Consider the following 72,089-nt stretch of genomic DNA (forward strand, 5'->3'; position numbering starts at 1 on the left):
AAGTCAAACCAGGACTTGTGATGAAACTTCTCATGAAGGTGTAAAACTGATTAACATTTACAAAAGCACAGTACAGTGATGAGACTCAGTCACAGTAAAAACATCTGAATGGTTTTAAAGAGGAAATACATCTGTAAATGACGATCTTGGTGGAGGTCATTTATCAAACCATTCATTCATTCATTTTTCATATCTTTTATCCTGTGTTATGGGGTCATGGGGTGTATGGATTCTATCTCAGGGAGGTCAGGGCACCTCGGAATGAAATTTGGAAAATAAATTTAAAGTCATTTTTTATGACATAAGGGCGTTTTTCATTTAAATTTCGTAGCATATCTTCTCTTCCCATGGGCTGACTGCGATGAAACAAAGCTTATATGTTACCTCAAGCTTGGCCACATTTACTTGTGAAAACCCCAATAAAATTCGTTCAGTAGTTTTTACGTGACGTGTGCTCAAACAAACAGACAAACAGACACACCAAAATTCCAAAAGTCATCTTGACGTGTTCAATTACCCATGTTCTATTACTCATGTTCTATTACTCATGTAACTTTACAGTTTTGTTATATAAAGAATTTGCTGTAAGTTTGCTGTCATGTGACAATGTCCATTGTTAAAAGTGCTACGCTTTCACATCAAAACTGACTCGATTTGGTTTTAATTGTTTGAATTTTGGTTATTGCATACTAGTGTTCCTGCCTCATGACATTATTGCAAAGTGAACATACACGTTGTAAAAAAGGTATTCAAAAAAGCTTCACCAGTTATTATTATAAATTTATAAATGATCAGACATCCACTTTATAAAGTTTTGTCCAAAAGTGAAACATAATCATTAGCTTTCTTACAGGCTGTCAGTTTACACTGCATGCATACTGGGATGGTTTTATCAATTTTATAATATTTCTTGGAAACGTGCAGGCCATCAGTTAGCCTCTCACAGGAAAGTCCAAATTAGTCTTATTGTAAACAAAATAAAACGTTACATTCAGTAACTCGGTTCCGGTAAACGTACAATAATAACAACGATTTGTAGATATTATTATTCAGGATAACCTAAGGATACGAAGGCCATTCATGCCAGCTAGTCATGTTGATGCTGTTTACGTACATGGAGCTCTGCACATTCTTACACATTATCAGTACAAATATTTATTTCTTCACTGGCATTCAGTGTGCGATAACTACAGCATCAAGTCCTGCCTGATGGTTTTATCAATAATATTTCTTTAAAAAAGTCTGGACTTTACCATATAACTAGGCCTATATATAAATGCATAACAAGATGAGAGAAATCTTATTTCAATTACTGTATAAATATTATGTTGTCAAATATTTTTATTTCTCTAAGATTTAAAAAGGACATTGACATCAGTTGCTCATTTTGTAACTCTGCTCCTAAAACCATTGTGCATTTGTTTAGGCATCACTATTACATTACAATTTTGGTTATATATTTTTGTTTTAATCCAAAGTTTGTTTTTTGCTTTTCTTTAAAAAACGTTCTTTTTGGTTTCTTTGACTGCTAAAAGGAGGGTGAGGATACATTTTTGTTTGTTTTTTTAGGTGCTCCCATCAAGGGGTCACCACAGCAGACCATTCAATCTGCACACAACTTTGTGCTGGATTTATGAAGGTTTTTTGCTGGATGCCCTTCCTGACACGAATCACCAATTTTTTTTATCCATGCTTGGGATGTGCTTGGGCACTGTGGGTGGGGTTTGGGCATTAGGTGGAAACTGAAACTGGGCCTTCCCCATGACAGGAAAGAAACCTACCACTGAGCCACCAATGCCCACTGGAAGAGTAATCCTTTATAATACAATTTACATTTATAATTGCTATGTTTTTATTCATATTTTTAAATGTAATAATAGTATACACTTTTTTCCATTCAAAAATGATTTTTAAGTTTTTAATAAACCCCAAAGCCGATAAGATTTTAAATTTATTTGAGTGATATTTGATATGTCTTTAGTTTATACTTCTAGTGAACTAAAATACCCTTTACTTTGAATCAGTTTTAAAATGAATAATTTTGCTCAAACTGTTCGAGCAAATAGAAAGTTACAGTTCAGTTCAGCAGTGCTTTACTGGCATGAATGCTGTAAATCATGTTGGTGTAAGAGCATATAGTGCAGTTAGAGTAAACTGAAAGTTATACAAATAATACACATCTATATGCATTTATTCATCAAAATAACAAACAATAAAAAACAAACATAAAACATAAAAGGCAAAAAAAAAACAAGACCATAAGTAAACAAACAGTAACAAAATAATTAAGGACCGATAAATATTTGAACATATTCTGTTTAGTGTATACTGTGTTTAGCAAATATTGTACCCTGCTGTGAGCGAGGAACTGTATCTATGTGTAGCGTGCATTTTTACGTCACAAATAGAATGTACACTACACACTGCGCCATTTGGAACACGGCCACTCGAGCGTCGTCGCTTACGTTGAACAGTGAGCAATGCGCGCGCTTACGTAATGACGTTTTTAGAGCTCTGATTTCCCATAATGCATCGAGGAAACGTTTTGATCCAATTCGCTTCATGAGCTCGGGGAGGCACTCACCGCTATGAAGCGAAAAGAAACGACAACTGGCGAATCTTCATTATTCGACTGAAATGATTTAGGAGTTCTTAAGCCAATAGTCCTATGAGAAACATGCGGATAAGATACGTCTCGAAAATCCAAAAAGAGCTGTAGTTTCTGCAGTGTACGTATCCTTACGCTCGGAGGATTTCCCCCCGTCGGCCGCTTCGCACCGACCAGGCAATGACAACGGCCTCCGCAACCCCGCAGCAGATGAGAGAGCGGCTGCTGCAGGCCATCGACAGCCAGAGCAACGTGAGTAGCTCGTTAGCTAACTAGCGGCACCTTGTTGTTTTGGCTTCTTTTTGCAACGTCAGTTTTTTAAATGTTTTATTTTAGTAAAATACTTGGAAAGCAGATTACCTCAACTTGCCGAACAAGACCTCGGTGTCATTAACGGCTCGTTTTATTGTGAAATAAGATGGCCGGTTAAGCTGCTCAGGCAGCCGGCTAACTGTTAGCCGAAGTTTAGCGACGAAGCGCTTAAAGTTGTTCGTATCTTAGGCAAGTCTGCTAAAATAAGAAGTTTTATCACGTCAAACTTTCACATACTACAGTTGTGTCAAATAACTAGTTGTATTGTTGTATAAATAATAAAGTTCGTCATCTTATTGCACACAAGTTAGACAGCAGTCAGCGTTAGCTAGCTCTGAGCTAATCGCATCCTCTCACACGGAGCTGCAGCGAGGTGCAGGTCATCAGCTAGCCGCTCACAGGGAAGTCAAAATTTTTCTTATTGTAAAGGCAAAATAAACGTGACATTCAGTAACTCGGTTCAGGTAAAGGTACGGTAATGAAAACAATTTGTAAATATTATTATTCAGGAAAACTTAACGTTAAGATGGCCATTAATGCCAGCTAGTCATGTCGGGGCTGTTCACATGGAGCTCCAGATGAGTTGAAGCTAATTCCTGTTGAAGTGAGTCTGTACTGCACATTCTTAAACATTATCAGAAAAAAAAGTATTTTCTCACTTCTTATTCAGTGTCCGATACCAGCATCACCAAGTCCTGCCGGGTATTTAACGAATTTTTAGTAAAATCGGATACTAATCGTTGTCGTGCTTGGACCCCGGGCTGTCTTGCCATGCAGTGAAGTGATTATTCACTGTGTTTACTTTAGTGACTGATAATAAATAGTAGCCAGACATTATTAACCCTGGAGTTAACTGGAACTTTATTGTGCAAATATACACATTGTATATGATCAATTAAGTTGAATTTCTTAAACATAAATAGAGTGTGAAAGGGTAATCTAGCTTGACAGAGCTAAACCAATCAATCTATTCTATTGATGGATATGAACACGGTTCAGATATCAAGTCTGTCTACAGAGTGTGTTTTACACCAAGATCCTACATCTGGATTTATCTGTTTAAAGCTGTTTCTCTACTCAATCAAGTCACTTCATTTAGCCAAACATAACATTTAAAAGCAGTAGATTCAATCCATTGTTTATTTACTGTAGGACTGTGCATGGTTACAGATAAAGGGTTACCATGATAATGCCCCCTGAAGCTAAAAAAAATGCGAAATATAGTTATCATCTTCAGTCCAAGTCTGTTCAGGCTCGTAGTGGATCTGAAGCATGTCTCAGGAACACATTCACATTAGGCAAGAGTGATTTGTATCAAGCCCAGGAACTATTTCTTTCCTCTACCTACTTCCCTGAGGATCAGAGTACACATTATTTTTGCTTTCCATTTTCTGGCACAATTGTGTATTTGCACTCTCTTTGCAGTACGCACCCACTTGCTTAGTCAGTCTATCTATCTATCCATCCACCCACCCATCTAGGAACCTCTGTAGTCCAACTAGGGACTGTGAAGGCCATTGCTTAACATTGTATTTATTCCCATTTTACACATGCTATTAAACACGAAAAGAAAAGAATGAGGGAATTACCTTTTGCGCTATGACTAGTATTATCAATATTGAAAAAAAAAAAAGGCATGAACGGCACTCCTGTGTGCCTTCCTACTTCATCAGCTGTGGCTTTATAGGTCAAGAGATGAGATTGAAGCATGCGCAGATTTCAGAGGAGAAAGGTGGCGCTGATGACGTCACATCTAAACATCGATCTACATCTGTTCACCTAACACGGAATAATTGTGTTCCCAATGATTAAAATGAACCAGACTTTGGGCTGAAGTATGCTTGGAAACGATCCTTGGGGCACTAATGTAAAAACGCCCTTACACACCTTGGCACCTAGGGCTTGTTTATCATGGCTGGTCAATTAACCATGTTGTAAAGTAATTTGTGGTACTGCTCTCATACTTTAGAGACTGACGTTCATTGCTTTATGTAGTCATACAATGTCATTGATCAAGTACACGTTTTATTTTTGTAAACAGGAATCTTTGTAAACATTTCTTATCACATATCATGGCAGTGGCCAAACATAACCACTAAAGCCCCGAACTAGTGGCAGAAGTCCTGTTTGTTCCGATTGTCCCATCAAGACCTCATGCTTTTTCATTATTTTCGGATTAGATGTGCATGTGAAAATCAGTATTACTACCTTTTTTTTCCCTTCCTGTTTGGCCATTTGGTTTCTTGTCAGTTGTCGCTGTGCCATCCAAGTCTATTCACTGTGTACGGAGCACAAGTGTACAGGAGCGCACATCATAGTACAGCAGGGCTGCATTCAATAACGAGTGCTTGTGAAACGTTACCAAGTGTGTGAGAGTTCAACAGTCTAATATATTGTATATATTTGCAAGCACTCTCATTAGAGAACGCAGCCCTATTATGTTAACACAAATCTTTCTGTACTCCTGCTCCGGGCAGGCAGATGCAGCAGAGAAGAGAGTCTGTAGCAGGGTTAAAGATTGCTGCGTTTGTTTTTGTGGGGGATGGTTGCCGCTGACAACTGTCTGCAAAATATTAGTTGCAAAATAAAAATGTTAGGCGAATTGGTGACCGTTTCAGTCGCCATCTGGAGCTGTGCACCTGCAAACATCATCCGGAAATTAACACGAACAGTCTTTCTGTAGGAATCCGTAGGCCCTAGCAGTGCACTGTAGTTTTTTTTTTGTTTGTTTGTTTTTTTTCCTTGTTCTTTTCCTTACTGTACCAAATCATTGGCTTTTATGTTGCTTTATGTGGTGTTGTTGTATTTCACTTTAGCTCTGCTGTAGGAGTTTGTTGGTATGCTGCAGAAAGCCCCAATTTTAAACCTACAGCAATTTATAGAACAAAATTGTGTCCAAGTGGAAACCTGTAGTAGTAATATGCTGTAAACAATTAATGAATTACATGTCTTATTTCAAATTGATTGAACTGTGAATCAGAATGTCCCAGGGTCAAATCTCAGCACCACCAAAAGTTGGGCCCTTGAGCAAGCTTAGATGCTCAGATGCATGGGATAAATAATAAGTCTCTCTGGATAACGGTGTCTGCCAAATGCCGTAAATGTAAATTATTGTTTAATGTTTATAGGACTGACGTGCTTAGAGTTTAGGCAGGAGGATGCCAGTCATATAAACAAACTCAGCCTAATTATTCACTTTTTTTAATAATCATTAACAGTTTTTTCTGACATGTTGGGCCTATTTAAGCTTTATTGTTCAAGATATTTGTAAATTATTTTTTATTTAGACACTTGTGATCCTTAAATATAGTAAGCCAGCTTATTGTAACTCTAAAGGTCTACTTCTCTAGTAAAACTTGTCAGTGTATGCAGACAGATTTTATTTAACATTAACATACTAAAAATAGTTAATATTTGCCTTGAAAAAAGTAATTTAATGGCACTATTAGCTCGTATTAATGTATGCCAGTGTTGCTGCAGAGATTATTATTGAGATTATTATTGCAGAGAGTGTATAATGACTGGTGTGTCTTGTAATATAATTTAGTCACCGATATACTTCACCAGATATTGTGGCAATGAAATATAATGTAGAATGCTTTTGTATGGTAGGTCACACTACCATGTTGGAGTGCAGTGCAGATTTCCTCATAATAGTAAAAAAAAAAAGAAAAGAAATTCTATCAAATAAGTGATTCTTCAGGTGCAATAGAGCCATAATGTTCTGTTTATTTTTGCTCCCCTAGCGGAATTGGATCCTGAGGAATTTACACTTAATATTTAGCACTTCAGCTAGATCACTTTGATTTGTACTTTCATTCTAAGGGTGTTTCTGGTAAAATACATTATTTTTATCCTTCAACTAAGGTGTGATACACACGATAAAACATCCAGGTACAGTTCTAGGAAATGTACAGTAGGCAATGTGAAACGACTTGAAGGCAATTGTTAGGGAGAGATAGTGTTCAAGATTATCTGAAATTTCTCCAGTGTCTGCTTTTAAATATGGGTTTTGCCAGGCAGCTGCTCTCTCCACAGTGTTACTTACCATAGTGATCTGCTTTCACCCATGCCGATGACCGACTATTAGTGTAATTAATGGCAGTTAGAACCCCTGGGACTTAGGTGATACATGTAGTTAAATGTTCCACTGCTATTACCGTTTATCACCACTACCCGTGGAAAGCCTCTCATTCAATCAAGTTACATGAACAGAACTAACTGTTGTATAATTAGTAATAGGTTTGTGAACCGCAGTGTTTGCTCAGTGTGGCTGAGATGATGATGATTATATGGTTTTTAAATGAAGGCTTCTGGTAACTCTCAGATTAGACCATTTTCATAAATGATCAATTGATCATTGCAGGGCTAGTCTGTCCGTAAATTTGACTCCATATAACTGATAATTATATGTAGAAGCCTTGTACACATTTTTAAATACACAGTTCTAATCTTTTTGCTTACTTTAACGCATAAGGAATAATGGGCTTAACTTTTTGTGTCTATGGTCAGTGTAGATCCCATTATGCGCAAAGAGCTACTACTTAGTCCATGTCACTAAGCTACTACTTAGTCTCATGTTAAGATTTTGCTCCAGCGTAAACAGATTTCAAATGTTAGCCATCAAATACAGTTAAACCTCGGATAGTAAGCATAGTTCATTTCGGAAGTGTGCTTGTAATCCAAAGCCTTCATATATCAAAGCAAACAAAGCAAATATATTAAAAATGAAAAGAATTGTAGGTGGAGTGAGGGAGAGGGAGGAGGAGGGGGTTATTGGGTAGGACGACGTTTACACACGTATGCATGCAAATTTGTGCTCATCTTACTCGCCATCCAAGGTTTACTGTATTAACAAACAATACAAGACTGTTACATTTTCCTAAGCTTGATTTTACATCCATTAAACCCACTATAAGCAATAGAATAAAATGCAGCAAATAAAACTTACGTTATGTTTTACAGCTGTTACAGGCAGTTTATTTTTGCTGTGTTTGAGGTGTAGTGTGTTTAGAATCTTCCCCTTATTGACAACATGGACAAACTCAACTGGACTGATGGAGAGAGACAAAGAGGTTAAATGAAAAAGCCCTGCCCACTAAGAACAGTAATGGGTTCATTTAGTAGAAGGCAAATCAGAATCTCTTTCCCTCTTAAAAAAAAAAAAATCTATTTCCTGGATATTGTATATGCTTTAGGGAGGCAGGGAGCTGCTATCGATGTGCGGGATATCTTCATTGGTATATTTGCCACTTTTACTTTCTTTAACTACTCTCACATTCACAGTTTGTTATTCACCAAACGAGCACATTCATGCACAACACTGTTCCTGCGTTTATCTGACAGACATCCTAACAGAAATGCTAAATTCTGAGTGTATGCTGGAGGGCATTGGATGTTTAAAAAAAAAAAAAAAAAAAAAAAGCCTGTCGTGTAGACACGGTGGGGGATCCTGTTAGCATGGTGGCCTGCTATTCCTGTACTATTGACAAGTCAAGTAGGCTTTGTCATTTCAACCATATTCAGTTTAGTACACAGTGAAACAATGTTCCTCCAGGACCAAGGTTTTAGGGGAAACCCTGGGTTAGCTAACTTGGTTGAGTTTGATGTATGAGCAGCTTTTAAGATGTATGCAGGTAATAGCATTTCTGAACCACATGTCCATAAGTGGCTAAAGTCTATTTCGTGAAACCTAACACTGTATGGTCCTGGACTTGATGCGAGTGCTCATGGTACATAAACAGAAGCTTCTTGAATAGCTTTATTGTAACAAAATATACATACTGAAAGTGAAGAAAAATGTATAGTTATTTCCTGTCAAAGTTTTTAAAGTACTTTATTAGTACTTACGGCATTTTTTCACATGTCTGTAACATTGTAGAATGACAGCAGTAATTTGATTCAGATCATTTTTGTCCACGGGCAACTTTCTAGCTGTCTAACTTTTTGTGCACTAGGGGCAGAAAGTTTGTTCATTTATTTTCAGTAACCACTTCATCCTGGTCAGGCTCATGGTAGATCTGTTTTTGGGAAACTCTGTGCTCAGGGTTGCCTGTGTGCACATACATATTTGTACAGAGGTTTAAAAATTGTATAATTTTATTAGAAATAAACGACGATTCATGTATACACATGATCTCATTCTGAATGATGGCAATTCACTTGCATGTATTTCCCTGCGTTCATATCCCATTGCATTTATGTGTTCGCTTATTTACTTGACGACAATCCTGGGTTGCAATATCAGGCCAGATATTAGCAAATGATTGAGGCATATAACTCAATCACTTTCCTCATCTCTTATCCTCATTTACGGCATGCCAATATTAACGTGCTTTGAGTATGACGACGCTTGCTCACTCAATTCCAGCCAATCAGACGTTGGACTATTGACAGTACCAGCCAATTAGAAACTTGAAAGGGGGGTGGGGTTGGATATACATTCTTGACAGCCTGACTTCAATTTGCTCCTTTAGATGCTCTCAATGAACATTTGTCAAACCATTGCATTTTCTTCTAATTTTGCATTTAGAAGCGAGTATACACTTCATCACATGAGTTAGTTTATATTATTTCTATCATAAGGTAAATGCACAGTGCAAAATGTAAGTAATTTGCAGTGAAAGACTTGCATTTGCCTTTGGTAACGTTTTTTTCTCTTTTTTTTTCCCCTCCTCTCTCTGACTATGCGAGAACTTGAGCTTTGACCTGTAAATTCACAAGACTCACTTTTGTAAGCTAATAGGAAAAAAAAGAGTGGTACTGTGGTCTTTTTGGTTACAGAGTAGCACTGCTGTTTACGCAGTAGTTACACCAAACATTTGCTTTGTTGTTTTCTTGTTGTTGCTTAATCCACACGTTCTCTAGAAAATTCTCATCATGACAAACAGTTATTAGCTAATAATAACCTAATAATACTTCAGTTACGCTTAAAAGATTCAGTGTGTTGATTTTAGTTTAATCCATGGCAGCATAATGAAAGTTGTTGTTTTTTATATAAAATATAGATTTTATGATGTAGTTTTGTGTGCTAGGTATTCATCTTGCACACTGTCTTAAAGGTCTAGAATACAGGGTTGGTGTGTGTGAGTGGCATGTGTGTGACTTTCCTTGCTAACTCAGTATGAGTAAGTATTTAAAAAGGTTCAAGCATTGAAATTTAAATTTTTAACTGCTCAAGTACCTGTTTGATTCAGCAGGTCTGATTGTAGAAATGCTCGGATGTTGATCATACCAGTAAGAGCAGCACTAAGACCGAGCAGGTGAGACGATTACCCACAATTTCGTAGCGCATAATAGAAAAAAACTGTTGGCTTAGTTGTGATTACGTGACGTTCGGCATCGGAACAAGAAGCACATGCGCGATGCATGATACCCGTTACAGTAAAACCTTGGATTGCAAGTAACATGGTTGCGAGTGTTCTGCAAGACTAGCAAAGATTTTTAATAAATTTTGACTTGAAAAACGAGCAAATTTTGGTTTGCGAGTATCGAGTATCATGTATGACGCATGTGCTTCTTGAGCCAATGGTCTCTTACTGGTATAATCAACATCCGTGCACGCGTGTACTGTTTACTACAACACCCTGACCACGTCTGTGTGTACAACATTTTATTTTGTGTTTACAGCACGCATTGTACTGTATTTTTATAACACACGTGTGTGCGCACGTGTAAAGCAAAAGAAAGTCTCATTATAAGCTTAAAAAATCTCCCCCAGCCTTTGCGCGCGCATAATTGACGCACACTCGTTCGCCTTTAGCTGTGTTCGTGAATCGACACGGTGTCAAATTACGTGCGAGCGCACGCATAACGAGAGGCCCAATCCCACACACGCACACCACCTGCACGTATAAAAGGAAACACTTATCTGAAGGTTAAAAATCCATTTTCTTCCTCAGCCTTTCATTATGTGTGAGCGCACGCATAATTTGACACCGTGCCGGTTCACACACTCTCTCTCTCTCTCTCTCTCAGACGGAGACGACAGACCAAAACACACACAGCGACAGAAAAACTTATCTGCCTGGATTTATTTTTACTTTTTTTAAAGGTAAAGTGCAGGTTAATTTGCTTTATTTTGTGTTTATTATTTTTATGTATTTATTTTTTTGGGCTGTGGAACGAATAATTTGAGTTTCCAAATTTTCCAAAATTTTATTTGGTTGAGTGTTTTGGAATACGAGCTCGCTTTTGGAACAAATTATTCTCGTAATCCAAGGTTCCACTGTACTCGTAAACCAAGACTTGTTTGTTTTCCATGACCAAATTTATTAAAAATCTTTGCTCGCCTTGCGGAACACTCGCAAACCGTGTTACTCGCAAACCGAGGTTCCACTGTACTAGGTTATTAAATTAGTGGATTTTTTTTCCTCTAATGGCATGGTCATATTGCACGATGACAATGACAGAATTAATTCAGCTCAAGTTGTTAGTGTAGAGTATTTCACGGAGTATTAGACGTCATACAGGGACTGACCACTACAGAGTCCTGACCTTACCCCAATTAAGAATTGTGCTGGAGAAGACTTCGCAGTACCACTCAAAAGGCAGTTCAAGCTAAATATTATGCGTTGGCAGAACTTGGCACTAGTGCTGTGCGATATGGACAAAAGAAACCCCATCACAATTTTCTTGAACAATATTGCGATTTTGATTTTAATCACACACCGACATGTTTTGCAGTGTGAATAATAAGAAAACTTTTCCAAATGAAAACAATTAGATCTTTATCAAAGGCCTGTGACATGTCTCTAAAACAGACACCTAGTAAAGGTGTAACAAAATGTCTCTAAAACAGACCTATGGCAAAAAGTAAATGTGTGTGGTTGGTGCTGTAGCTATCGAATATTTTAGTAATCGAGTATTCTACCAAAAATTTTATTAAACAGCAATGTAACGTATATAGGAGAAACGAAGATTAATGAATTAAGTGCATTACAGTGCCATACATTCTTATTTTAAAGCCTTTTCTCAGAAAAGACTAAACGGTATTTCAAAAGACTTTAAGTATCAAAAAAACTAATGCACACTGTTAAAATGCGCCTCCCTGCCACGGATTGCAGAACCCTTTACTGACAATTTCTGTCATTTTCTTTTGCTGCTTTCTTCTTTACTTGGCTTGCTGATATTTTTATAGCTGCTTTTCATTTTGCAGCACGCAACAGAACGCTCCATGAAATCAATACACAGCTAGCTGTATGCGTTAGTGATGCGCGGGTCGTCTGGTAACGCGCAGGTCGTCTGGTAACCCGCGGGTCAGGTTGGGGCGGGTAAAGAAATTGTCACTTTATTTGCGGGGCGGGTCATTAAAAACTAAATTAAATAAAAAAATCCATGTATGTTGCGTGCTATTCCCTATAGCCTATATTAAATATTTGGGAATATCTATTTTCATATTTTATTAAGTTCTTTGATAAGGTTACGTCACGTGACAAGTCACGAAAGCGCCAAGCAGCCACCGCTGCCAGTCACAACAAAAACAAAGAAATAAAAGTGAAGATGGAAGACGAGGTGCGGGAGAAATTGAGGTCGGGAATTTCCATCATTAAAAGAAAAAAAGGTCAGGCTGCTAAATCTAATGTTTTGGCATTCTTTTTTTGTACAGCGAACGTAAAAACACTAAATGAACATTTCCGTGTGATTAAATGGAAAAAAAAAAGTCAGTGGTTATTTAGCGTAGGCTGTAAACTGTAGCCCTGCCCTATACAAATCTAAAGAAAAAAAACTTAAGCCTAGATTACGAACGCTGCTTTGTAAATGTTTAAAATGTGTATCACTATCTCGTTATTAATATGACCAGTTTACAGGGCGATGTTTTCAAGCACTTTCAGGCTGAAATAAAGGCCGTTTGAATTTGAATTACAACGCCTAGTATGTCTATTTAATGGTTGCGGGGCGGGCCAAATAATTTCATAAAACCAGGACCTGTGGGTTGGAAAAATACCCGACCCGCGCATCACTAGTATGCATCTCCTTCCGTTTGTGGGTGACGTCAGCGTTTCTTCTCAGTGTTTATGGCAGCTTGCATTCAGAAGCGCACTGTCACGCCAAACAAATAATTGCGCAGAAAATATAACGCAGGCTTTTAAAATGAATTAAAAGAAGCTTCGAGGCAGAAGATTTTGTCTCAATGATTTTTTGTAATCAAATTACTTGAGGAATCTTTTTAGCCCTAGTGTGCGCACGCCCCTTTTTCTGCAGCCTATTTATCGTTAAGCTTAGTCCCCTGTTCTTGCTCTCTGTTTAGGCTCTGCGTTGTGATTGGTTCAAAGAGCATACTGCTAAAAAAGTCGGGAGAGTATCAGAGAATCAGCATCAGGGAAAAGTCACCTAAGATATTTAAGTGTCAACGTCATCTCTTCAGTAGACTAATCGCCAGTATTGTCAACTATTCTCAGGAGAACATTAATAAATCACACTAAGCTGAAGAAAACATTTACTAACTATTATACCTATAAAGACAGGTTAAAACTATAAAGGGTAAGGTTGAGACATCTGTGTAATAATGCATGGTTGACACTGCAGTCAGGCATTGCACACTGACGGTGACTTGAGTACTCCCTAAACCTGTATATCAGGAGCTGTGATGTGGGCTAGAGAGTTTTGAATGATTGCTGAGAAATTAGGTGATTTGTGGCAACAAAATTTGTAACTTAACATTTATTATTGTTGTCGGTCTGTCATCTTAATGGAGGATTTAAACACTCATGGACAATTTGGCTCGTAGTATCTGAACTGACTTGAAATGTCCAATTCACTGAGGTCATAGATACACAACCAGTAAATTAAATCTTTCCATGCATTCTGTCACAAAAGGACATTTTGAAGTTTTAGTATGGAGTTAAAATGGTCAATGTGTATTAAACCTTAATTTGTGATATTTTCAGGCTATCAAAAATAATCAAATTTAACGCTAACGATGCTAGCAGAGTTCGGCGCCTCACAGACAGGGCGGAGCAAAAAATAAATAAATACGAGTGGAGGTAGAGGAAAGATACATAGCGGAGGCTGCTGGGTCTTACTGGTATAATCAACATCCGTGCACGTGTGTACTGTTTACTATAACACTGTGTGCGCGTAAAACATTTTATTTTGTCTGTATGCGTGTGTGTACAGCGGCTTGTCAAGCAAAAGCAAGTCTCATTAGAGACGTTAAAAGACCATGTTCTTTCTCTGCTCAAGGCTTAGGCTGCTCTTTGCTTGTGTGTGTGCGTGTGCACGCACATTTGAAATGCGTCATTGGACACCATGCCTCAGACACACAGACCCCTCCTACTTTCGCCTCTGCATTACACAGAAACACTGCTCTGTCGCGATTCTTTTTGAAGGTAAAGTGCAGGTTACTTTTTTATTTTTACTTTGCAGCAGTGATTTCGTTAGTGTGTTTTTAAAATTAAATTTGGTTTTCGAGTGTTTTGGAATACGAGCCGCTTCCGAAATGAATTATGCTCGTAATCCAACGTTCCACTATATCTATTTGGTAGATGTAAAGTATACATGTCTATGTTTTTTGTGTTAGTCCATTTTTATTTTATTATTATAATAACAGATCAAGGAGCAACATGTTTGTGCAATTTCTAAAGATTTTAGTTCTGTTTTTGAATAAAGTGTTGGAAATAAATGCTTTTCTTGTTTTTTTTGTTTTTATCCGATTAATCAAAAAAATCAATAGATTAATGGATTATTTAAATAAACGTTAGTTGCAGCCCTAATTTTATATAATATGAGACGGGAGAAAAAGCATATAATTTCTGTTTGTTTTAAAGGGTTTGGCCAATATAAGTCACTAGATCAGATGTAAATTGCCCTCACTTTTACAAATCTCTGGAATTGTGCTAAAGAGATGAACATCATTCTTCCTAATGGTTGAGAGTGCATAATGAGACTCTTATTGCATAAAAAATATTTTTAAAAAGCCACAGCATTTTCAGTAAGGAAAAGGTTAAATTGTTAACTTTTTTTATGGAAAGTTCAGAAAGCACCAGGAGGTGGTGGTGTGATGTGGGCTGGACAAATTTGTAGTGATTATGTAATTGGTATTTAAATAAAAGGAAAGGAGGAAAATAAGCTACTGGCATTAAGATGAAAGATGATGATAATGCATGCTAATGCTTTTTCACATACTGCCAAGACAAAAGAAGAAAACTTTGTAAAAGTGGGCTTCAGAAATAATTGTCTGATAGAGTGGACAGCAATACCTTCAGTCAAATTGTGGGGCCTAATCAAACAAGAGGTTTATGCCTCTGGGTATCATTTTCTTTCAAACGAACATTGGGATGCTTATGTAACATCAGTCCCAGTGGTTCATAGACTCATTTGCCACATCTAATTATCGCCGTTACATTGGTAAATAAACTCTTGGACTTTAAGGACCAGATATCATCACATCTCATAATTTTCTTTTTCCTGTTTTGCGACCATTACCATTGTTAAAAGCCCTATACAAATAAAATTAAATACATTTTTCTTAATAATTATAGTTTAACCACCACTTTTACTTTTTGTCTGGTTTTTATTTTATTAATGTGAATCTTTTTTTTTAAGATTGCATGAAATGCCTTAATTTTGGTTCATACATAAGCAATGTAAATGTGACTGGTATATACTCGTTATGTTACACACTACTGTGCCGTGGAACATAACAGGATCTCTCTCTTTCTCTATTTCTTTCTCTCTCTCTCACTCACTCACACACACACACACTTCTCATTGCCAGTCTATATCCTGTTAATATGATAACTTTTATACACTTTTATATGGTCTTTTCTTCCCAACAGATCTGTAACATGGTTGCAGTCCTTGATGTTATCACCAATTTGGAGAAGTATCCAATTACTAAAGAAGCACTTGAGGTGGGTATATTTCTCACTGACCTTTGTAAGAACGTTTGCACATACGAGTCTGGGCGGCCTGGGGGTATTATCAGGAATTCGTGTACTGGGCATGTCTTACAGGTGAATAGCATTAATGAACAGTATTTACATTCACTGTGTGGGTACAGTCACTTTCCACAAGTGCTTGCCACTAGCCCTCTTCTGTTTTTTTTTTTTTTAAGTTAAGGGGTTTTAGTAATGCTTTTAGTAAAGGGAGACCAAACTCTTAAAGTAGGGGTCAGGGGTAGCTCAGTGGTTAAGGCACTGGACTGCGGTTCGGAAGATCCCAGGTTCAAACCCCACAACCACCAAGTTGCCACTGTTGGGCCCTTAAGCAAGGCCCCTAACCCTAAACTGCTCAGATGTGTCCATCTTTGTCCGCTTTGGATAAGAGCGTCTGCCAAATGCCCAAATCTAAATGTAAGTTTGACCCTAATGGCTTCCCATAATAGAATCACGGTTACCCAGCTGTGTGAAATAATGACATGTTTAATGCAGATAACATGGTGACTAAAGAAACATCACCAGGTTTTCTAAATGGCAAGCCTCACTATAGAAAGATTCCAGTGAAGTTTGGATAAAACTAAAGTTGTGGGCCGTGAGGCAAGTGATAAACCTACTTTTATTGCACTTACTGGAGACCACAGTGAGTAACCATAATTACCTCTGTGTAACAGCAAATCTATTTGATGAGAAATGGCAACTGCACTTGTCACATGTTAAAAACACACTGATATTTGCCAGAAGAGATTTGACGGATATTGTCACCACAATAGTAAGGACAAGACAACAACACTGCTGCTACAAGGAGTTTACCATTCAAGTGATTTTAATTTAACATTTGTCTATGATTGTGATTAACTAATGTTAATTAAAACTAAAATTAATTAACGTTTATAGGTCATGTACTGACTATCTTCCTTTAACTTTCCTTTCTATTCCGTTAGTGAATAAGTACAGTGGTACCTTGGCATACAGATTTAATCTCTTCCGGAGGCAAGTTTTTAAGGTGAAATTTTGTATTACAAAATGCATTTTCACCATAGAAAACAATGTACATCCAGATAATTAATTGTACAATGATTATAAAAATATTACCAATTCTTGCTAGAGGCAAAGCTAACATTCTTGGGCTCCATGGTGTCAAATCTTGCACAAAGTGCAAAAGAACATCAGAAGAAAACAAAGAAAAATTGTAAACTGGCTTCGCATGGCTTTTCACTGGTGTGTACAAATGTTGATCAGCTACCAGATGTACGTGCAGCAGGTGTGGTTGCTCGTCTGCCAAAAAATGCTAAGCATGGCAAGGAAAATTTATAGCAAATTTTTTAGTTTTTAAAGCAAAAATTTTCAAGGGCTGGGAATTTGTATTTTGAGATACCACTGTAAATAGGGCTACCTTTTAATCATATGGTGTGACTGTTTTTATTCATTTTCCTTTTTTTTTTTAAAATCAATCTTTATTTGTTAATCTGTAAACGTATCCTAAAAGCAGTTTATAAAAGGTGTAAAGTTGACATATTAAAGGCATGCCATGTGATAATATAGCTATTCAGATGTCTTGCTAACCATTCTTGGATATGTGGGATGTACATTGTGTAAAGACAATGTTTTTGGTTGGTCATTTTACACAGTGATTTTTTTAGGAGCGATTGCTTTTGCTATATTTATAATCATTTTAACAAAATATTGTATGATCAAAATGTGTTTGATTATGCTCTTGTAACATACTGTCTCCAAGTGCCCTGCAAAACACTGGTCAGTAATATTAATGTAATCATTTTCTTTTAAATTCAGGAAACCCGCTTAGGAAAGCTTATTAATGATGTCAGGAAGAAGACGAAAGACGAAGACTTAGCTAAACGTGCCAAGAAACTTCTTCGAAACTGGCAGAAACTGATTGAGCCCAGCCAAAATGACACTTCATCTCGAGGAGTGCAAGGCACCCCAGGCTCAGCCAACGGCAGTTCTCATCCATGCCGAACAGATACACCTCCCGCTGCTCCCCCACCCAGCAAAAAATCTCCAGAACTTAAAAACAGAAACGATGTTCATAACACTTACTCAGCTACCGTGGAAAAGTCTAGAAACCGAAAACACAGGGGGGACCAAAGGGACAGTCCACATCTGCCCACTAAAATGCACAAAACATTCACATTTTCTTCCACTCCTCCATCAAATGGATTTAGTGGCAGCCCTGAGCCTTTTATAGAAAAACAGGATGATGCACCTTCTGACAGAAACTGCCCAGAGCATCTTGACAATGACAAACAAAACAAAATCCCTGTTAATGCTGTTAAGCCTCATCCAAGTTCTCCAGGGCTTACCAGACTCCCTAGCACTTCATGCTTACTTAAAACATCAGTGTTACAGCAGCAATCAAGAACAGACGGAGATGGAGGTGACAAACGTTCAATCAGTAGTCCTCAATTCTCATTAAGTCCACATAGTGTAGCTCGCGAGACGGTGGCTAAGAGGTCTTCAGCCTATGCGTCAAAAGGGACTCTGTTGAGCCCGTCTCAAAATTCTGCCCAAGTGCCCTCTCTTTTGCCTTTAACATCCCCGAATCAAATGTCTCATGCTGATACTCGTCTAACCCTAGACCTAGAGGAGTCGGCTCCCTTCAACAGATCTCTTGAGAGAACCTCTGAATCCCTTCATAACAGCACAGCGCAGGAGCCTTCAGAACTGTCCAGGCACAATTTCTCGCCTGAGGTTTCTAAAGCTGGGTCAGAAAGTGCGACATTAAGCAAAAAAAGAAAGAAGTACAGGTCCAGGGACTACATGGTAAATCTTCAAGGCCAGTCCTCAGAGGACAGGACAAAGCCCGTGCGGTTAAAAGAGCGCAGATTGACCTTTGACCCAGTGACGGGACAAATCAAACCCCTTACTCCAAAGGAGTCTCATCAGGAGGAGGAATGCCAGGGACCACCAGTTTTCGAAACTGTGAGGATTGAGACCCCCCAACAGAAGCCACCCACGACCACGCAAAACCCTTTCCAGCAAACGAACTGGAAAGAGCTGTCTCGGAACGAGATCATTCAGTCCTACCTAAATCTTCAGAGCAACGTTCTGACGTCATCTGGAGCTCAGACACATGGTGCACACTTTTTCATGACCGAATATTTAAAACAAGAGGAAAACGCTGTTAAAGAATCGAGGAAAACTCATGTTTTAATCCCAACTGGCTCGACCACCGAACTGCCAGGCATGAGTCGAGACGTAACGCATGAGGACCTTCACAGAATAGACAAAGAGCACTGGCCAGGAGTTAATGGCTGTTATGACACCAAGGGAAACTGGTATGATTGGACAGATTGTATATCTTTGGATTTTCATGGTGATGAGACCAAATTGAATATTCTGCCATATGTCTGCACAGACTAAGGAAACAGCACTAATGGCTTATGGTTTCGTTGCCCCCACTGTGAGTTGAAAAGAAAAAAAAAAAAAGTCAGAACTTCTTTATATACAGTACTGAAGTTTTGATACGTTGAGTAAAATGAGGGGGCTATTGAGTTTTCTTAAATTAAAAAAGGTAATTAAATAGATGTCCTGTTTGTAATGTGCTGCTACCAACAAAAATTTGCAAACTAGATTTGTAAAAGATGGCTCAGTTGGAGTTACTGGGCCAGTTATTGCACAGTGTGTATAGGAGTCAGAGCACTAAGCAGTGCAGGTTGGAAAGCAAGTCAGAAACTTGTTTGGCAGTTACAAAAAAGCTTTATGTGACTTAAGGAATAAATTATACTTTTTATCATGTATGCATCTATTTATTTGACTTGATCATTTTTCTTACCAAGAAGGTTTATCTGCCAAGATGTGCGAATATCTTTAAAGCTTTTCATCCTTTACATTTTTTCTTTTTCCTTTTTTTTATCCCCACCAGTAATGGACATGCGGTGTGTACATTTTCAGTGTGTCTCCTGCTAAACAATACAGCCTTCAACATTCCATATGTTACATGATTCTCAGTTTATCCTGTGTATGTGATTTCCACGAGGAGAAGCAAATCTATTTTCAGACATCTTGGATAAGAAATAATGAAAGTTTAATAAATATATTTGCTTAGATAATTATACTACTATCAAAGAAATAAGATGTTTATTTCACTTCATACCACAGATGAAAAGTAGCAGCGAGAGTGAGCCTCTCTTTATTTAAAGAAATGTTAATGCTGGAAATATACTTGTTACCATTCCTTTAGATGTTTGCCTTACTGGACACAAGGAAATTATCATTTCAAAAGCCTATGGGAATGTAGAGCATTTTAAGATTTTTTTTTTTTTGTATGATTGTTTCCAGCCCTAGTATCTCAGACATACACACACACACACACACACACACTTTACAGTAAATGTGCATTATCTGCATGTCTGTACATAGTTACTTCAGTCCATGTAAAATGTTGCTAAGTGTTTGTTTAGTGAGATGCAAAAATCTGAGAGGTGATTATTATAATTTTTTTTTAAGAAGATTTAACGTTCATCAATCTGTCAGTTAATTCAAGATGTAATTATCCTCGGCTCAACATTTACATGTTTACTCTTTCTTCCCTTTAAATTTAATTTGATTTGTTTCATTTTCATAACATTTTTGTTAAGGCGGTGAAAGTCATTTCGCTGCAGACTTGCAAACACTGTGTGCTCTGCTACTTTCGTACCAATGTGCCTTTAATGTAAAAAAAAAAAAAAGAAAAGAAATTGGAATGGCTTCAGCTAGCTTCACTTGAAAAGTACAAAATTTCTTAAAACCATGTCTGATATTGCAGGGATACATTGTTTTTGAAGCAATGAGCTCACCCCTTGTTAAGGGTATCATGAATCTGCAATAAAACCAGATGGCAAACTTTACTGATCAATTAGTTGATCAATACTTTTGTTCAGTGTTCAACATGACTCGTTTGTTCAAAATAAATGATTTGATTGAACCTTGTCAACGATGGTACCATTTTTGTTAGTAGCCACTAAATTATATTTCTGTTCTGTTGTAAAATAACATTGGCTTAGGTGTTTTGTTTAGGGTTTTTTTTTTTCTTGATTGAATTGTCCTGTTTAAACCTTGTTGTTTTGAAATGTCCTGTTTAACTCTTAATGATCTGTTTAAACTTTAAAGTGTTTTTGCAGCTACAAGCCTTACAAATTGTTGGACTTTTCAAACCGACTTGTCATTGCAAAACATTGCAAGGAAATTTATTACTTTGATGCTAGGGCTGAGTTCTTATTAACAGTTTAATTATATTTATAAGCAGTTATATATTTTCTGACCTATTTATAGGTGCCACTTGCTTTATAGGCAATAGCAGGTTTGTAACACTGCCGACAAGATTGCTGCTTGCTGGAGACATTGGTCATCTTGACTCAGAGTCAGGTTTGTTTTATTCCAAATAGTTGATGATTATGATTATTAAAAGTTTTTATCATCTCTTTTTCTTTATATACACATAACATGTAATTGGAGACAGGGATTCTGCATTCTCTTGCAAGTCGCAAATTTACTCAACTTGATTGACCTGTAACAAGTTAATTTGTGTTTTAATGAAACACTTATGTAATGTTATAAAAAAAAAAATAGGGATGTTAGTTTATATACAAATTCTGTAAATTAGGATTGTCATATCACTCAACTGTTTTATCCCCAGCCACCTATTTAGTGAGTGGTTATTATTTTAAAGAACCAATTACATCTAGCTTATTTTGTATGGAATATCTATTAGTCTCAGTTGTTTGTCATTTAAAAAAAGCCAAACTGTGATAGTCTTACTTTAAATTATCTAGACTGCTAAAAAGCATGGGAAACTGGGTGATCTATACCTGTAGTGCCCCACCAGTTCAGCCTTGTTGTAATAGGCACAGATTATATCTTTGCAAACAAATCCTGAGGTATTTTACATCCTGGAAGTCAGTCGAGCAGTTTTACCACCCTCTCATTATGATGCACGCCATCAGTCCGCTCAACAATATACTGTATAAGCTATTGAATGTTGAGCATCTGAAGTGTTTGGTGAGTGCTTTTAGTTTATCAAAGCTTCACTACAATAAATGTACCATGCATGTGTGAAACTATGACCTCATGCAACCTGTTCATAAGGATAGTACCTCTCCTTTTTCATACCATGGAATGAGTAACACTACATATCTAAGCTCTGGCTAACCTTTGGGAACTTCCCTGCAGTAAAGGTTACCCTTGATCTCAAGGGACTTCCCTGTTACAGATTTTTAGATCAAACTCAAGTTTGAAACCTTATTTCCACTACTCTGGTTGCTAACTTTTTCTGTCATTACCCACAGTAGGTGAGGGTGGTGACATTGACTAGAAAGCCTTGTCCAGAAACAGTTTTTACTGCTTTATCCAACAGACCATTATAATGATTTTAATGCTCCTGCAACTGACCCGATCGATTTGTCACGCTCTTGCTCACTCGTCAGGTACTTCTATCCTTACAGGTAGAGAATGGTGCTCTTTTAAAGGGAGCGTCTCACATGTTATGGGGGGAAAGAATCTTTACCACAGATGTCGGAGAGGTGGAATTTCTTTTATTTTCCAGTTCTCTAATGCTGGAGACTCTCCACACTTCACATCTCTATGAAGCCAAGAAACACCCTTGACCGACTCAAAACCAACCAATCAGACACATCTATCGTTGCATTCAGACTAAGACCATCCTATACATCCTGCATTAGTTCCCATGACAAGTAGCACAGCACATAATCATACACCTACATACAAACTAGGAGAGTACTTCTAGTCTAGATAAATGTACTTCCATGTCCACTTGCAGATACTATGTTAAAAAAAAAAAAAAAAGGAAAGAGTTGGTCCACTGTATCATTACCTGCATAAAATCAATGTTCCTTTCAAGTCCTACGGTTAACTGTCGGATGGAGTCTCCTCTCTAGAATTCTGGAATAGACATTGCCTGGAATGCTGAGCTGTGAGATTCCACTATAATTGGTCTCTTTTCAACGAGGGTTTACTGTTGGCACTATGCTAACCCAGTGTAGGTGGCATTCTCTTGGTGTTTGCCAAACCCAGATTCTTCCATCAGACTGCCAGAGACGTTTGACTCATTTCTCCATAGATCACATTTCCACTAATCCAGAGTTCACTAACCATGTATTCTACACCACTCAGATTGCATGATGTCAGAATGTTCATTGTGATCCTAGGCTTGCAGCTGCAGCTGATAGGCCTTAAAACCCCATTTTGTGAAGTTCTTCTTGTTCCTTGTTGGGTTAAAAACCAGTAGGTGTCTCCAGTACTTCCACACACTCTAATTCTTTTTTTGTTTCCTCTGCTCCATTTGCTGGAATCCTGTACATTCTTTACACATGTCTTGTGCTTATAATGCTTCCAAACATATTCTTCAAACACTGTAGTAAGTAATGCAACAACAGAGGACAGGTGATGTTTACACACTATACTTTAGCACTCTATAACCTTGCTTTTTATGTGAGTGTGGTCTACTGCTTTATGGCTGAGCGGTCTTTGCTTCTCGATGCTTCCATTTCCCAATAATAGCATTGATTATTGGGAGATCTAGCAGAGCAGAAACTTAAAGAAATTGACTTGTAAGGGTTGGATACTATGACAGTGTAATTTTTAATGTGATTGAGCTCTTCAGCATTATCTGTTCTACTGCTAATGTTTGTTTAGGGAGATTGATTGTAGAACTGTTAAGAATAAGTTGCTGAAACGCAAACTCAGTAATTGAGAGGGATATTCTGAGCCATTTTGTACTCATAACTTTCACCCTCAGAACAGCCTTAAATCTTCATGTCATGATGGATTCCACAAGATGTTAGAAACATTCATTTAATAATCTAATTCATCCTGGTATCAAATAAATCCAACAGAATATTTAAGTGCACTTTTCTTCTCTGTTCATAACAGTAGGCAAATCTCTGTTTTATGGAAGCCTGGGGGTTGATGCCATGACTGCGAAGTCAGTGCTCTCTCAGGGGTGGGATCTTAGATCAAATTAAATAAGTAGGGTTGAGTCAAGAAGGGTATCCGGTGTAAAAACCTGTCCCAAATCACACGCAGGATGTAAATCCACTTACCAGTTATGGTGAACCCTGGAAGGGGCAGAGGAAAAAAGAACAGCCAAGTGCACTTCCATGCTGAGATGCTCATTTTACCACATTTCAAAGGTGTTCCACTGGATTCATATGTGACATGGTTCATTGCGCAGACAATTGCCATTAGAAGATGTGTGAATTATGGCAGGTGGCACAGTGGCTTAGTCATTAAAACTGTTGCCTTGCACCTCTAGCTGATGTGTTTATGGATTTTGCATGTTCTCCCCATATTTGGTGGGTTTTCTTTGGTGCGTGTTTGGAATCCTCCTACAGTCCAAAGACATGCAGATTGGGTTAATCCGCATTTAAATTGGCTAGTGTGTGAGTGTCTGTTTGCGCCCTGGGTTAACACTATGTCCAGGGTGTACCTCGCCTTGTGCTCTAAGTCTCCTGGGATAGGCTCCAGATCCCCCGCCATCCTGTATACAGCATAAAGCGGTATAGCGTGAGTAAGTAAATTGTGGTGATGAAGAAATGCGCATGGTCAGCGACAACACTTAAGTAGGCTGTGACATTCCATCAATGAATAGTTGTCTTAACATGCCCAAAGTATGTGATGAAAATATTTCCCACACCATTACATCACCTCAACCAGCCTGGAACATTGATATGACATAGTTTATTTACATTTTTCAATATTGTGTTAATAGGCACAATTCAATCATTACAGAAAACTTCGGTTTCATGTGATTTTTGTACATGTCTTTGTGTACTCAGGATGCATAAATGTCTGTTCCTAAAATCATGTTTTTGTCCTTGCTCATGTTTTTCTTTTCTCTTAACCTTGGTCACTATCTATAAGGTCTAGAGTGTGTCCTTTGCACATAGACATTGGTATAAAATTTGTGTCCAACTTTTGTTTAGACTGTAGAGTGCCTGCAATAAAGGACCTCTTTCATTATATCAAGGCTGTTGGTGTCCTGATTCATCCATCATCTTAATTTTGATGAAACCGTATGTTTGTGGTCATTTAGAAAGATACCCCCTATGTGCATTTTCACAAATTGGGATTTATCATGGCCGGCTATGTTTTTTTTGTTTTGTTTTTTTCTCTCGGGTTTCCAACTGCTTATTTTTGGGGAACCTGTTTCTTGTGTTGCTCTAGTTTTGTGTTAATAGCTGTGGAGCCTGTTGGGGTCTTCTGCTGTCATAATCCATCCATCTCAAGGTTTGATGCTTTTCTGCTTACTGCAGAGCAATTTCGAACAAGCCTTGACATTTTCTGTTGACCTCTCTTTATCTTCAACAAGATGTTTTAATGGAATATTTTTCTTTATAGAAATACTCAAACTAGCTCATCTAACACCAGTAATCATGCCGTGGTCAAAATCATTTAGGCATAGGTGTAATGCATGTATGCACAGTATATTTCAATTTGTACAGTAGATTTCTATTTTTGCACATCATATTTCTATTTCTATTTTTATTTTTAGTTCTATTTTTCCTAGTTTAATTTAATTTTTATTTAATTTCTATCGTATTTCTTTTATTCATATTTATTTCTTATTTTTAAACTTTAATTCTCTTCTAGGGTCAATGGCAGCCATAAAATGCATTTCACTACATTTCGTACTGTGTATGTTTGTGTATGTGACAAATAAAATTTGAATTTGAATTTATTCTCCAATAACCAAAAATGGCAAGTTTAACACCCCAAATATAATGATTGAATCAAATTAATAACTGTTATAAAACATGATAGTGGTTGACTTTCTCGATTTAATGTAATTGCCAAGCAAATACTGTAATAAAATTGCCCTTCAATAGGTGAGCAATGTAAAGTACGAGTAAAAGACGGCCATTTTAAATTGTTGGTTGGTGAACAGAGTTGTTTTGTAATGTCTTCTCGCCTAAAAATGAATGTAAAAGGACTTATTTGCAAAAAAATTATCTTTGCTTGGGTTATCTTTTAAATTTGTTTGAAGATCTGAATCATTTAGGTGTGACAAATATGCAAAAAAAAAATAATAATCAGGAAGGGGCAATTACTTTTTCACTGCACTTTGTCACATCATAGGCTGATTAGATAATCAATAAATTGACACATTTAGAATTTAATCCTTAAAATCAATCCCATGAATGTTTTCCTTTGGTCACTAATGTTAGTAATGATACGTGATTGCAATTTTCTACTCTCAATCCCATGGTCATGTTTGATCAGCTAAATCTTTATCTAAATCATGCTTTGATCTGCATTACTACATATTTCCAGCAAGGGGCGGTAGCTCCGTGGCTCTGCGCCAGAGACTCGCCAGGAACCGGAAACACGGAGAAGAAGAAGCAGAAGAGCAGGAAGGATATTAGGAAGATGCGTATGGTGTTCTAGGTTTAATAAGCTTGTCGTTTACAAATTCCTTGCGCTTCTTGAATCGCGTTTTCTTATTGTACTAGGAATATTTAACCAGCCAAGATGTTTAACAGAATGACAAGCCTGTGGATGGGTGATGTAAGTTTTAATTATTTTATTTATTTTTGCGTGTTTGCAACATGTGCTAGTCAGCTAACAAACTTTAGCCAAACAGCTGCTTTTAATAGAGACGCGCCGTGGAGCTACTTTATGGCGTTTATATAATGTATATAATAACTTTTGTTTGTGTGTCGAAAATGTGAGTTACACATGAACCTTATTGTGATTTAGTGCATTATTAGCGCGTCGTCTGGGTTTCTTTGGCCTGTTAAGCTAACGCTGACTCGCAGGTTAACCCATGTTTAGTTGCTAAGCTAATGTTTGGATTTTGTGTTGAAATAGCAAGTTATTTTACTGTTAATAAACTCAATAGAGAAAGACCAAGATGTTAGATTTGAAAAATTTAAGACATTCTTTAAAAATAAAATGATATCCAGAGATTAATAATATAGACAAATGCTGATCTTCATATATAAAGTATGTCGATTGTAATACACATACAGTATAATGAATGGCAAATCACGATGAACTGAATTTAATTTAATTTTAACCAGTTACACAAACCCGGCGGGGAAAAAGGAGGGACGGGGTTTGCATAGGCAAAGAAATAGCATAGATTCCTAAAGTCACATGATTTATGGTTGTTTTAAATGATTTCTGAGACATAACAATTATATGAGCAGTTTGTTAGTTCTACATATTTGCTTCTTCATTCCCATACTCTTCTCACATTGTGTATCAATTTTCTAAACTTTGGTACTTCATGACCTATCCTCAAATGCCCAGTGTTTTGTTCCTGAGCTTAAGGATTAACCTTCCCCTCATTCTTTATACAAGAGCCGTTCACTGTGCAATACTGTTTCACTGCTGGGCATGTGCGAATGTCATTACGCCCTTCTTATTCTTTTTATGGCAGCCGCTGTGTTTACTGCCTCTCAGTACACCACACTCATGGTAGCAGAAAAAACAGGTACAGGAGCGGTAGAATTATAAAGGATGTTTGGCCACATGAGGTTTTTCCACAAGTACCATGTACACTTTAATTTATACATTTCTAAGCTGGACAATCTAAGAAGTCTCGCATTTCTGTTTATTCTCTTGCATGTTAAAAACTAATAGAAGAATGGCTACAGGGTTTAATCATGTCCTGCAGTTGATTTAATAGGGAGTGACACAAATAATATATTAATTAGTATAGAGACTGCCCCAAAACATGCAACTAATCTCAATAATCATTTTAGGTTAACAAGTTATTGCACTTATTGCTAGGAAAAGTGTCTTTTTAATTTTTTTTCCCCTTTTACTCCAGTTAATAAGTCTAATGTGTTTTACAGTTAGACCCATACATGGATGAAAATTTCATTAAGCAAGCCTTCAGCACTATGGGGGAGACTGCCTACGGGGTTAAAATCATAACACATCGGGTAACAGGGTAAGACTCTGTGAAATTTGTTAAGGCATCTCTGCCTTTTTACTTTTCATTCATTCATTTATTTATTTATTCATTTATTCATAATGCTTTTAATTCATGTTGGTTCCCACAGAGGCTCGGCTGGATATTGTTTTGTGGAGTTGGCAGATGAGGCCAGTGTTGACCGATGTGTCCAGAGGCTCAACGGCAAGCTTGTCCCTGGATCTAATCCTGTAAGTGACCAAGTTTGCACTCATGATGATGATTAAGATAAACAGTATACCATTTATATTTTTATATTGTTTCATTATTAATTATAGATTATTTAACCAAAGCTTGGCCCCCACCTTAAAGTACAGACAGTATTAGTCAAAAGTTTGAATACATCTTTAGGTTTTGTTTAAATGTTTTTGTTTATTATTATCAATACTAGTATGACTGAGTTATACATTATATAAATAATACATTTGTTCAATTTAGTTGAGTACAGTGACCAAAATGCATACAAGAAGTTTAAAGACACTTTAAAAAATGCATATCTTTCAGTCAAGTTCTGCAGTCTTGCTTTTCTCAGGGAGAATTATAATCAAGCAATAATCACACTTAAGATTGTGTCGTTATCAGCATGGCTGTGATGATATCCAGCACAACAGTATGGCCTCAGGTGTGATATTCCTTTCATACAATAGTTCTTCAAACACTATCAATGGATTATGATTTGTTTATTTTACTTCGCCAACACATTCTTCCTTTTGCTGTAACCAACTAACTGCGACTGTGAAGCTGCTGACTGATAGATCAGCAGCAGGACTGAAATTAGTTTTAAATTCTCCCTATTCCCAAGTCGCTAAAAGTTGAGGAGAGTAAACCATGGAGGTAGTGAACAGTCCTGTAAATCTGATAATTTTGCTGTTCAATTAACCATTAGCGCATGTGAATCAAAGTCCCAGTGCTGTTACTGTCCATTATCGCCACTCATAGAAATCCTCTACTCCGATCAAATTACTTTGTCGGCACAAGGTGTAGTATAATGCATGGAAAAATATTATGTTCTCTTGATACCTTTGGCCACCACAATATGATAAGGTTTATATTACTTCTTAAATCGATTTAAAATTGATGTTAAAGGTTCATACATCTGTACATTTAATCAGATGTGTCCAAACTTTTACCTGGTAGTGTTTTCAGATGCAGACCCATGTGTCATTAGTGTTCAAGTCACAGAGCTTAATTTTTTTCCGAATCAAGGTGGTTGAGGCTGTTTATATTATGACTTTGTTTGAAGCTGGTGAATAAACTGGTCAGTGTTAAGAACGAAGAAATAAAGCCTTTACTGTGTGCTGGAGGTATGTAATCATACGTATGTATGTTTAATTTTCTTTTCTTTCCAGAGAAATAGTTTGTAGGTTTTTTTTTTTTTTTGGATTTTAATGGTTGTATTATTGTTTGATGATTTTTTTTTATTATTATTTTAGCCCAGAAAGTTCAAGCTGAACTATGCAACATATGGGAAAAGGCCTGAGCCTGGGTGAGTTATTCACATGCTTAATGTTCAGATGCCACCCCTTTTTATTTCATAGCTAACTGCGAAGTTGTGGTTTTACTTGAATGCAAAATCCTTACAATCCACAATATCTTGTACTTATATGATTCTTTTGTGTCTCAGGCCTGAGTTTTCTGTCTTTGTTGGCGACCTGACACCAGAAGTCGATGATTATCAGCTGCATCAGTTCTTCCTGAAAAAATACCCTTCATGCAAAGGAGGCAAAGTTGTCACAGATCCCTACGGAAATTCAAAGTATGAACACGTTCCTTTCCGATTCTGATCACCTTACTCATTTTTCCCCCAACCAATATGCAGTGAAGAGAAACTTGTTGCCAGCACTGTTGTGATTTATGAGCTAGTTGTTTTTGCTTGATATTTATCCTGCTTTCTCAAAAAGGGGCCAAACTATAACATAGATGTGATTTGCCTTTGTTACATCTGCTAAAACTATCGTTTTTCCCATATAGGATAAGCAAGAGCAGCTCACAAATGAAGTGATGCTACTTCATGTTAAAAGTAAAAGAAATGTTCTACCGTCAAATTAATTTCAAAATTGTTTTACCATTCTTAACAAACTTTGAAATATGTATTTATTGCTGCATGGTGCAAAGTGTAGAAACGCTAACATTGCATACTGACACTTCAGTGTTGTTGTTAATGACACAGGGGCTATGGCTTTGTGAAGTTTGGTGATGAAAGTGAGCAGAAGAAAGCCCTGGAGGAGTTCCAGAATGCTACAGGTCTGGGTGGCAAAGCCATCAGAATCAGCATCGCAGTCAACAAAAGGTAAATGTTTTTGGAAGGGGTGTTCTCGTCAAAAAATGTCACATGACTGCTGTGATCATTTTATAAAGCTTAGCTAGATGAAAAGACTGCTAGATGTGTGAGGCTCAGAGTTCTTGCTCAGGAGGTTTAGATGTTTGATGTGCATGCATCATAAACCCCTTTACATATTGCAAAAGCAACAAAGTGCTAACTATCCTGTGGGTTCTGCAAAAAAGCTGAGAATGTCACTTTACTAAAACTGTTTTGTAATTTAACCTGCAGCAACAAAACAAACAGCTACCACAACCAGAGTCACACCTACAACAGCAATTACCAGCAGCAGTACTATCAACAGCCTTACAACAATTACTACCAACAGTGGGGTTACGATCAGTACAGCGGCTACAACTACGGCTATAACCCTTATGCAATGCCTCCTCCTGTTCCTCATGGAATGATGGGACCACCCCCGCCAATGGGAATGCCCCCCGTGCCCCCAGACATGCAGACAACCACCGAGGTAAGCAGTGATTTATGTTTATATAATCCTATTTGACCCTCCTGCATTTGAAACACACTTGCATGCGTTTATTCAGTTACCTTCAACAAAATTAGAAAATTACTGAATATCATTGTGTTTGATTTAATTATCATAGTCCAATAGCCATCTCCTCCCTTTCTTCTTCTGGCCTAGGGCATATCAGACCTTATGTGCCTTTAGGACCTTCTACAGTTTAAGATACCAGTTGAAGCGTCAGGCAGTCTGTCCTCCAAAACAGGCAACAGACTCGTATTTAAAAATCATATTATTCTTAATGTCCTAAACTGCGATGCACAACCCTGGTTTTAGCACTGCCCATACGCTGAATAATTCATCCCGATGACATTTTACTAAGGCATTATAAGAAGACCTTATGTAAGACAAGACAAGTCAATTCATTAGTCATTTTGCTGCTTGAATTGGAATGATTTCTCTAGGCTGCAGCTATACACTCTTGTGTGAGGAGGAAGAGGTTGATGGTGTACTGCCAGTCTAGTTAGTAAACTTCACTTCATGTATGGTTTGCTCAAACCTCTTTATGCCTTAGTGGGATTTAGGGACTCAACAGCACCACAGCCAGATGCATCCACACAAAGTATCCGGGTAATATTACACTACCTAGCTACTGTTTTGGCTCATATCTATGCAAAAACCCCTCATCATGGTGGTGTATGGGTTAAGGTTAGGCTTATAGGGGAAGTGGAATCAGGTTCTGCTCCATACCTGGACTTTGGGTTCTGTAGTAAATGACCATCTCTTTATAAGTGCTACCATAGGCATTCTGGCATTCATTTGCATTGCTGTGAGCTTTTCGCGTTGCGTAATGCAGGAACCAATCTGAAAGGTGTGTGTAGTGGAGCTCAAATAGCTGCTCCTCACAATTGATAAAAATTAAGTGAGCCCTTAGCATGACTTTCATGGCTCTCATCCACTTGATTAAAAATTTAACTTTTTTTAAATCCTGCTTTTAATTAATTTTTATTTTATTTTTAGCAAACCCAAGATGCCACTGAAGAGGCTGAAGAGGAGAATGAAGGTAATGAAAACCTTGTCTATCATATTTGATTTATAACTGTGTAAATGGTTTATGTGAACTTGGATTTAAATCTATACTAAAAAAAAAAAGAAAAATCACACAATTTAGTTTGACTGCCTTTAGCTTTTAATATTGCACACTGTGGTGGCCAGTTCACATGTGAAAAAACGATTCCTCACACGACTCCTTAATCTGACCAACTGACACAACTGCAGATTATAACATTGCCTCCAGAGGTTGACTACTGGCCACTTCATGGGCTTCCTTGATTCATTCGTCACTACCATATGGTCAATCTGGTCTCATTAGATGAGACCATGACTGTTTTTTCCATTGCTCTATAGTATAAAACCTTTCTTTTTTTTTTTTTGGTTAGCCTCTAAATTGGTTTTCTTATGGATACACAGGTTAGTTTTAATCCCGTGAGTACTCATCACATTGTGAGTGGAACTGCCCTTACTTAAAAAAAATATATATATATATATATTTGACCAAGGGTTTTAAATTTTTTCTTTCACTATTTAATAATGCATTGGACAGTTCTTAACCTAATTTATTGCTTTGATGCAGGCCAATAATTCGACCCTTCTTGTTTTGCCAGGGCATGATTTAAATACACATTATTTAAAAAAAATTTCGGCCTAAAATAGAATCAGTTTCTATATCTTCACTAAACACGCCAAAGGCCTGCCACTCGTGCAATACTAATGGACAACTACGGGTATATGGGGCAGAGCAGAAGAAAGTTAGCTAAAAATAGTCATGAGTGTTGAAATAAATCCAAGTGGTGGTACTATTTTTGTTAGGATTTGGGGGACAATGTTTGTTCATACAGTATACTACTCTACCAAATTAACCTTCATAGAACTACTGCTGATTATTGCTTCTGTGGAAGAAAACATGGTGCGAAATAGTTTTCCTTGAATATCTTTGTTTGCCATACAGCTGTTATTTACACATTAATTTTACAGAAATTCAAAGCCCCATTTAAAAATTTTTTTTGGATTAGCTGCAAGTTTTGCTTCGATCCATCTAACCATCCAACATTTGTCTGAGATTCTAATTAACGATTAATGTATTTGATCATTGTAACCAGCAAATAAAATGGTTAGATTTTGGAATTGATCCAAATGGTGTCATAAATACATCGTCTTCAATAGCTCAATTCCTGTTTAAAGTACATTTCTAGGGTATGTCTGGGATATAAACTAGAAGAAAAGCCTAGCCTCTGTGGTGTTGAGCGTGACTTGTTAACTCTCTTAATTGACCTTTGTGTTTTCTTCCAGAGCCAAATCCCCCAGTGGATGTCGAGTCCCTAAACAAACAGTACATGGAGCGCAGTGAGGAGCTGTACGAGTCACTTAGGGATTGTTACTGGCAGCCTTTGGATTGCATCACATCTGAGATCTCATAATGGAATATTGCTGAGATTATCCAGATCTTTTTTTTTTCTGTAAATGTTTGCCTTTTTATCCAACTCTCTTTTCAAAAATAAAAGTGTACACATTTGGTCTATTTTATGTGAAAGTCTTTTTGTATTTGTGTATTCACTCTTGTTTTCTTCATCGTTTAAATGAAGATAAACACACAAGGGTTAGTCTTGACCTGGCTGGAAATGTAATAAATTTTATAAAATACTATGCAGTACAGTGAGATTAACTTATGCCTGAGGACACTGTGAAAGGTTATATAGGACATTATAGAGGGAGCATTTTAGAGCTAATCATGGACAAAAACATTGCATTGTTTAAAAAATTATACAACTATAGACTCACAAAAATCTGAAATCAAATTCATAGTTGTTAAAGACCTCAATGCAAAAAGAAAGTAAAATTACTGTCAGGGGTTGACTTGGTCATTGATAACCTCATTTGAATTTGGAATTTATGGTGCTGGGCAAGTACATTTTCAGAGTAATTTAGGCATATGTTTTTGTTTTTTTTGTCCCAAGATTATTTCCCATGGCTTAATCTATTTGGTGAGGAATTTTAGTAAGTTCCATTTTTAATTACATACAAACATCATTTTAAACAGTTGAGTAGCTGGAATTCTTTGATTTGTCTCTGTATATACACCGAACCAACCAACAGCATGGTTCATCATCAAGTAGTGCCGTTCAGGAACCTCTTGTACACACACGCACACTCCAGTCAGAAAATGGGTTGAATTGCTAACTGACAGGACAATAATTGTTAATATTAACTATATTGTTTTGACTTGGACCATATGTAAACTAAACACAGTTTACACCTGTTTAGTAAAGATTTTGGACAAAGTAAAATCAGTGAAGTGTTTTATAGTAGAAAAATCTACAATACGCTAGATGAATATTACCAGTCATGAGAAATAAAAGTGATTTTTAACATAATACACCACATGGAGATTAGATTTACAATGAACCAGCTGAAAGGGAAAACACTAGAAAGCATTATTCAATTGTTCAATAAATACTTAATACAGTTTATAAAGCATAAATAATTTTTAAACTAATTTTATAGTTGGAAGTTTAACACTGTTGACTAGCAGATTCTCACATTGCTGGAAACTTCGTACTGACGCTCAGATAATCGTAAACAAGATAAGAAAGCACGGCCCTACTAAAAACGTAAATATTTTCTCACATCCAGCAGGAAAAAGAAAGCAAAAACTATTGTTTTCCTAAAGTGTCTTTTTAAAAAAAAAAAAAGAGGGGGGGGGGGGGGGTGATGAGTAGAAAATGAAAAAGAAAGAAAATAAATGGGGGGAATCATCAGCGTCCAGAGTACCTGAACCGGGAGGCCTGTCGGGATAATTCGGCACACGTTAGGTATCAGTGTCATCAGAGAAGTTGCTGTGTGTATGTATAAAAAAGTATTCTGCAATATTTACAGATGAAATCTCATATTTTGACAGGCAAAAACAAACATGGTCAATACTGAGATTTAAGCCAGAATTCCATATTCAATACTCCTGTCATTCCAGGCACTTGCGACCGATGTCCACTGTGTAACGGTGAGTGAATTTGTTTCTTTGTCCTTTATTTACTCAGAAGTCGTTCATCTTCTGCAGGTATTTCAGTATGGAGTCCATGCCCTGTGGGGAGCCCCAGACCCTCTTTAGTGCCTCGCACTCCCGCTCGTTAGCCTGCTCCAGAGAGCCTCGGTTAATGTTCCGCACCAGTGCTTTAGACTCTCGCAGAACCTCCAGGGTTGACGTGGTGGAGAGCAGCATCATGCAAATGAAGTGAAATAAAATACAAAAGGAAAAAAACATGACTTATGGATGTAGATGTACTGGGAAAGGTATTCATAATTATTTAAAAAGATACAAAGCTTAAAGTACATTTCCTTCTGGGTTATGAAAAACATAAAAAAACAAACATTTTTTTAAACTCTAAAGTAAAAACTGAACAGAGAAAGTGCATCTTAATGTCAGTTATGCATGACTAATGGAATGCACAAAATGAAAGATATGAACCAGATAGCATGCAGAATGTCAAAAAAAAAAAAAAAAAAAGGGGATGACTTACAACTGAATTACACAAGACTAGCTCCCTAATGCGAGCCATGACCTCCTGGGCGAAGGTCCCTGGCCAGAGCACCTGGGACACCAAGCCTTTGGCACATGCCTCCTGGGCAGTCAGCTTTCTCCCACTCAGCAACATCTCATTAGCCTGGAAAAAGAGAAGTGGTTTGTTCAACTTTAACTGTGTTTATAAAAAAATAAATAAAGTGATGACACAGAATAACATTATTATAATGTCTAGTTTCATGTGCAGCTGTTTTGATAGACTGAAAGGTAGGTTAGGCATTTAATTTTTAATGTTAATAAGTTTCATGAGACCAATTTTAGCTTTGATTACGGTGTGCAATGTGATTTTAATTCACTTGTAAATAGAATTCCTTAGAATCGCAGAATCACTCCTTCACAATTTGAGTTGAATATGGCTGTGTCATCATGGAAGAAAAAAATTGCATTGATGAGATTAACTCATCATTTAATACATTCGGGGAGTCAGCTGACTTCATTTTAATGCCACCAATTGTTTAACTGATCACTGTCATGATCATTCATCATCCTGACCACAAATGGCTCAAACTGACCTTTTGTCCCCAGTCTACACAGTAACCCAAAACAACAAAGTGAAATCTTACATTTAAAAACATTCAGACTCTCTTTGTCAGTACTTCATTTGTTATAGTTGGTCTTTCAGTCGCTCCCACAGGGGGTTGCCCCGGTGCACCATCTGATGACTTGATCTATAACTTTATGCCGGATGTCTTTCGTGACGGAACCCGCCCATTTTATCCGGGCTTGGGACTGGCACTGCATCCAATGGCTGGGGTTGGGGCATTGGGTGGGATTTGTACATCTCTATATTTGAAACCTTATCCTTTCCTCAAGTTTTACCAATCTCTGGTTTTGCCAGCACTCATTTAGGACAATTTTTCTTTTTATTTCATTAGAAAAGTTCTTTAAATGCTTTTCACATGCATTTTAAAAATAAAAATGCAGCCGTCAGACCATACAGACGTTCTGGTCTGATCCCACAAATTGCTAAAGGTTAATGTTGGCTTTGATCGAAATAACAGTGTCCATTGCTTACACTGCAGTGTATGGGGCAGCAGGACCCAGACTATTCTGAGTGCACATGTTTTGGAAGACATGGTCAAGAGGCAGTATGATGACCTGGGCAACGTTCTGCTGAGAAACATTGGCTATTTATGCTCCTGTAATATCATTCTGACACCTATCCAAGCATTGTTGCAGGCCAAGTACAGTGTTCACTAATGAACACAGCTGGATAATGCCTTGTCACACTGTAAAAAAAAATTCTTAAATTGCCCCTATTGTGCCATTTTAAAGGTTGCTAATATTGCTTAATGAGTCTCTTAAAACAAGTTTATATGTATGCAAGGTCAAAAAACACTTTAGTTTTTTTCCAAAAACAGATTTAATTTTAACCCATTTCTAAATGATTCGTAAACGACTCGTGTGAAGCAGTTCGAAGATTCAGTCTGTCTAAACCCCTCCTTTCCGTGAGCCCTCACTGCTGTGATTGGTCAGATGGCGCAGTTCTTTATGATTGGTCTACCGCTACAGCGTGTGTCGGAAAATGAAACGCCCATTACTTTAACTGAATGACGGCTCTGGAAACACATCAATAGATAGAAAACATGGCGTCGGTTTTACCGTGTAAGGACCAGCTAATTTTATATTAACTGTGGCTACAAAAACCGAGAGGTCTTTTATCTGTGTCGGTGTTGCGTTAAAAGGCCGGTGAGCAAAAAGGACAAACACAAACAAGTAGATAAAGCAAACGTGTATTATACAAAACTAAATAAAGTAAACAAAAAAGGTGCACCACAACCAAACAAAGTTATAAACAATATTTACAAACTATATATAATAAACGGTATGTGTGCATGAACGCGAGTGAGTGGAAAATATCCAAAGTCCGTGTGTTATCCGAGTATGGTTCGGTCTCACCGGGGTTAATAAGGTCCGGGAGGCTGATGACGGAGTGTGAGAAGTCCGGGGAATATGTCCAGTCAAAGACAATCCGGTTAAAAAATCTTGAAAAAAAGAAAATGATCCACAGCAATCTCTCCTTCTCTCGTCCAAACAAATAACGCCAGTGCTGGTCCACCATTAGTACTCATGCAAGGAGCACGCGCACTTCGCTTGTGTGTTTTTCCCCCTCGGGGCACCGTAGAAGGGCATGGGGCATGCGGACTTCGCGAGTGTGATGCATTTTTGCTATAAGGGCATGGAGCACGCTCACTTCGCGTGTGTGTTTTTCCCCTCGGAGCTTGCTGTACAAGATGGGCCTGCGGACTTCGCGAGTGTTAGAGTTCAGTTTTGGTGAATGGTGGAGAATAAACAGTTAAAAAGGATTTTGTGCGCTCTCGTTTTTTTTTTATTGTTTTTTTTATATTACAAAGTGTTTAAGCGGCATAATGCTCGGTCACATTAACAAGAGTGTGGTAACATTAATTGTAAGATGGCGGGCAAGTTGTTCGTGATGTAGAACGTGGGTGGACATTATGCAAATATGTTACTGAGTGACATGGATCCGTAACAGAAAAATTTGATTTGCCAACGACTCGTTTGGGCGAATGTGAGCTGACTCTTTTTTTAATAGACAAAAAATCCATTTATCGTGCACTGTCAGCGTCACAGATAGTGCAAATAGTTTATGTTCACATACAGCTACATGACACTGCATAAAAGATAATATTTGAAAAAGCCTAATAGGACCACTTTAAGGAACGGTTTGAGGTAAATGACGGAGTTCAAGACATTAACGTGGCTTCCAAATTCCCCATATCTCAATCTAATCAAGTATCTGTGGAATGTGCTGCATAAACAAGTCAAATCCATGAAAGCACAGACTTGTGACATAGATAACCTAAAATATCTGCTGTTAACGTCCTGGTGCCAAATAACACATCACACATTCTTAGGCCTTGAAGGTTCAGAGCGGTTTTGGTGGCACAAGAAGGTCCTACACAATATTAGGCAGTTCGATTCAATATTATGGCTGGTCAGTGTGTATACTACTGTAAGTAAAGTGGAACATGGATGAATAACATAATCTTGCATTTTAGAACATGTTTATAGATACTCACTGATGCAACTCCCATGATGTGAGGGAATGTTACAGAGGAACATGCATCTGGGGTCTGTCCAAAGATAGCATAAGGGGTTTGAAACCAGGCCTTCTCATTGGCCCAGATAACATCACAGAGAGGCAAGATGGAGGCTCCAAGTCCAACAGCAGGTCCATTTACAGCAGCAATGATTGGTTTCTTAAACTGGATAAATGTGTTCACAAATGCCCTGAGAAGAGATAAGTGAAAAAATAGTAGCTGTAATACTAAAAAGAATGGCTCCTGAGGAAGATTTTAGGTAAAAGTATCATATACATAACATTGTTTAGACAATGCTTTTGTTCCCCTTTATAGACAAAATATGTAACAAAAAAGGCAGAAAAAAGGATATTCGACAGTGCAACTGGAGAGATGTTAAGGGTAATGTAATGATGCTGATATATGGTTTGGACCAATTTCCATCAATATTCATCTAGCCTCAATGTAAAAAAAATAAAAATAATAATAAATACTTTAAACATATGCAGACAACTGAACGTCACATTCCAAACCCACAGGCATTAATATTAGGTCTTCTGGAAAGAAGTCCACTAGATTTTGGATTTTATTTAGCCACAAGAGATCAGATGTGCTACAAGGAGGCCTCCCATGTTCAGTTGGGTTGAAGACTGTGCAGGCTATTTGGGTCCTGTCACTTTAGCAAGTGTCCATGAAGCTCGGTTTTTGCAAAAAGGAATCGGAACTGGTTAAACTTCCAATAAATTGAGAGTGTATTGCTAGAGCATATAGACACATTAGATAAGACTTTCAGCCTTTCTTTAAAAAATTAATAAATAAATAAATCACTATCTGGGAAAGAACCACATATGGTTTTCTTGATCATTTGTCAAATATATCTGGCAGTAAAGCAAACAGAATTTTCAAACATTGTTTCTTACGACACTGTTGTGTCCTTGCTGAATGGGTAGACAAGACCATATTTAATTAGCTCAAACCATATTTAAGCATGCAAGTTTCTTTTGTTAACAAAAGGGAAGAAATAATTGCGGGACAATATAAAAAAAAAAATAATGAAAACATGATGTTCTTAGGCTGCTGAAAATCCTGTAATAATAAATAGTTTTGTACCCGAGTCTCCAGTAACGAAAGTGGACTTCATGTTAACTTAAACATTCCTTATTATACTAAACTTTTAGCCTCCTAACACAGTTATATCGCAAATCAATCCCTATTATCTGTTATCATCCAAATGAGGAGGGCTTCCCTGTTAAGTCTGGTTCCTCTCAAGATTTCTTCCTATTGTCATCTTATTGCATCACCGCCGCCCCCATCTTGCTCATCATGGACAATCTGTTAATTATGATTTATACATATTTCCTTACACTTTTTAAACTAATTTCCATAAATGTTTGATTTTATAAAGTTGCTTTGCAACAACGAAAAATGTTAAAATGTGCTATATAAGTATAAAACTGAATTAAAGTAATATATCTTAATCAGAGGTGTCAAATTGGAATTAGTAAGAGGTCATGTCAAATAGACCACAGGCATCATAAAAGTCTTTCCACAAGGCTCTTTGTTTTTAATTTCTAGATAAAATTAGGTTTTAAGTCAAGCCTTTATTTGTCACATATACATTACTACATAGTAAAATTCTTTCTTCACATATCCCAGCGTAACTAGGGTTAGAGCGCAGGGTCAGCCATGATACAGCGCCCCTGGAGCAGGAAGGGTTAAGGGCCTTGCTTAAGGGCCTAACAACAGCAACATGGTGGAGCTGGGTATCAAACCGCCACTCTTCCGTAACTCAGTGCCTTAGCCCTCTGAGCTACCACTTAATTTCTACTTCCAAGAATGGATTCCTATTATAAGTTATTAAAAGACTATCCATCTGATTATGTAGTTCAGGGAGGAGAGGCTCTTTATTTTTTTAACTTAACACAAAGTGTTACCCTGATTAAACAAATGATCATCAGCTGGCTCATTCAGTCAAGTGATACCGTGTTAGTGTCACTAATTAATTGCTAAATTATTTATGAAATTTCCCTGCTGTGGGACGAATAAAGGTATATACACACACACACACACACACACACACACACACACACACACACAGACAGACTGCAGTTAAATGAAACTGGGTCCAAAAGAAAAAAAAAGTTGAAGAGAAAGTAAAGTGCCTTGGATCCTCTTCCATTTAAGAGAATGGCTTTTATTTCACCAGGCATTTAATTTGTATTTAGCGTGACCTCTTCATTGGCTCGGGTTACCATCAGTGACAGTGCTTTAGATGTTGAACTAGACAAGAAGTTCATGACAGGCTCAAGGTTCTTGCTATTTTTAATTTAAGAATATTATTTATTTCTCAAAAAAAATATTTTTAAACCTAAAAATTTGCTAGAATCAAACACTAAGCATCTACATCACTCAGTATTGTAATAGGTTAATATTAGGAAAAGCCAGGTAAGTCAACTCCTCCATTCCTTCACTGAAATGCATGAAATCTAAGCCCCTGTGAAAACCTTGGAGCATTAAAGCACAAACCCCCTCTCTCAATTGCTCTGGCCTGGCAGCTGTTACCTGCTAAAATGACCTACGGTCTCTACTTTTCACTTACAACCCCGTTGCCAAAAAAGTTCTGACGGTATGCAAATTAGCAATAAAAACCAAACCAAAAAGGGGTCACCTGTAGTTTTCACACTAAAAATGTGTCATCGTAGTGGTTTTAATATAGTACAAGGCAAAGTGACCTACAGACTTTTCTTTTGCCAATTTGAGATTTAAAATGTGTAATGTAACACACTACTTCGTACCCTCTCATTTTAGCACTCAAATTTAAACACCTATTGATCAACAGGTGTAAATCGAGTTCTGCAGCACTGTCTATCTCTTAACAGCCATGTGCTCAGATTCTGCCTCATTGGTAAGTTGTTTTAGATTTATTTTAGCGTATTTAATTAATAATGAAGGAAATCACCAGTCACCACCAGATATGATATCACGACACCTACAGTAGGTGCCAATTAGATTAATATTGTCACAATTTTATAAATATCAAGAATTCTATATTACTTTCTTCCAATTTTGTTAAAATTAAGACCGAATTAAAAAAAAAAAAAAGTTGTTATAACTGGAAAGATGTATACTTTTGCTTTATTCAATAGCTTCACAACTAAAAAGAACATAAGCAATTAAATGTAGCACACTCCTTATATCAACTTCCTCACTTTAAACCAAGAGCAGCATTTCAACAACACAAACTAATTTCTAATGCAAGAGCTTAACATTTAACTTAAAATGAAAAAAAAAAAAAAAAAAAAGCGACATTTTACTAATCAGCCTGCATCTCGGCAAATAATTCACTCCTGCCACAAGGGATGCTATTATGTAGAGTGCTATAGTTTAGAGTGCGCCAGCTAATGTTTCTAACATGTTTTGAGACTAATTAGCATTTGTAATGTGCGGGTCTCGCAATTCACTTGCAAAGTTGACAGAAAAAGGCGGATCGGAGGTTTAACCTGCACAACTTTTTAATGTAAATGAAATACCATAAACTGTAACACCACTCTGAAGCTAATGCATTCAGCACACACTTAGTAATGTCCAAGGCTGATTGGTCACGGATACTCAAACCAGCCAACTAAAAACGAGGCAATTCCCGTGACTGGCTAATTGACCAGTGCATCCCCATTATAAATGTAATACATCATCTAAAAACCAATTTTGGAGTCAATGTAACGCGTCAATCAGAACACAAACGACTCGCAATTCAAACCACTCTGTGTTTCTGCATTTCGTGTCAATGTAATTTTTACCTAATGGTTTCCGCCATTTTGATGCTCTCTCTTTTTCGATCATCCGTAAGTCTTCTGATTAGGTAAATGAAGTCCAAGCCAAAACAGAACACACTTCCAACTGCGCTCAGTAAGACCAACTTGCTGTCATCAGCTGCTGCTGTGGCCATGGCGCTCTGAACCTCCTTCATCACCTGCAGCATTCAGGGGTCACAGGTGTTACATCACTTGCTACAAAAACACGTAACAAATGCATTTAACTTTAATGTAGTAATATGATGGAAGAACAACATACTGCATTAAATAGATCTAATACATTTGATACATGTTGTGCCTTCTCCAAATTGTCTGAAAAAAAACCCTAAACACTTATGAAGTTTAACTAAAAGAACATAATTACAATTCCAGACACCCTGTGAGACGTCTGATGCAGCTCTATAGCATGTTTACACTCACATCAGGATTTAAAGAATTGTTCTCAGACGTCTTGGTAGAAAACAGAATGTGTGTGAAGCCGTCCTGCTTCTTCACAACAATGTCTCTATAGCGATAAGCACTCTCTGTCTGACGAACGCTGAAGCGCAGGCGCTTGTCGATGGCAGAGCGCTCCTCAAGCTTCCGTTTGCCTATCGTATTTGTTACACCCGAGCCGGCTGCCACTCCCGCTGTGCCATTCTGTACACTGGCTGTCCCACTGGCTGACGATGCCTCCATAAGAGTTGATGCACCTTTGACATAAATTACATCAATGCCAGTCTGTATTAACACACCAAGTAACTCAACATACATTTCATTCAGTTAACATACATTAGATATGAGATGGATGGTTAGATGGACCTGAAGATCGAAAGACATATACAGATCTGGCCAACTTGACATATATAGAAATGGATATGGATGGCTCTCCATCCAGTGGCACAGGGGTAAAGTGCTTGCCACTATTATCCAGAGGTTAGGGGTTTGATTCCCAGGTTATGCTACAGCTATCCGTAGCCAGAAGCCTTGAGAGCAGTCAGGGGCGGTGCATACCTGGACTCCAACATTATTTATGATGATGCTACCCAATCTTGTGTTTCTGTAACCTCAAGCAAGCGAAGGAGATCAGACAGTGATTGTGCACATGATAGAGACAGTGATCCTAGTGTGTTACACCCCTTGTGTGTGACACTCCCTAATGGTTTGTCTGCAGCTTCACGTGCATCAGAAGAGGAAAGGGTAAGCCCAACACAACACATGGGAATTGGACCTGTCTAAATTAGGGCAAAAAACACCAATGTCCCTGAAAAAGAAGTTGGTGTGGGTGGTTTAAAAAAAAACAAAAAAAAACTATATTTTATACACAGACCAGCTATATTGCTTAAGGACTAAAATAGAATCTCTTAAGGCCTAGTTCACATTAGGGCTGCAACTAACTAATAACTGCTTTGATAATCTATTAATCTAGCAATTATTGAATCAAACAATTATGGTTGTTTGGTGCATAAATATAACTATTAATTAAAGCTTTAAGATGGTGGATGGTAATTATGGGAGTTAAGTTAAAATGTTAAGAAAAGTCAGATAAACCCTGTGGTGAAAGGTGTGGTTAAATGACAGATCATGGTCAAGTAAAGTGTGAAGAGCCCAGAGAGTGAGATAAGGACAAACACCTGAGGAGAAAGTGGATAATTAGTGTGTGTCTGTTGCTGTGAGCTGAAAAATGCAACAGTAAGAGAGAACGCATGTGATCATAAGGTAAATGTATTTGTGTGATTTTATTCAAAAAACGTTCACTGAGGAAAAATAAAACTTGAAATAAAAACTATCCAGGTGTGAATCCTTTCCCACTTACGTGACACCTCCCCTCTTTCCCTGATTTTAGCAGCTGATTTGCTGTGAAATGTTGAGTGAAATGTTCCCTTAGGAGATTTTTGCCATTAAGCTATTACTCACTACGCCTCACACCTACATGTCAGAGCGCTCACAGTTCCTACTACAATAAAATCTAATAGGCAACTAAATTTATTGTAAACTACAGTGGTGCCTCAGCACATTCCCATGGGAAATAATGTAAAAGCAGATAATCCATTCCAGCCACCCAAAAATATTACCATCATTGCCAATTTCCAACACCATAGTCATATTTTTTAAATATTAAAACAATCAAATGAAAAAGACATTGGAAAAGACATGTAATTGAAGTTAAATATGAAGAAAACAGACAATAAACCTCACTTAAATTGTGACTCCTTTTGGCACTGGGTGAAAAACAAAAATTGCTCCCTTGTCTTCTTGCTCCTTGCTTATATTCTTAGGAATGGTGCACTAAATCATGCACAAAATGCGAAACACTAATGCATATATTACAGAGACCCCCCCCCCCCCCTTCCTTGTTTGGAATCAGAGTGTGACATATCTGGTACAAAACCTTTTTTTTCAGGCTTCCGCTTTGCCAGCATGGCGTTTACGGTTGGGGTTTTATCACTGGCAATTGGTTTGGCATGCTCTCAATGGTATAATCTTGCATTTTTATGTGGAAAAATTTTGGTCAAAAATGGCATTTTGTGTCAAATGTTTTTACTAATAAATATAGATAACTTCAGTTAAAACATACTTTTCAAACATTAGCGACACAGATTGGTCAAACACATTTCGTATTATTACCTGGACCCAAATATTCCATTTATAATCAACCCAACTGGAATATAAGCGCTTCTATCCACCTTAAGAAGCTGACCCAATCTGAGCCAATCAGAATCATTTTTTTAAGTTAATTAAATCTCTGATAAGTCATTTAACAGGTAAATATTAACCATGTAAAAACATGATCAGTTCTCTCCTCTCTTGGTGGAACGTTTGTGGATTTGACGAGTTTCAGAGAGGAAAATTTAGCTTTCATCCTGATCAGCAAACTCTGAGAACAACTCTCCCACCTGTGTTTACTTCAGACTTCATCCACTTTGTCTCTAGCTGAGAAAGGGCCACTGATTGCCCCACAATTTCACTTATAGTAAAGATTCCAACAAATCATAGATGAGGATGAATCCTTGTAACCAGCAGGCAGATCTGTTTCGATCATAGCTTTATAATGGAGAGTCAAAAGTTCTCCAGAAAACACAGTGGTGGGCACTTTCACCAGTTCTTTCACCAGGTAAGTGACAGGTATGATTTCTATACTACCCTGTAAATCTCAACAAAAACAAAAGATGAATACAGACAAGTATATGGTTCACAGGCAATATAACATACCTTTCCCGTTCAGTGTGCGGACAGCAGCAGGTGTGATAGGAACTTGAGGCGGTGGCAGAGCTGCCTGAGTCCTGGGCCGTGTGCCCATGCGTGCACGCTCCTGTCCAGGCACAAGGACATGCCCAGCAGATTTCTCCTGCACGGCCACCTCAGGGGGCACAGAGTCAGGTTCCTCTCCGCCTTGTTCCAGACTGTGGGCTGCCTCACTGGGAGACTGCTCAGAGTCAGCTCGACTGTTCATCGGGCTTTTTGGCACTAAGATTTTGATCCCAGACTTTGCCAGGTCCATACTACAACGTAAAGTGCTGGCAGGAGGTGTGGATAAAAAAGGCTGCTGTTGTGTGTCTGCTTTAGCATCCATGTTTTTGTTTTCCAGTGCATTCTGTGGTGACTGCGGTTGTTTCTTAACACTGGTGGAAGGCTTGCTCAGAGCAGATGCAGCACTACTGTTTTGGGGCTGAGGCCTGTTCATCTGCTTGCGAGCATTGCTGATGGAGCTGTTACCCACAGCCGTGCCTGGAGACCTGCGTGTAGAACGCACACAGGGGGCATCTCCCGACCTCTCACTGTGTTGACGATTAAACTCATTTATAAACTCTATGCAGCTGGTTAGATTAGCTTCAGGCTCCCAAGTGTCTCCTTCAAAAGTATAACCCCTCCAGCGAACCAAATACTCCATTTTGCCTTTCTTGTTTTTACGTTTACCAACAATTCTCTCAACCTAAAGAGGATGAAAAAGCAAAAATGTAAAATGCATTTTAATCTGTGGATAAAAATGTCAGGGCAGGAGAAAACAAAAGAAAAATATGAAAGGATGCAGGAAGGAAGTGATTGCCCTTCCAAAATGTTCTTTACCACTGTTAATAATTGGATAATAAAAATTTAGAATCATCAGTAAATTAAATTACTGCCTCTAAATTAACAATTTAACGTAATCATTGTCTCTGAATTAACAATAGACTGATTTAGCAGGGAGATAGGACCTGGGTGATGCTGCTGCTGCCACTGAAATTGAATGTTATCTCGGCTGAGCTACTCACTCTGTACATCAAAAACAATGACTGTAATGATAGTTGGCAACCACTGAAGTTGTAAAAGGAATATGGCTAAACAGTTAAGGGAGAAAATCTCACTACAATATGAAACAAAAAAGAATAACACTCAATTCTTTCTATTACTGCTACTTATACATACAGGTCCCAAAAAATTAGCATATTGTGATTAAGTTCATAATTTTTTGTAATGTACTGATAAACATAAGACTTTCATATATTTCAGATTCATTACACACAGCTGAAGTAGTTCAAGCCTTTTAATTGTTTTAATATTGATGATTTTGGCATACAGCTCATGAAAACCCAAAATTCCTATCTCAAAAAATTATCATATTTCATCCGACCAATAAAAAAAAAAGTGTTTTTAATACAAAAAAAGTCAACCTTCAAATAATTATGTTCAGTTATGCACTCAATACTTGGTCGGGAATCCTTTTGCAGAAATGACTGCTTCAATGTGGTGTGGCATGGAGGCAATCAGCCTGTGGCACTGCTGAGGTGTTATGGAGGCCCAGGATGCTTCGATAGCGGCCTTAAGCTCATCCAGAGTGTTGGGTCTTGCGTCTCTTAACTTTCTCTTCACAATATCCCACAGATTCTCTATGGGGTTCAGGTCAGGAAAGTTGGCAGGCCAATTGAGCACAGTAATACCATGGTCAGTAAACCATTTACCAGTGGTTTTGGCACCGTGAGCAGGTGCCAGGTCGTGCTGAAAAATGAAATCTTCATCTCCATAAAGCTTTTCAGCAGATAGAAGCATAAAGTGCTCCAAAATCTCCTGATAGCTAGCTGCATTGACCCTGCCCTTGATAAAACACAGGGGACCAACACCAGCAGCTGACATGGCACCCCAGACCATCACTGACTGTGGGTACATGACACTGGACTTCAGGCATTTTGGCATTTCCCTCTCCCCAGTCTTCCTCCAGACTCTGGCACCTTGATTTACGAATGACATGCAAAATTTGCTTTCATGCGAAAAAAGTACTTTGGACCACCAAGCAACAGTCCAGTGCTGCCCAGGTCAGGCTCTTCTGTCGCTGTTTCTGGTTCAAAAGTGGCTTGACCTGGGGAATGCGGCACTGTTGCCCATTTCCTGCACATGCCTGTACACAGTGGCTCTGGATGTTTCTACTCCAGACTCAGTCCACTGCTTCCGCAGGTCCCCCAAGGTCTGGAATCGGTCCTTCTCCACAATCTTTCTCAGGGTCTGGTCACCTCTTCTCGTTGTGCAGCGTTTTCTGCCACACTTTTTCTTTCCCACAGACTTCCCACTGCGGTGCCTTAATACAGCACTCTGGGAACAGCCTATTCGTTCAGAAATTTCTTTCTGTGTCTTACCCTCTTGCTTGAGGGTGTCAATGATGGCCTTCTGAACAGCAGTCAGGTCGGCAGTCTTACCCATGATTGCGGTTTTAAGTAATAAACCAGGCTGGGAGTTTTTAAAAGCCTCAGGAATCTTTTGCAGGTGTTTAGAGTTAATTAGTTGATTCAGATGATTAGGTTAATAGCTCGTTTAGAGAACCTTTTCATGATAACCCAAAATTCCTATCTCAAAAAATTAGCATATCATGAGCTGTATGCCAAAATCATCAATATTAAAACAATAAAAGGCTTGAACTACTTCACTTGTGTGTAATGAATCTAAAATATATGAAAGTCTAATGTTTATCAGTACATTACAGAAAATAATGAACTTTATCACAATATGCTAATTTTTTAAAAAGGACCTGTATACAGTACATACACAGTTAACTGGGGACAGGATCATGGATACCCAAGGCTCATCTATGTCTGTGGGGAGCAAAGGCTACTTCTGGTCAGATCCCACAGAAAAGCCAAAGTGGCACAAATTGCTAAAAATAGTTAAAGCTGGTCCCAGTTGAACAGTATCAGAACATCCAGGGACTTGCGGTCTGCCGTGTATGGGGCTTAGCAATGTTTGTTGCTTAATTCCACAGATCTCAATCTGAAGCATCCATAATATGTGCCAGACAGAAATTCAGATCGAGGGAAGCCCCACTCCCCAACCGACAGTACCCAAATTATCCACCACTAACATCTTTGTGCCAGACACAAAAATAAAAACTTCACATTTTAATTACAGACCAAGTGAATTCCCGATGCATGCATTTCTGTAGGGTTTGAACTCGTCTTTGTTCAGCAACATCACAGCTAATGGCAAAATAAAGTTTTAATTCAGAGTTTTTTTAATTACAGAATGATGAAGTCTATAGTTTTTGTGTTGACTTGTGAATTGCAGGTTTTTTGGAATCCATGACAAAAAGTATGTAGCATCGGATATCAGTCTGATAACATGCTCTTCTACTTAGAATCTTCTATTTTTGTAGAATGATTCCTTTTGTCTAAAAATAAAAGGGTGAGTAAAAAAAATTATCCATACTCTGGATGTAAAATTTATTTCAATTACCTTTTAAAAAAGACAAATAATTTGTGGACATAATCTCCTTGCTTTTCAATATACTTTGTCAACAAGCTTTTGTATTCCCTCCTTCAAAAATGTTTAGCTTTAACCTGTGAGCTATGAATGCACTGCATTTTTTACTTAATCATCAGAATTTAAGCTTCATCCTTGTAGGGCTGCTTTCAGGCGACCAAACAAGTGAAAGTCGGAATCGAGCAAGATTAAAATGCCTTTGGACACCAGACCTTTGCGTTTAATCTTAAGTTTAGGCTTCAGCTGTTTAAGAAACATCTCACTCCAACCAGCACTGTTAACTGTTGAGCACTTTTCATCATAATGTTTCAGTACTGGCCCCTGAGCATCTCCGTTCACTGGGTACAAACTCTGTTTGCAGATATCCAAACGCTTCTGTTTACGCTCTTCTGTGAGTTGGAACCAATATATTGTTGGCATGTAACAAAATATTGTTTTACTTAAAAGAAGATTAGGTGGATTAAGCGTGTAAAAATGTACTTCAGAAGGGCTAATTTTACTCCGCAGAGTTTTGTTCTATATACTGAGCAGTTGTGAGGCACTGGTGTCAGTACTCCGTATTCACAAACAGAATATGCCACAAATGGATAAACACCATCTAACATAGTTAGAGATTCCTACATACAAACTAGAACCAAATAGATTACAGAACAGATGGATTGTGCAGTTGACATACTGCTGTTGACATACTGCTGCTCTAATGTTTTGGCAGATATATTATTACCCAACAGTGTGATAAGGGAAAGCAGTAGCTCAGAGGGATACAACACGGAGTTACTGATCGGGAGGTTGGCGGTTCAAGCTCGAGCTCAACCAGGTTGCCATTGTTGGGCCCTTGAGGGAAGCCCTTAACCCCATCAGCTCCAGGGGCGCTGTATCATGTCTGACGCTGCACTCTGACCATAGTTACGCTGGGATATGCGAAGAAAGAATTTCACTGTGCAGTAATATATAAAACAAAAAGACTTAAAGGTTTAACAACAGATGTATCGGTCACACCTGAATAGTGCTAAAGGCATGGTGCATTAAGAACAATGAGCTAAAAGATCAGCTGAGACTGATCAGAAGTGCGAGTTACACATTCTTAGAAAATAAAAATTATTTAAGTGATTCAAAGTGTTAATTAGCATATATAATTATTGGTGCTAGCATTAATAGCACCACCAAATCCTGCCTTCTGTGTTATAAAGTCACCACAGGTTTGGTGTGTTTGGTGAGTGATGTAAATGCTAGCAAAAGCACTCGAGCACCCTGCTTTTAAAACAAAGGTATGTGTGGCATTTTCAACGCATGTGGCATACGTCATGCTAGACACCGGTACTGTTGTGTTAAATGCCATGCCTTCTTTGACTGCAGAATGCCAGGGAACTACTTACAAGAACACAATGAAGCAGCTGAATACCTGGAATTCTGTCTGAATGACCAAATGTGAGCAAAGGTGCCATGCAGATCTTCTTATCAACAAAATGTGTGAAAATCAAGTCCCACTGTCACGCCAAATCCTTACTACATTATCTTTTTGAAATTACAGCTCTTATGTAGTCAAACAAGTGCTTAATACATAACTTAAGACTGTTTTCCACTGAAAAGCAAAGGAATTTATTTTAATAAATAAATATCACTTTTAGAGCATATATTTAGATGGTTTTCACATGCATAATTTTTAGATGTGTTACAACAAAATATCCAATACAAATCACTCAACAGTGTTGGGAAAAGATACTCAAAAAAGTAATCTACTAGCCTTTTTATAATGTGGATGTACAGCACTTTGGTCAGTCTCACGGCTGTTTTAAATGTGCTATATAAATAAACTAAACCTAAAACAAAATATTAATTTATTAATTACTACTTTAAAATTGTAAATTGATTATATTATTGATTATTACATGTAAAAAGTAATCAGATTACTAATAACATTACTTTTAAGTTACTTTGAAAACATCCGTCACAGTGTCAGTGCTCGCTCACTCTGTAGGATCCCTAGGTGCCCCCCCCCCCCCCCCTTTGCAGGTGCACAAAAGGGGCAAGGCTCCCAGTTCTGGCCAGCTGGAAATAATTAATGTTAAAGGATCCTGGGATTTCTGCATGTTAAAAATCCTGCCATTTTTTCCTTCCTCACTCGTTTAACCCTCGCCTTCCCCGTTTGATCTAAATGATATGATCCCTTCCCGTTAGACCTCGCCTCGTGTCTGTGCAAAAAAAAATGGAACCCATTACAACATCAAATGTAAAACTACAAAGCTCTCCGGTCAGCTCGTTAACTTATGCCGCGCAAAACGTGATTTTTAAATGTATTTTAATTCACTTTCACATGCATTTAAGGTGGCTCAGTGGTAGGTGTTTCGCCTGCCATGTGGAAGGCCCGAGTTTGATTCCCACCCAGTGCTCAAACTCCCCAGTCACTGGACGCAGTGCCGGTCCCAGCTAAAAGTCCAACAACAACATTACTGTGTTATCAAGAAAAGTAATTATATTACAGTAACATGTAAGTCTGTAAGTATTTGGTCACCAACAGAATGGCCTCATTAATGAAGCAATCAATCTGTGATTGAGAATAGACTTTCATCTTTGGTTTAAGACATAAAACCCTGCAAATAACTGTTTAGGATTTTTTTTTTTTTTTTTTTTTTTTTTTTAAACACAGTCCATGGCAGTTTCATGGCCAGTTCATGGCCTGCCTCTTAGTTATTTTAGTTAAAGTTAAAAGAGGTCTGTTGTTAAAGGATTGGTGTTGATTTCAGTTTTTGGTTAGTAATCAAATTAAAATCTGATTCCTAAACATGTGTCTCAGTCTAAATGCAAAATACCTAAATAAATCAATCGAAAAAGAAAAATGCCTGGACAATTCTGAAACAAAGGTTGTTTGGACAGACAAACACAAGGTCAACTTATTCGAGAATAATAAGAAGAAAGAAATACAGAGAAGGAAAGGTAGAGCTCATGATCCATGATACATACAACATCATCTGTCAAACATGATGCAGGCGGTGTTATGGCATGACCATGTACGGCTGCCAATGGACTAGGAGCACTGGTGTGGCTCACAGGATTAGCAGGACAGATTCTGAAGTTTTAGAGCTGTAGATTCTGCTTAAATTCAGGCAAATTCTACAAGGTCAAAATACAGATGGAAAAGGACCTAAACATGCTAAAGCAACCCAGGAGCTTCTTAAGGCCATGAAACAGAATAGTCTTAAAAGGCAAAAATCACAAATATTGTGTAACTTTCCAAATACTAATGATTATACAAGGTCAGAAGACAAATAGTAAAAATAGATAAATAAATAAATAAATAAATAAATACTTGAGAACTTTACTAATTATATGTTACCTAATATCACACAGTTACTTTTATAAAAATGTGTTAAAAAAGATGAGGCAATAAATAATGAGTGCTTTTTAACTATGTCAAGCAGCAGTAGCGTCAATAAGCTATGAGGGTGAGTAAAAAGTTATCCACATTCCGGATATATAAAAAATTCAGTTGGCCGCACAATCATATGGGTGCCTTACGTTCAAGGCTACTGTCTCCCCAGTCACTGCTGTGCAGGTGTGATGGTGTTACATCGGTTAGTTTGTAACTGCAGTGCGAGCAAAATGCACTACCTGTGGTTGCACAAAAGGGCAGCAGCATACAGTGATTTGTTTTTTGTTGTCCAAGGGTGTACCTGGCTTGCTCAATCATAATTTTTTACCTGTTTGGTCACCTGAAAGAAGCCCTACGAGAACGAAGATTCACTTCTGATGAAGAAGTGAACACAGTGGTGCATTCGTGGCTCACAGTAATTAAATTTTTTTTATAAATACAAAAGCTTGTCGACAGATGTAAGGCAAAGAGATTATTTTAGAAAAATTATGCATTCGTCTTTTCTAAAGTTTGGGTTAATTAAAAATAAGCCCTTCAGCCGGAGTGTGGATAATTTGACACACTCCCGTAGATGTTTTTAGAAATTTAATTTAACAGCCCTAATGAGGACCTTAAAAATAATTTTTTTAAAGAATAAATTACTGTGCATTATTTAAAAACAAACCACGTATATGTATAAAGAATTGAATTTAAATGGCATAGTGAGTTTGCAGGAAGACCCAGTCCTGTACACAATATATCACCAACACATCTCAACAGACTGGAGAAATTAAAGTTTATTCGGATATTATTAACCACTTGTATTATTATATAAGATGTTGATATTCTATACATGATGATGAGAGAGCAAGCAGCAGGAGGTCTATCCTGATAAAACAAAAAAACAAGAAAATAAAGAGGGAAGTAAAGAAGTATCTTCGGTCACCGGGGAAACCGTGCAGGTTAAGTTCTATAACTATAACGCGATCTTCCTGATTCCGAGACATTCTCACATGGAAAAATGTAACGTGATTTTCTTGTTGTTGTTTCTTTGTTTTTTAAATAAAAATTAAGTGCACCCTTAATGACAGGTACATCTCCATCCCAATACAATAATGATAATAAATAACGCAGGTACTCAGGAAGCAACGTGTAGGAGCTACAAAACAACTAGCCACGGCTAGCAACCCACCCATAAACTGTAGGATCTGCGCCTCTGTCTTATAGCTAACATTAGTTAAACAACTCAGTACCAAACTTTAGCTTTAACAGCGATAACGCCAAAGACTCGCAGTGCATCAGTGGCAGAGCACAGTCGCTGTTATTTCAACAGGACATACCTCATACAGCTCCTCTGTGGCCATCATGGCCTGGTAACGCTCGATGCTGCTGGAGTAATCCGACTGGAAGCCTTCCTCCAGTTCAGCTCTGCTTCTGGCCTGCTTCTTCAACTTTTTCCGCAGCACTGACTTAACGCGTCTTCTCGCTAAATACCATAAGAAAAATTTTGACCCAGACCTGTGGTGACGAATTCAATTAAAATAGTGTTTCTAAACTTCGGAAGCAGTGTTGTACGACACAACGCAAATCGAAGTCAAAGTGGAGAGGTCACGTGGTCATGACGTTCCTACGTTTGGTCAACTAGCGCCTTGCTCAATAGTAATCCTTTTTAAAATGTAAAACACAAATATATTATTACATTAATGTGCGTGTTAGTCCTTACATTCTAAACGTATTAGGGTTGAGTTAACTTGTATCTGGAATTATTTTTAGTAATTATTTATGTCTACAAAGTTTTCTGTTCTGGAGACAATGTGTAATTAAAGCATTTTATTCACAAAGAATAATATAATGACAAGAGATATCTAACCATGTTGCATTTAGTTAATTATGCGATTGGGTTATTCTACAGAAATGGTGGAATTTAGGTCATAAAAATCTCCTGAAATGTATTTATTCCTTCACTTGTAGAACTCCTTTAATAGCAATAACTTTTTAATAAATGTACTAATTCACAAAAAGTAGAGCTTAATGTTTTTTATTTTTATTTTTTTTATTTTACTTTTCATCCTGGTAACACCAATGACGGTAACAGCAATGACAATTCAGAGGAAAAATCTTAACTATTCACAAAATGGCCACCATGCGTAAGACCACATGGTTTTCAATTATGCCAACATCAATTATGTATTAGATGTAATCAATTATGTCCAATTTCTGACAGATATAATTACAAAATGAGTAACATCAATGGTGAATTTAAAAGCTTCACATAAAACAGCAGAATAAATTATGACACTAAACAATTCCTTAAACTTGGCCCTTTTTAAAAAAAAAAAAAAAAAACCAAAAAAGATCGAACGTCTTCATTGAAAATACATTCTATATCTTCGGAACATATACAAGCAATGTGCCTGTTATGTTAATTTAAATGATTCTGGCAAAACTAAGCGACAGCAGTTTCTACCATTTTTGTAGAATGACCCAGTTGTTATTCTTGAAACCCAACCCTGATAATAAGAGGAAATCCTACCCAATGCATACTGACAATACTTTGACTTCTTTCAATTACTTTTTTTCAATAGCCAAATCCTGTAACCCTAACTACAGCTATGCCCACACAGCATGGAAGTCAAATGTGTTTTATGTGTCTAAGTCTCCTCTATTATTATATGTTGAAAATCTGAAATAATAATAAGTACTACAGCTAATAGTCCTGCTGCACCTACCTACGTAGTGTCAGCTGCTCCACTCAAGAAAATTTAAAAAGGCTGGTCAACAAATTAAACCATAATGTCAAGGCAAGTAAAAGACTTTTTTTATATTGAACCTAAAGTATTCACTCGAGCTTTTTCTAAAATGTAAATCCTTTGTATTGAGCAAACCGTTAAATATCTTTTTTTCTTCTTAAGCAGTTCTTATCTTCACCCACGTAATAAAGGATGTAGATTTACTGGACCAAGGTATAGGTGACTCTAGCCACTTCTGTCTGTATAGCTGCAAAATTACAAACAATATCCTTGTTTAGTTATCTATATCGATTTTTCTTTATTACTGAAGTGTACTAATTAATGATGAAAACATAAATACAGTTGGTACAGACAAAAGGTATTAGGAAATCTGAACATGACACCAATATGTGACTCTTCTCAACTCTGCTGAAAGAAAAGACTCAGATCAACTCCAGATAATAAAGACAAGCCTCCAAATCATAAATATCCACCCTTCATTCCCCCAAGTAATATAACTTTACCTCTTGTTGAAGTAATATGTCTATATATCTATTCTATATATACAACTCAAATTCAGATCATCATAATTAGGTGGAACAGAAATCCTCTGTGGCCAATATGCAGTGGCCGGTATTTGTGCTGTTTGCACAGGTAGTTTCGTCACAGGCGTGTCACTGGCATTCCTCAGTGAATGTAACAGTAGGCAGAGTCATCATCAACTTTTATGTCCTGCTGTGAGGGTGTCACAGGCGTTTCTTACCAAATATAATGATTGGCGGTGTCACGTTCCTCACCAGATACAACAGTAGACTAAAAATGTGGGCGTGTTATGTGTTCCTCGCTGAATGTAACATTAGGCAGCACATACGACAGCCACCTGTTACCATAATATAACAGAATTCTTAAATTGGTAGAATAAATTTGACATGTTACAAAGATTTCTGAATGTACTGTCCCAACCACACAGCATACAGTCTGTGAAGATTCGCATTTATTTAGGTGAGGAGTTTTTAAGCACCTTAATCACAAGTTTTTTTTATGCTTGAATCATTTATAGGTAAATGTGGGGCTTAATTAACAAAAAACATTCCTCAGAAACTGGTCTGGAACACAGTACACAGGTACACAGTCTGGAAAAAAGTCTTAACTTTTCCTTAAGACTATTTTTAAAGAAGAATGTGGAATCAAAATATGAAGAAACGAGGGGTGTTTCAAGACTTTTGGACAACTCTGTAATCATTTAGGAGATGCAAAGCAGATAATAAGGCATTGTTCATCTGAGCAGCCAGTGGTCCTACCTCTGTACAGGCTACCTCAGACCCCAAGAGGGCCCTATTGTGCAGAGCTAAGCTTCAATCAGGGTCAAATAGGCTTCTGAAATTCTGAATAACGTAATATTTAAGTGACTATTTCCTCTGTGTGGTATAATGACAATGTGTATTAAATAACCAATCCCCCAAAAAAATCTCAAGTCTTTTTAATATGCAAAATTTTCATGATAATTTCCAAATATTTCCCAAAGTACTTAGTCACATAATGAGGTATCATTATATATATATTTTTTTACAGGAAGAAACATGGTTAAGATTAAAAGAAAGATACAAAAGCAAACATAGACAGATTCTGCAAAGATGACACAAGGGAAGAGACTTAAACAAAAATATTTTTTTTACTAAAAGTAAAGTCACATAGGATAGCAGTTTCGGTATAAGATAAAAGATTCAGTTCTACAACCGGGTTCTCCTTTTTTCTTTGCTTTTTTTTAAAAACCCTGGTAAGTGTAAAAAAAAAAAAAGGACTTTCTTTTCTTTTAGAATGTGTGTGGGTTTAAGGCTGCTGGAAGGACATCTATCCTCTCCTAAAAACTGAAAAACCATTAGATTGAATTGGCTATCTTGGACTAAACTGGTTTTTGACACTGATTGTTTCTCCCTCACTTCATTTATCCTAATGTCCATTACAGCGTGCAAACCTCAAGGAACATCCTGATATCTTAGAGAGAAGATCCTGAGGGATTAATATTTCCAGAAATTACTGCTGTTAGTTGAGCTTTGCCATGTTTCTATTAGGGTTTTTAAAATGTTGTCTAAAACTGAAGTGACATGGTATCATATTTAGGCCAGAACTGATGGCATATTCACTGCCCTGTAGAAAATTTGTGCATCGGCAAAATGGTTATGTCCAACAAACCACTTCTTTTTTTTTGTCCCCGTGCCTTTTTGCCTCTGCCCCAACAAGATCTAAAAGTCCCCAGAACCCTTAAAGCAGAAACTTTTAAAGGCCGGTTAAAGGGAAAACATGCATACTGGTGGTGCCCTTTTGCTATCACCATCATATACCACATATCATGTATGCAGATGCGTTATTTTTTTTTTTAAACAAGTAGAAAATGAGTAGTATGTGCGGAATGGCTCAAAAGTTAATGACCTTTGTTGGATAGGTTTTGAGGAAATACTTTAAATGCAGCTTGTGATGTTGTAAATTCCTACAGTATGTCCCTAAGAACTTTCTGGCGCTGGAAAACTTAAAAGTGCCGGTTACAAAACAGTGACACTTCAGACTCCTTCTATAAATGTTAAATAAACATTTTCTAACAAGAAGTTTACTCTCTATGACAGAAGGGGTCAAACCACACAGTAAAGTCTTCATCACATTCCAAAGACTTTTAATGGGGTTAAGCTTAGGACTCTGAGGTGGCCAAATCATGTGTGAAAAGGAGCCCTTATGCTCCCAGAAGCACTCTTTCACAATGTGAGACAAATGAATCTTGGTATTAACATCTTAGAAGAATAATCCCATTGATGTCATAACCTGGTCATTCGTACATTCAGGTCATCAGCTGACTTAATTTTATTGCCACATACAATGTACAATACATGTAAACATTGCTGGGCCTAGAACACTGCCTCCAGAGGCCTGTACAGTGTGCACTATGCATGATGAGTGGATCACGTCATGCACCAATATCTCTGGAATAGGTTAGTCTTTTACTTGCTTTAAAGTTTAATGCTCCGTACCAAACTAAAGTTCCTGTGGGGATTGTACATTAATACAAAAAACACAGTTGTGATGGTCAGATGCTTTCAAACATTTGGCCATATATTTGTAACCATGTTTTTTAAATATGAAAAACAAGTTTTCATCAAGTATGCACCAAATATATTATAGTACTAAATAAAGTCATATAAACTTCTAAATTAACATTGCTACTAAAACGCACATGGGATTAACTGTAAGACACCGTGGGTCCAGATAAAGAAGGTGCTTTTTCACATAACACCATAGTGAGCACAACACCTGCACGATAGGAAGAGAGGTCAGCATGACCCAGATAAGAAATATTTTTAAAAGAGAAGCCACGCTGAAACAGTGGAGGGGAAAGACACAAGATATAAATACGTTTTTGTGTGACTGTGCAGAGCAGCACTCATTATCTCTTATTAGATGGAGGTGAAAAAACCCCGACAAACCTATGGCTGGTGCAAAACCACTGCGTAAATCCACTGCATAAATAAAATATGCACGCAATATGCGCAAAGACAGAAACATGAGTGACAGATACATTGGAGAAAACAGGCTAATATCAAAAAGTATATAAAACGTGAGTAATAATAGACTAAGATATATAAGAAACCCTATTTAATGTAAAACAGAGCATGTGAAATCATATTTAATGTAAAACAGAGCATGTGTGACCATCGGAAAGGTAAAAGCCCAATGTACAGGTGACATTGCTGATTAGATGAAGAAGTCGATAGGGAGGCCTGTTGCCTCTAAGCAAGAACCACACTTATTGGTAATTCATGTGTAAGGCACATGTACAGCGATATCCCGACTTAAAAGTTACCTTTTCCGGATAATAAGTCTGTTTGCTGACTGAAACCTGCATCCCAACAGAAACAGTGAAATCGGTTTGGGTAACAGCAGAACAGATAATTTCTATGCAAGGCCTCTTGTGAGAAGCAGTTGTGGACCTTACTGGAAGTCCTTTTTCATAAAAAAAACATCAAATTCAAGGACCTTTGGCAATTAATGGTGGGCTGAGAAGAAGGAGAGTCCACATTGTTTTTGTGGTTGCCCTTGCAGGTGCGCCTAGCTAAAGAGTAGCAGGAAAGGAGCAAGATTAGATAGGAAACATGAGATAAGAATACTGAAAAAGACCAACAGAAAAGGAGATGCTTAACCATGCTCTGTCTCTGATGACAAAAACCCAGAAACTAGGGTCTGTATGAAGAAATTAAGCACCTCCCTGATATTTTTTTTTATAAATTCAGTACAATCAGTTATAAAATAAAAGGGAAAGCAGTCAGGTGACAGGAACAATTATGTAATACAAAATGGTGCAAAGGTGGGATTATAATGGGGAAATTTTTTAAAAACAAATGAATGGATACCAAATTTGGCAAAAGGAAGTAAAAAAGAAAACCAAGAGAGGGGACAGTGATTGAGTCCCTCCCTCAGTCAAGAGTATATAAGGAGTATGCATTGAAATGCTTTTCAGTCTGCTCTGTTTTCTTGAACTGGCATTGGATTGACCTACTTGGGTTTTATTGCTGCAATAAACTGCAGCTTACTTAAACCAGATTAACTGACTGCTTACTCTTTTCTGTACTATTATAATTTGAGTTACATATTTAACATAAAGAAGGAATGAAGAATCACAAATAGCCCACAGCAATATCAGCTGGCCATGATAGCTAGCTAACTAGAAAGAACTAATCATTCTTAGGTGTATCTACTTGTTTAGTTTTTAGAATAACTCAGAGTATTATGTTGTAATGTATTATATTGTAATGTTTAAAGTATTAGTCTATACTTTCTATTTTGTTGTTACTAAACAAATGCTAACAAGTGGGGTCAACCAACATTTCATGGTTCCTTGGATGCCTGGAGGACATGTAATGAGAAATTATATACTCTGTTGCTGGACTTCAAATAGAACCACTACCTCACCCAAGTCCTGAACAGCACCATGGACAGCAATGCAAATATTAGCACCAGCACACAGACCAGAGACACACCTTGGTATACCTTAAACAAAGGTTGTACTCCCATACATCTAGAGAGAAAGGAATTTTACATACATTTGATAGTAATTTATAATTGTATAGTACAGTATTATAATATTCCACTACAACATTTACTTCTATTTACTTCAATAAATGCTTTAAACCAATATCAAATAATGGATGTTGCCACAAGGAACTTTGTGTGATTTGTTGATAAGCCATCTGACAACTAGTCTGGAAGCTATCAGTCACATCTATCAAAAAAAACAGAGCAGTAAAGATCCTTGCAACTTACACAAACAGTTTTATTACTAAAGTCTCAATCAGTGAACAATTGGTAATCTCAACAAAGTGTATTTTGTGTTAATTGTAATTGGGTTCCCTTATAAATCTGGTTTATCTACCTCTGGTTTCCACATGATATCATCTCAGAGCGTTTCCTTGGGACTGATGCCAGCTTGCTCATTAAAGACAAAATGATAAAACTATAAAAACTTTTAAAGTTGTCAATTTCTATACATACAATCTATATAGGTTTTATATGTACATTTAGAATTGTATCCATTGTTAAAAGCATTACATAAACAAAATTAAACTGAAGACCCTGAGCCACAAACTGGGTTGCACACTCCATACTCTGTATACTCTGTCAATGGTGCATGAATTTCTGATGTCATTAAAAATATCAATTCTGTAAGAAGTAAACAGTTGATGTTTAAAGAAACAATTGAATCAGATTAATGAACATCATACAGGGGAGTTTGTAATGAAAAGTAGGGCTGAGCGGTATATAGACTATTTAAGATATATCGATATATTTTCCTACAAGAACTATTAAATATTGTTTATACCAATATAGTTTGATGTGTTAAATATTCCAGTTCACCCTGTTTTGTCATGTCAGTATTTGCAGCTCTACTTTTAGCCCCATCCCCGATCTCCCTCTGCATCCCTACATGGCCCTGCCCCCACTCTCCCCCTGCGTCTTCGCATGGCCCCGTCCCCGCTTAACCATCTGGGTCTCCACATGTACAAAAAAAAAACGTTACAAACTTTGTACTGCAAAGTCTTCATAACCTGTAAAGTCTTCTGCTTCAAGCATGTTTAATGTGCCAGCAATATTAATTTATTTCTTTCTATAACAAATAGCTGAGTACTGAAATCACTAGAAAACAGTGTAACTGATACAGCACAGGTTTTATTGTGTCAGTGTATGCTATTAATCAGTCTGGTAGTATTTTCCCTACTTGGCTTACGAAACACTTTCTGTTGTAGGCCATTCATTTTACCATTAATTTTAATAAGATTTTAACCAAGGGGGAAAGCATGCTTCCGCTATGTAGGACATACCAAAATGTTATCGATCACGTTAAAAAGCTTTATTCCTTATTCCTGTTTTTTTATTTATTTATTATTACTGTTTTGGGGGCATGTAGAGCTTGTGGAATACAAACCCTGATACAGCCATTACTCATTTTCTTTTCATCTACTACTGCTCTGATTTCATCATGTGGCTTGACCCAGAGACAGTAAAAATGTGTCATGCCCACTTCTACGTAACATTTACTTCATGATTGTGTAATAGTTTTTCTTATTCTTATTGCTTGCTTCGTCGGTCTTGTTCAGTACTCTGAATGAAAAGGGAGATAATAAATGTTTAATTTGACACACTGTGAATGCTCCGCAAGACAATACTGCAGTACTAACATATTGTTTAAAATTATGAGAAAGATATACAGTGTCATTTTCAGTATTGCAATCAATTTAATATTGTTCAAAAGAACATTTTTATTATTAGTAATGTGTTCTGTTAGCAAGATTTCACTATTACTTTGATATTTACTATTGTTTAAATAAAAATACAAAGTTATATATATATATATATATATATATATATATATATATATATATATATATATATATATATATATATATATATATATAGAAAAAACTCATTTTATATATAAAAAAAATCTCTTGTGAACAATTTTCACATTACAAATGTTAAGTAGCTAAGTGAAAACATAACATCTTTCTCTAATCCAGTCATTGTTCATCAAGGTGGACAGCCATCATGTGCACCAGTAGCCATGTGCAACCAATAATCTTGGTTCTTGAAGCAAACAAAGTTGTACAAGTTTTCTCCACCCTTGAGAAATCCATGTTCTGTTGTTCCCCAGCACACAGGACTATCCACAAAGCCATGGACAGTGAGGGAGGCCCAAAGTGCAAACTTTGGGGCATCAAAATACCTTCTGCATGATTAGAGAGATTGTTTCACATATTTTTACGCATTAAAGCTATTTTTTTTTGGATGACTCAAGCGAACTTACCTCAGCTCTTGTAGTAGTGTGAAGATGTCTTCAGGAGGGATGAGTCCAGTGACTGTACAAAGCAGGGCCTGGTTAACCAAACTGCATGGCTCTGGACATGCATATGTGGACAGGAAACTTGTGGCTGAGTTTTCACTGCAACAACATCAACAAAAACGTCTACCCAATGGAAAACATTCAACAAAAAAAATTCTACATAATACTCACCAACTGATATTTAGGTTTACTGCCCCCAGCCATTCTAGGAAGTGCTCTGGGGTGCATGAACATTTCTTTCCCTGAAGATCTGAGGACTGAAGTGATGGGCACAATAGATTTCTCAAATTGTGGGTACTAAGAGTAGGCCTACAGTTCTCATATGTGTACTGAGACAGAAGAACTTTCAGATGTCCATCTCGATCTGAGCATAAGATTAACATTAACAAAAAAGACATATTAAACATAATTTAACAAGCATACATCTACCATGCAAAGAAGCTTTAAATAAATATAAGCAGGGTATCATTAATACTATGAGAGTTAATACTTGATTTATACACTATCCCCACCATCAGGTGAACAGAAAAACATTAACAATTATATACCAGCAAGTGGTGACACCCAAGGCTCACACATGCCTGCAAGGTATGGCCAAAGGCTATCCCATCCAGTCCAATCCCACAGAAGTGCCAATGCAAAACAAATCGCTGTAAAAAGTCACTGCTGGCCAAAATAAAAAGGCACCAGAACACCCAGTGCACCACGCCCCCAATGTACAGGGCCCAGCATGCAAATAAGCCAAGAGCTGGGCTCAAAACTCCCTGAATGCCAATCCAATCCAATCCAATTCATGGGATGCACAAAACAAACAAATCTGGAGGCTATAGAGGCCTCAACCATCAACCCAACACCACCCAAAGGATCCACTGCCAACCTGTTGGTGATGGACACCACAGCAGACCCTCAGAGGCCCTGTGATGCCACACCCCATAGGGCCAGGGCCACCTCATCGGCAGAAGGGGGACCCTAAACCTAAGTAGTTTTAATGTTAATCATTGTATAGAACCTTTAAAACCCAGGGGTAATTTAGTGTGAGAAACCAATCCACCTGCTAAAGAGAACTACAGAAAGCTAAAAAACACCCCCGCAGATACATAGGGAATATGTGAATCACCAACAGACAATAGATTTGCACCCAGGACCCTGTAACTTTGAGGCAGTAACAATACATGCTGCACAGCATGGAAATAATGGAAGTAGATTAAATATTTTGGATGCCTTTAGTGTTGTTTTACAATGTAGAACAAAGTAAAAATTAGGACAGAACATGAAGTTATATGATGTCTCTAAACATTTGAATGGTAATGTATTTAAAGGGGTAGTTAGGACTTTTTTGTTCATGACAAAGCATAAGCAGCAGTTTGAAAAGATGCAATGGATGGCTTCATGTGTCTCAGAGGAAGCACCTGCTCTCTGTTGTGTAAAGGGAAGAACTAGCTAGTGGGAGGGAAATGACGGTTGCTAAATCTAAGAAGAAAAAAAATGGTAAAGTAAAAAAAAGAAATGCAAAAAGTCACAAGTGAAACAAGGAACAAATAAAAGTACTGCTATAATTTTAAACTGAATTCATTGCAAACTGTAGAAAAGTGTGTTCTGTACGTGTGAGTCTTCTGGTAGGGCAGGCTTCTACAATTTGAAGTCATAAATAACAATAATACAAAAGCTGATAGCAGTTAAAAAAAAACATAAATATGTCATTCAATCCAGTTCTAAGGGACAAGTAAGCATGAAATGCTTAGTCCTATACAACTGCTTCATTTAGTACTTTAGGAGTAATTTTGTGTATTAATTCATACAATATCCCACAAATCACAAAAGCATAACTCTTCACTCATAAAGTAATATCAACAGCCAAGTAATATCAACACAGTGTGAATGATTTGAATATGGAACTGAAAAATTATATAGGCATCCAGTTAAAAGTTCCATCCTAACTGAATCCAAGTATGATTGTAAATTAAATTTCATCTCAGCTTGAGGGTAAGTTTAAAGAGTAGCAAAGTACAGTTAATCTTTTCCCACATGTCAGAATATCCAGGTTCTAAGGAAACCAATATCATGAAGGACACATGGGCAAAATGCCATGGTGATAAGATGATAAATAAAAAATGCTTTACTTCACAAAACTGTAACACAGCAATCATGTCCTTCTCTCTTTTTGTGGAAGAAAAGTACTACTAAAATGTAAACATTTAGATATACATTACACTCAATAACCAATCTGTCAAATTAATAGAAGCTTTCAGTAGAGCTTTACTACAAACCTGAATGGCTATCTGTTAATAGAAAGTCGCTTTTCAGTGGCACTCTTTCTTTCAAACAAAGAAGAACTTGCTTGTACCGCTTTGCACCAGGAGCCAATGATTTATCAGCGAGATCCACAGTTACAACTGCAAATTTAGAGATGTTACAGGAAAAAATGTAAATTAAACTAAAATCTGATTTTGACAGTTTTGCAGTTATTGTTTATTGAGTTATATGCTGATAAAACATTTCACCATATCTCATAGGCTTTCTGTGATTGTATAGCGACGGTTTTCCCTCCAAGCCAAGCTGCTCATATGTGTCCTTATCAAGAGACAATATCAACTTTTCTGAGGGGGAAAAATAACAATAATTAAAACAAAACCCACAGTGTACCTTTCAATCACAAAAGTTTAAAGAGCAAACATTTATTATGTGATGTACTATGTTAAATTTAAAATTTTCCTTATTAGAACAAAAGTTAACTGCCGATAGCATGTTACTACTATGGAAAATATGTGTTTGACATATGCATATATGTAAATAGCATTTAGGGAATAATTACATAATATTATTTGATGGTATGTTGGTAAAAATCTTTGCGAGAAAAACAAATAACCAAAAACATTGAGTGAGATCTGGTTTTAGGATATATAGATTACATACATTTATTTATTGAAAACTGCAATACATAAGTGTTACTGTATTACTTATTGAACTGTTAACTATTGGGGATTATTGTATATTTTAACAGTTTATCATTCATTTTGATGAGAGAAAAGAAACGCCTATTAGTGGTTACCATGTTTAAGCAAATCAAACCTAAAAATTGCATATACTGTACACACATACAGTTGCAAATGTTTTGGTACTCTCATGTTATTTTTTTTATTTGTTTGTTTGTTTGTTTGTTTTCATTGGAACAACACAAAAAAAGAAAGAAAACAGAGAAAAAAAGTCAAATCTGATACAATTCGACCCAAAAAAATTAACTGAACAAATTTATTGGCACCCTTTACATAATATTTGGTAGCACCCCTACCTTTGGAAAAAAACAACTGAAATCAATCGCTTCCTGTAACCATGAATGAGTTTCTTGTACCTCTCTACTAGACTTATGGACAACTCTTCTTTTGCAAACTTCTCCAGCTCATTCAGATTTAAAGGATGCCTTCTCCCTATTGCTGTTTTGAGATCTCTCCACAGGTGTTTTATGGGAATCAGATCTGGACTCATTTCTGGCCATTTCAGAACTCTCCAGCGCTTTGTTTGTAACCATTTCTGAGTGCTTTTTGAAGTGCTTCTCAGGTCATTGTCCTGCTGGAAGACTCATGACCTCTGTTGGAGACGCACCTTTCTGACATTGGCCATTACGTTGCGCCCTGTAAGTGTTTGGAAATCATCAGATTTCACGATACGGTTCACACCGTCAAGGCATCCACTTCCAGGAGCAGCAAAGCAACCCCAAAACATCTTTGACTTTAGGGACTGTGTTCTTTGTCCTTTACCAAAAGCTCTACTTTTGTTATATCTGTCCACAGTACGTGTTTTGGCAAACTCTAGTCTTACTTTTTCGGGGTTTTTTTGTGTTGTTCCAGTGCAAACAAAAACAATATGCATGTGAATACCAAAACATTTGCAATTGGAACAATTTTCTGAGAGAAGTGTTGCATTTACTGACAGAATTGCAAGGGTGCCAATATTTTTGGCCATGACTGTACACACACACAGTGGTGGGCAAAGGTGTTAAGACAAAAGTGAATGTCAATAGTTTAATGACACTAATTTTTTTTTAAAATAAGGACTAACATAATAAGAATCTTTTTATTTTATGCAATGATTTTTGCCATACAATAATCAATATTTAGTATAAAGTCCTTTGTTCTTCAAAACCTACTGGACCTGGCTGAGCATAGCATCTACAGTACTCTGGTGTCACTTGCTTAATCCATGCAGGTTTGATTGTTTCCAGACAATTATGTTCTGACATTTCGCCACAGAGTTTCACAAATTTACTTAAGAATTCTCTAGTTTTAGCCATTTTTCTGGAGGTGGACACCCCAGCTTCAGAAAGTAAAAGTCCTGTCATATACATATTTTTCCAAACATTAACCAAACCTGCTGATTCTAATTTACAAATCAGCCAGCTCAAACTGATTAGTGACATCACCTGTTTTGTGCACAAGTAAAATAATAACGTATGGCATATGTCGTCTTAATATTTTTGGCCACATTCAGAAAAAGGTTAAAGCTTCAGTATACTTCATGGCTCAAAAAAACTTCTGTCATTCAATAGACACGAACCTCTATTTATATTGGGGACAAAGATTTTAAACATGGATTGGAATAGGAGCAAAATAAGCGTAGGATGCATGTTAAAGACCAATCATTTAAGAGAAAAAAATCCCCTACATAAAAGCTTGAGAGTGCGTCTTGATTTAAAAAATTAACCTGCATCACCTGATACACTTTAAAGCACTTTCTAAAAGTAAAAGTAGGTTCATTCAAGTGATTTCAATTGACAGTTCTGGAACAATGCTGAAATCCTGATTCTGATCTGATTTGTTTTTTTTATGGATAATGAGTTGACATGCTGTAATCATACTTACTGCTGAAAAGCGCAAACACATTGTCCTCATCAAGCCGGGTTTTGTAGGAGAGTGCATAAAAAGTGCCTGTGAAAATTAAACTAAAACATTTAGGACAGAACCAGAACACAAGAAATATGTAGTAAATGAACACAGCCTTTGTGTTTACCTTTCTTTATCATTTCAAGCATGTCCTCTTCCAGTAATCTGTAAACTGGCAGATCTCGAACAAGGTAATATGAACTGAAATTATTGAGAACTTTTGCTATCTCAGCAGGTAGCACTCCACATTCTGGTATCAGTAAAGACAGCTGCAAAACAACATTTTTAAGTACAAAATAAACAACAGGAAAAACGTGCCTGAACCTAGCATTGTTTTTCTGCAAAAAGAGTCACATCTAGGTTGGATGAGTTTGGTTGCCTGGAACATACATTCGCTCAGTCTATTGCAATTATTTCCCAGTAAGAAGTCAGAAATAATCAAGTTATTTTTGAAAAAAGATCAACAATTTAGATGATGCTGATTTATCTGCGTGAACTCAATCTGAACTCAGATTACTTCCTGTTTGTCGTTTTGTTCGATGTAATGCTCCTAGAAAGGCCTTCATGAGAGCCAGTTTCATCATGGTGCTTGATGGGTTATGCAAAAGCACTTGACAATACTGTTCTTGCAAGAACTATTCCGGAATACCTGACCTTTGTGTCTTAAAATAAGAACTACTTACTTAATCACCTAATGCCATACGCGTTATTTTATAGTTTGTAAAAAAAATCCAGTATTGCTCTAGAATGCTAGAATGTAGAAAACAAATCCAAACTCAAGTCCAAACTTTTGACTGGTACTAAACATGTATACAGAGTAAGCCAAAAATTGTATACACACTTTAGCAGTTGTTACATTATGATTGCATAATAGTGGTATTATTATAATCATCATTATCATCATCATGATGTGTGTACAAATGTGTACAATTTTTTTGTCCAAATCTGTATATATATAATATACAATTTTGGAAAATTATGAAAATATGATAATGTATATTAAATGATTAATGTGCTGCATTTCCTTCATTGCTCTGAAGTTCTCATTTTGGGTTAGAAACCCATCACACCTATTTACTTTATGGCAGTGCGCTTTCGTCCCTCACTAAACTCACCTTCACCCATGCTGGGGTATTTATCTCTGGGGTATTTATCTCCACTGTCAAAAACACCAGGTTGTTTCATATAATCTTGAATAAATACATACATGATGTTTTCAAAGTCAGTGAGTTACTGTGTTATGTAATCCTGATCTCAATATGGACCAAAATAATCATGATCATTTCTGCCATAATCGAGCAGCAGTGATGCATAATAAGGGAACGGTCTGGCATACACGCAACAGTATAACATTTTAACTTCCCAAATGTTTTAGAAAATGCAGCAGTTAGTTCACATGCATTTATTATATAATTAATGCATGTAATTTTAAACAATGTATTCCAATGTCTCAATGTAAACAGTGCAGTGTTATTAAGTTCACCTGACTGAGTTATCTGGACGTTTTAATTTGAGCAGTTTGCTCCTCCATACAAAAATGTTTAATTTCACCGTTATGTTAAATTAAATCGAAAGAAGAGATCTGAGCTCCTGAACAGCTCTTAAGGCAGTGCCGTTGGTTAAAGCTCACCTTATAGTTGAAGCTGTGTTTAGACACGTGCGCTTCATGACGTGATGCTTCATTCAAGAAGTTGGATTTTTCACAGACTAGTAATCTCCTCGGACATTTCTCCAGGTCCGGTTGCATTTTGACACAGTTGAGAGGAAACGGATAACTCGGGCGATTTCTAAAATAACTTATAAAGCTTAGAAAAATACGTCCGTTAACATCTCTTTCGTCCCTTTTTTACTGTCGAGTGACAAACAGAAAATAATGTGCTACTGCCACCTACTGCACTGGAGGCGCAATAAAAAGCACCACGCATGGTCTGGGGTAGAGCAGGTAATTTTGGTTTGCAAATTCTCCCTATTTTCTTGGTCTCAAGGTTGGCAAGTAAGTAATAGAATCATACTCAATCGAAAAACAAATAATATAAAGACCGACTGTTAAAATCAGCTGTTCATCAAATATTAATATCAATAAACCTCTAATTTAGGTGAAAAAGTGAAAGGTGTTTTTAAGTGAGTTTGAAGTTGAAAGAGTTTCTCACCTGCAATGCAGGAGGCCTGAGTTCAATTCCCACCCAGTGCTTAAACTCAAGCCTGGATAAAATGTAAGGGTTGTGTCAGGAAGGGCATCCAGCATAAAACCTGTGCCAAGTGTTCCTGAGACACCTCTATGGTACCCTTTGCTGCTGAAACATAGAAATTGCCCTGGCAAAAGAACAAGAATATAAAGCTCTAATTCACATCTCCTTACATTCTAAACTCAGTTGAAATTATAACCTCTTTAACAGTTAAAATTTAAATAATTGACATTGTTGTGACATACAATAATAAAAAATTGTTACTGCAACAAGCCCCAATAAAGATCTGTCATATCATAGCATTTCCTTTGAAAGGGATTGTAGTGGTTTATAGGTTTTTGGTTTACTTTGTAGGTAGTTTGTGCCTATTCATTAAAACCCCAAAATATTTTTCAGATTCCATGTTCAGCGTTGACATGGCAACACTGGATGCAGTGCCAGTCCCAAGCATGGATAAAATAGAAAGGGTCCGTCAGGAAGGACAGGAAAGAGAGAGGGAGCTATAGGTAGCAGTGATGCAACCTACAGAAATTCAACTAGATTCTGAATGGTACTAAGAGGAAGTGTGTCAAGAAGGAGAATTGTGTAACATGTCGTTCCTGAGCTGCCTGTGATCCAGACTCCTTCTGCCCTCCGGACCTGTCTGACCCATCCTGGTGCCCCGCTTCTGGTTGGAGATCTCGTCACATGGATGCCCCGTGTGTCTTTTTGGGATGCGTCTGGTGTCTGGGGATGATTCTCTCTACCTTAAAGACTGTTCTGGCCTCGACTGGTGTTGGCAGCTGTTTCTCTGAGGACTTGACTGTTCGATAGTTCAGGACTGAAACTTTATACAAGTCTACCTGAGTTTTCAATAACTACCTGGCCTCCATATTAACATCAATTAACATCAGCTATTATGCTGAAATGCCTGCCACTTAACACACAGTATAAATGCAGATCAATTCCTGCTCTCTGTTTCACCCAAAGGAGGATGGGTTCCCTGTTGAGTCTGGTTCCTCGCAAGGTTTCTTTCTATTACCATCTCAGAGAGTTTTTCCTTGCCACTGTCGCCCTCGGCTTGCTCACCAGGGACTATCTGACCATTTTGATTCATACACATTAAAATTTCATACAAACATAAATAATTCTTTTGATTGTGTAAAGCTGCTTTGAGACAATACCAATTGTTAAACGCGCTATACAAATAAAATTGAATTGAATTAAAAGTACCGGATAAAGCAGACAAAGCACTCAAGACACAGTACAAGTCAAGGCAAGATCGTAGTATTAGACGTTTTAAGGATGGATGAACTGGAAAATCAGCTTTAAGAGGCCAGGATGATGAAGGGGGGATTAGAACTACAGTAGCCTGTAATGTAACCAACTTATTGAATTCCAACTGCCATGAAACAACAAAGAAGAAGAAGAAGGAAGGGCCTTTAGTGTAAAACCTGTACCAGGTTGTGTATGGATTGGATGGTACACTGTGGTGACCACTTCATCGGAGCAGCTGAAAGACTAAAAAAATATTTAGTCAGTCACCAATTGTGCAAGTTCTCCCACTTAAAAAGATAAGAGAGGCCTGTAATTTTCATCATAGATATACAACTATGAGAGACAAAATAAGAAATCACATTGTAGGATTTTTAAATAATTTATTAGCAAATTATCGTGGAAAAAAAGGATTTAGTCAATAACAAAATTTCATCTCAGTACTTTGTTATATACCCTTTGTTGGCAATGACAGAGGTCAAATGTTTTCTGTAAATCTTCACAAGGTCAGATTATCTCTAGAGCAGTGATGTTTTGGGGCTGTCGCTGGGCAACATGGACTACAAACTACCTCCAAAGATTTTCTATGGGGTTGAGATCTGGAGACTGGTTAGGCCACTCCAGCACCTTGAAATGCTTCTTGCAAAGCCACTCCTTTATTGTCCGGGCGGTGTGTTTGGGATCATTGTCATGTTGAAAGACCCAGCCACATTTTATCTTCAATGCCCTTGCTGATGGAAGGAGGTTTTCACTCAAAATCTCACGGTACATGGCCCCATTCATTTTTTTGTTTACACGAATCAGTCATCCTGGTCCCTTTGCAGAAAAACAGCCCCAAAGCATGATGTTTTTATCCTTATGCTTCACAGTAGGTATGGTGTTCTTTGGATGCAACTCATTTTTTTTATCCTCCAAACATGACAAGTTGAGTTTTACCACAAAGTTCTATTTTGGTTCCATCTGACCATATCACATTCTCCCAATCCTCTTCTGTATTATCTAAATGCTCTCTAGCAAACTTCAGACGGGCCTGGACATGTACTGGCTTAAGCAGGGGGACACGTCTGGCACTGCAGGATTTACATTTACATTTACATTTAGGCATTTGGCAGACGCTCTTATCCAGAGCGACTTACATTTTTTTTTTTTATCTCATATACATCCGAGCAGTTGAGGGTTAAGGGCCTTGCTCAAGGGCCCAACAGTGGCAACTCGGTGGTTGTGGGGTTTGAACCTGGGATCTTCCGAACCGTAGTCCAATGCCTTAACCACTGAGCTACCCCTGGCCCCAATTTGAGTCCCTGGCGGCGCAGTGTGTTACCTTTGTTACTTTGGTCCCAGCTCTCTGCAGGTCATTCACTAGGTCCCCCCATGTGGTTCTTGGAATTTTGCTGACAGTTCTTGTGATCATTTTGACCCCACGGGGTGAGATCTTGCATGGAGCCCCAGATCGAGGGAGATCTAACCCTAACCCTAGGTCTTGTATGTTATCTACCTTTTTCTAATAATTGCTCTCAGAGTTTCTTTACACCAAGCTGCTTACCTATTGTAGATTCAGTCTTCCCAGCCTGGTGCAGGTCTACAATTTTGTTTCTTGTGTCTT

General features: G+C 37.4%; 4 protein-coding genes across 4 annotated transcripts; 2 read left to right on the forward strand and 2 right to left on the reverse strand.

Moving 5' to 3' along the window:
* Nucleotides 1–2,549: 2,549 nt before the first annotated feature.
* On the forward strand, nucleotides 2,550–19,557 carry crsp7 (cofactor required for Sp1 transcriptional activation, subunit 7). Its single transcript, XM_053487169.1, has 3 exons — nucleotides 2,550–2,860; nucleotides 15,700–15,774; nucleotides 17,593–19,557. Exons 1-3 carry the CDS (start codon nucleotides 2,789–2,791, stop codon nucleotides 19,180–19,182), a joined length of 1,737 nt encoding a protein of 578 aa, XP_053343144.1. The 5' UTR covers nucleotides 2,550–2,788; the 3' UTR covers nucleotides 19,183–19,557.
* A 6,590-nt stretch (nucleotides 19,558–26,147) lies between these two features.
* trnau1apb (tRNA selenocysteine 1 associated protein 1b) lies at nucleotides 26,148–33,102 on the forward strand. The gene is made up of 9 exons (XM_053486554.1): nucleotides 26,148–26,322; nucleotides 27,618–27,715; nucleotides 27,828–27,927; nucleotides 29,170–29,222; nucleotides 29,361–29,492; nucleotides 29,907–30,026; nucleotides 30,288–30,525; nucleotides 31,540–31,582; nucleotides 32,869–33,102. Exons 1-9 carry the CDS (start codon nucleotides 26,287–26,289, stop codon nucleotides 32,994–32,996), a joined length of 948 nt encoding a protein of 315 aa, XP_053342529.1. The 5' UTR covers nucleotides 26,148–26,286; the 3' UTR covers nucleotides 32,997–33,102.
* Nucleotides 33,103–34,278: 1,176 nt separating this feature from the next.
* Nucleotides 34,279–53,652, reverse strand: cdyl (chromodomain protein, Y-like). The gene is made up of 7 exons (XM_053486553.1): nucleotides 53,400–53,652; nucleotides 45,198–45,918; nucleotides 42,426–42,697; nucleotides 41,991–42,163; nucleotides 38,194–38,404; nucleotides 35,091–35,234; nucleotides 34,279–34,762 (listed from the first exon to the last, which is right to left on the reverse strand). The coding sequence occupies exons 1-7, from the start codon at nucleotides 53,424–53,426 to the stop codon at nucleotides 34,607–34,609; spliced, it is 1,704 nt and encodes a 567-aa protein (XP_053342528.1). The 5' UTR covers nucleotides 53,427–53,652; the 3' UTR covers nucleotides 34,279–34,606.
* An 8,120-nt stretch (nucleotides 53,653–61,772) lies between these two features.
* Nucleotides 61,773–68,890, reverse strand: rpp40 (ribonuclease P/MRP 40 subunit). The gene is made up of 8 exons (XM_053486232.1): nucleotides 68,677–68,890; nucleotides 67,174–67,315; nucleotides 67,026–67,091; nucleotides 64,671–64,766; nucleotides 64,437–64,562; nucleotides 62,341–62,533; nucleotides 62,134–62,268; nucleotides 61,773–62,055 (listed from the first exon to the last, which is right to left on the reverse strand). The coding sequence occupies exons 1-8, from the start codon at nucleotides 68,791–68,793 to the stop codon at nucleotides 61,857–61,859; spliced, it is 1,074 nt and encodes a 357-aa protein (XP_053342207.1). The 5' UTR covers nucleotides 68,794–68,890; the 3' UTR covers nucleotides 61,773–61,856.
* Nucleotides 68,891–72,089: the final 3,199 nt, after the last annotated feature.

The sequence above is a fragment of the Clarias gariepinus genome, chromosome 25 (genome assembly GCF_024256425.1).
Source record: "Clarias gariepinus isolate MV-2021 ecotype Netherlands chromosome 25, CGAR_prim_01v2, whole genome shotgun sequence".
NCBI classification, from domain to species: domain Eukaryota; kingdom Metazoa; phylum Chordata; class Actinopteri; order Siluriformes; family Clariidae; genus Clarias; species Clarias gariepinus.

Excerpts from the sequence above, each read along its gene's own strand:
- crsp7 (XM_053487169.1), top strand. The coding sequence starts at position 2,789 with ATGACAACGGCCTCCGCAACCCCGCAGCAGATGAGAGAGCGGCTGCTG. Across the intron at positions 2,861-15,699 it reads CCATCGACAGCCAGAGCAAC|ATCTGTAACATGGTTGCAGT; the intron begins GTGAGTAGCTCG and ends TCTTCCCAACAG. Across the intron at positions 15,775-17,592 it reads TTACTAAAGAAGCACTTGAG|GAAACCCGCTTAGGAAAGCT; the intron begins GTGGGTATATTT and ends TTTTAAATTCAG.
- trnau1apb (XM_053486554.1), top strand. The coding sequence starts at position 26,287 with ATGTTTAACAGAATGACAAGCCTGTGGATGGGTGAT. Across the intron at positions 30,027-30,287 it reads AGCATCGCAGTCAACAAAAG|CAACAAAACAAACAGCTACC; the intron begins GTAAATGTTTTT and ends TTTAACCTGCAG. Across the intron at positions 31,583-32,868 it reads GGCTGAAGAGGAGAATGAAG|AGCCAAATCCCCCAGTGGAT; the intron begins GTAATGAAAACC and ends GTTTTCTTCCAG.
- cdyl (XM_053486553.1), bottom strand. The coding sequence starts at position 53,426 with ATGATGGCCACAGAGGAGCTGTATGAG. Across the intron at positions 42,698-45,197 it reads CCGCACACTGAACGGGAAAG|GTGCATCAACTCTTATGGAG; the intron begins GTATGTTATATT and ends TTTATGTCAAAG. Across the intron at positions 42,164-42,425 it reads ACAATTCTTTAAATCCTGAT|GTGATGAAGGAGGTTCAGAG; the intron begins GTGAGTGTAAAC and ends TGAATGCTGCAG.
- rpp40 (XM_053486232.1), bottom strand. The coding sequence starts at position 68,793 with ATGCAACCGGACCTGGAGAAATGTCCGAGGAGATTACTAGTCTGTGAA. Across the intron at positions 67,316-68,676 it reads AACACAGCTTCAACTATAAG|CTGTCTTTACTGATACCAGA; the intron begins GTGAGCTTTAAC and ends GTTGTTTTGCAG. Across the intron at positions 64,563-64,670 it reads CAGAAAGCCTATGAGATATG|TTGTAACTGTGGATCTCGCT; the intron begins GTGAAATGTTTT and ends CTAAATTTGCAG.